The sequence below is a fragment of the Petromyzon marinus genome, chromosome 13 (genome assembly GCF_048934315.1).
Source record: "Petromyzon marinus isolate PM22_M1 ecotype Great Lakes invasive population chromosome 13, UKy_Petmar_22M1.pri1.0, whole genome shotgun sequence".
Classification (NCBI taxonomy): Eukaryota; Metazoa; Chordata; class Hyperoartia; order Petromyzontiformes; family Petromyzontidae; genus Petromyzon; species Petromyzon marinus.
In genome coordinates, this window is record NC_133679.1 from 6,889,632 (window position 1) to 6,961,720 (window position 72,089).

At 41.8% G+C, this 72,089-nt stretch overlaps 3 protein-coding genes across 11 annotated transcripts; 1 reads left to right on the forward strand and 2 right to left on the reverse strand.

The window, feature by feature from the left end:
• Nucleotides 1–1,111: 1,111 nt before the first annotated feature.
• Nucleotides 1,112–31,475, reverse strand: LOC116941911 (uncharacterized). 8 transcript variants are annotated; one of them, XM_076066819.1, is made up of 13 exons: nucleotides 30,858–30,986; nucleotides 29,195–29,314; nucleotides 19,974–20,062; nucleotides 18,901–19,019; nucleotides 18,103–18,205; nucleotides 16,537–16,634; nucleotides 10,233–10,382; nucleotides 8,796–8,963; nucleotides 8,387–8,456; nucleotides 7,035–7,113; nucleotides 3,631–3,784; nucleotides 2,828–2,932; nucleotides 1,112–1,250 (listed from the first exon to the last, which is right to left on the reverse strand). In XM_076066819.1, exons 1-13 carry the CDS (start codon nucleotides 30,881–30,883, stop codon nucleotides 1,218–1,220), a joined length of 1,314 nt encoding a protein of 437 aa, XP_075922934.1. In that variant the 5' UTR covers nucleotides 30,884–30,986; the 3' UTR covers nucleotides 1,112–1,217. The 8 variants fall into 8 exon arrangements, 6 of the variants coding, with proteins under 6 accessions (XP_075922934.1, XP_075922932.1, XP_075922930.1 ...); XM_076066817.1 differs by lacking the exons at nucleotides 1,112–1,250; nucleotides 30,858–30,986 and adding an exon at nucleotides 31,289–31,475 and having other exon boundaries at nucleotides 7,035–7,181; XM_076066815.1 differs by lacking the exon at nucleotides 1,112–1,250 and having other exon boundaries at nucleotides 7,035–7,181.
• Nucleotides 31,108–33,705, forward strand: LOC116941913 (Rieske domain-containing protein-like). Its single transcript, XM_032953265.2, has 3 exons — nucleotides 31,108–31,318; nucleotides 32,089–32,204; nucleotides 32,347–33,705. The coding sequence occupies exons 1-3, from the start codon at nucleotides 31,108–31,110 to the stop codon at nucleotides 32,431–32,433; spliced, it is 414 nt and encodes a 137-aa protein (XP_032809156.1). The 3' UTR covers nucleotides 32,434–33,705.
• On the reverse strand, nucleotides 33,628–52,838 carry LOC116941910 (cartilage intermediate layer protein 1-like). Of its 2 annotated transcripts, none has more exons than XM_032953250.2 (11): nucleotides 50,033–52,838; nucleotides 48,582–48,711; nucleotides 48,266–48,352; nucleotides 47,626–47,895; nucleotides 45,430–45,603; nucleotides 45,002–45,175; nucleotides 44,468–44,539; nucleotides 42,004–42,321; nucleotides 40,571–40,679; nucleotides 39,441–39,595; nucleotides 33,628–39,201 (listed from the first exon to the last, which is right to left on the reverse strand). In XM_032953250.2, the coding sequence occupies exons 2-11, from the start codon at nucleotides 48,637–48,639 to the stop codon at nucleotides 36,803–36,805; spliced, it is 3,816 nt and encodes a 1,271-aa protein (XP_032809141.2). In that variant the 5' UTR covers nucleotides 48,640–48,711; nucleotides 50,033–52,838; the 3' UTR covers nucleotides 33,628–36,802. The 2 variants fall into 2 exon arrangements, with proteins under 2 accessions (XP_032809141.2, XP_032809142.2); XM_032953251.2 differs by having other exon boundaries at nucleotides 50,014–52,838.
• Between the last annotated feature and the right edge of the window lie 19,251 nt (nucleotides 52,839–72,089).

The window sequence follows — 72,089 nt, forward strand, 5'->3', positions numbered from 1 at the left end:
CCTTTCATGGAAGGCACTAACAATGGTCAGTGAATAAAACATTTACGCGAATATTCTCGTCTTAAACACAGGGCAATATATTTTAATTGCAGTATTCTAGCTTTGACCATCAACATGTATTGCACACACACCATACATACATATGGTATGTATTTTGACAATGTTTGTAAAAACGAGGCAATACATATTATAGCTATTGTTTTTTCATTGAATGTGCTGCTTCAAAAATAAAACCAAATATAAAATTATTTATTGGTATAAATCTGTCTCAAGTCTGACCATTCTTTTTCATTATTTAACAAGTCTCTGGTCACTGTCACTTCAGAGTTTCATTTGAAATGAAGTATTTTTAGCACAAAGACGCTGTGTTCCTTGTTTACACAATTCGTGTGTTCCAGTTCGATCGAAAACCAAAATGAAGCCTTTAGCACTTCGATGCCAAACTGCTAGCAGATTATTTATGTAAGGGGAAAAAAACATGGGAGCTTCAACCTATAAATACGAAATACTAAACTGATGTACTCCTATTCCTCCAAAAATAAACTTTTCCAAGTATTTATATAGCTATTAAGCACAATTGATGGTGCAGAGGACAGTTCAACATATGGACCAATCACGTCATAGTGTTTTTCCCTTAACCGTGAATTATCTCTGTTGTGCCTATTACGTAATATTTTTCTTTCAGCTTTAACTTTGCAACCAGTCAACAAGAAATGAGAAAGCATAACTGTTTGAATGTTAAATGGCAACCATGAACAATAACTATGTGCCTCTTGTTTTAATACAAATACAAGAAATAAACGAATACTGTAATCCCTTTTAAATGTAAATGTGTGATATGAGCGTACACCAAAACCAGCACTTTTTACATATAGACACATTTAGCATAAAGATTCTCAAACACCAGCCTTCATGCCTCTTTATATACAATTTTTAATGTTTACAACCAATTTAGCATGCAGTGATAGATGATATATTTAATACTTCTTCGAATATGAAAACCTGGACCATGAAGGCACGAGTAATAGAATTTGAGCATCATTAGTATTGTACATTCTATATATAACAGGAAAATGAAGATGTTCATGTCATATATTACTTTCAGATGGTATTCAAAATATGGTGAGATTGCATCGTCAGATAAGCACTCGCATCTGGGCAATGAATATTATTTTCGGATGGCATCAGAATTGCGAGGGATATGGAAGAGGCTCTCCTCAGCTTGCTGGTTTCACCAGAGGGAGATACCACTGCACGAGGAAACAGACAAAAACATGACCTTTAATACAAATATATATGCAATGTCTCCAAATATACAAAATGTGAAATACCATGTAAAAACACATCGGTAAACATAATTATTGTCCAAAGTTTTACATGAACACCAATTGTTACAAAACCAATGTGGTTTTTAGAAACCGAATCAGTTTATACATTTTAAAAAAATGATAGCGTATAAAGAGCAAGTATTCTTCAGCAAAAGCCCTTCACAACACCAGAGGCCCTCTGTTAGATTTATAGCAGTGGAAGTTGATGTCAACGAACGCCCATGTGCACAGGCAGAGGCCAGGACAAGCAACACAAACACCACTTCTCTCCAGACGGTTAATTTTCACAGCATTTCAGCTCCTATACGGCTGCTTTGGCATCCACAGCCTCAATAAACAAATCTTTTGCACATTTTGTTACGGTGATGCTCTTGGGCATCGTTCATCGTCCTCTGTGTAACGATTTGGAACCTTCGGCATACAAAAACAAAGGAAGTAATAGCATTGTGATGTGTACGGGACTGTGTATATTTGAATGAATAATCTCAGTTATATCAGTTTCTCATATTAGTTTACAAATAAATACATTGAGTATAGTTGTTGGTCAAGAGCTTGTTTACCAATTTCCTCTTAAAATTTGAATAATCATTTACAGCCCTTTGTCAATTCACTGCTGGATGAAGGCCTCCCTATATGTTACTGGTCATGGGGGTTGTTTGACCATACTTCACCACGCTGGTCAGTGCAGGTTGTTGAAGAGAAGGGGCAGGGCAGTTAAAATATCACCACTGATGTTCTCAGTGGCCGGGAGTTCGTGAAAGGGTCGCTGGGCTTATAACATATCGCGCTAACAGCCTGGATTTGCTTGTTGTAAAAACAGTATTAATTTAAAAAAATGTTTAATGTTTTCGCGTGTAAACAATATGCAGAAAATAATATTTGTACGAATTGCCTTTAAATCAATTAACATCATCATGATCAATTATATGACATCTTAAGATGTAATTATTCCTCTGCATGCAATCCCTCGATACTGAGCCAGAGAATGAACTGCTTAAACGAGTGCAACTGTCGTGGGAAACCGTTAACCATTTTGAGACAATTCGCCTACATTTATCAGACTGTATTCATGCCAATTCATTGCTTGATTCATCGTGCATAGCCAGCGAAGGACCGTTGCACCAAACGCGTGATCTATTGCGACAGCATTCGTATAAACTGCTCTTGTTGCCATATGCCGGCGTCTCGAGTCATTTGTTTGATCCACGGATCATAGGGAGGGGAGGGGGGGGCAAACCACGGGGAAAGCGGAATTCCGTTGAGGGTCACAGTTCACTTGGAACGTCGACCGCCAACTGAAGTTGCGCAATTTGCTGGAGTTTGCACATCAAGACGGGGCGACGTGTCCATAAAATTACAGCCGTCTCCCTCGAACTAAGCTCTCAATCGCTAGGAGACTGGTCGCAGATGCAACGGTGACATTTCTGACGAAGCTGAACCATCACATGCCAATGTTACAATCTTTAACCGGCACAGTTTGATTGTATGCTCACACTTGCCTCCGTGTCCATGCCTGCAGCAATCCGTCCCTGAGTGTCAAACGGAGGCTTGAGGTACCCGTGGAAATGCGATCGCACCAGCTGATGGAATGTAGGCACGCAGGCCTGCATTTGCAGGCCGCGTGGCACAAGCGGCAGCCACATCGGCAAATTTTAGGAAAAGAACATGATTAGAAATTGGAAACTGATTCTAAATTCATGCTGATAATATAAAAATAAAGCATTTTCAATACACATTTTTTTTAAATTAGTAATTGTTTGAAGAGTTTTATAGACTTTCAAAAGGAATTGTGTAGAACCTTACACTATGGTGTTATGGTAAGCGGTGCATATACCTTGTATTCTTGAATTGAATATACATTTCTCAGCTTTCCAAACGGAATGTCGGGTTATAAAGAGGTGTTGTTTATTTAAACAGATGAGGTCCCACAGAGACTTTTAAAATGTTTTACAATGAAGATCCTAGTTACCATGCGGGTGATATAAATTTACTGAATGCAAGACATTTTCCAATATGGGGTTTGGCATACAGCAAAGGCACACAAATGTGTATTCAACAAATATTACTGATGCAGCAGAAATCAAGCGAATGTGCAAAATTATGCAATAAAAACACCCTGATATCTGGACCACCAAGCCACTAAATATGTGGAAAATGCACTGCTCGCCACTAGTTGAAATGATGTAAGAGTTTATTGGGCAACGTGCTGTAATTTAGAAATGCGGCCCGGATAAAAGTTCTTCTTTCGTACCGTACATAGACAACCGTGCTAATTGGAGGTGCGTGCAGGTGCCCAGCACACCTCGCTTGCTGCCTTGCAGAGGTAAGTGAACCAACGCAGGCCAGCGGCTACATGCGTGACCTCGTCCTCGTACAGGGTATCCAGAACGAGCACTGACTCCGAGTCGCCCTGCGCCGCGAACCGCGCCCGCGTCTGTGGGTGAACGTCCAGCCCTCTGCACGAGGCACAGAGTGGAAGGCATGGCTCCATTGGATACGACAGACTGCTTAAGCAAGTGGGTGTCTCTGTGATTACATGAGTAATGGGGTGGCAGTTCATTTCGTTGGTAACCATTGGACCAAAACTCCTGCAGTGAGGGTCAGTCTATTTTTTTTATAGGTAACGGCCAAGGTGCAGCCCTGCAATTACTTGCTCATGCTGCTGTTGGAGGAAGAGTTTCCATTAGAGGGGGCTTTCGAGAGTATTTGACCTACTCTTCCGATGCTACCTACTCTTACTGGAAGAGATGGTGAGGGGGGGGCGACAGCCACACATTACTCAACTACACACGGCCTGACGTTTGACCAACCAGTGCCGGGAGATTGAACTGGCGACCTCTGGATTGCAAGTCCAGTGCGCCAACCATTGCACCATGGTAGCGGCCCCACCCCCCCGCTGTATATATATAGTTTGTAAACTTGAACGGTACTGATACGTATCATGTAAAGTGAGTGGTAAACCTGTTATTCTCCACCGAAAACCGCCATAAAAGCATTCTTTTTTGGCGAGAAACAGTTTTCTTTCAAATAATAGTGGTGGCAGGCATCTGAGGTAGTAGTGTCTAAAATGAAATTTCATTGTATGGAACCAAATCGATATTTTTATTCGTAGTTGTTGCGTTAAAGATAATCTTACACAGCTTTCCTGTTCCATAAAACTATTAACGACAAAATGTGGTAGAATGTTATCAAACTCAAAGTAAGTGAGAAACAGAGACTGAACCAGCATTTTGCGAGCTTAAATTATGAGTTCACAATGTTTTGTTTTATTTTTATATAGAGTCGTTCATGCAAATTGAATCTACAGCCCTACTCTTTGGTTCTTTCGGTAAAGTCACGTAGGCAGTCACGAAAGCTTCAAATCAAGATTCTACAGCCCTCTATATATTAAGGCCAAATTAATGAGTTTTTATACATGTATGAATGTTGAACTTCTTTCGCACCGGGGAAAGGACAACAAACTAAACACAAAACGCAGTTATAAATGAATTAGCTTTCAATCTATATTTAAAAGTGCATAGCTCCAATGGCTTCCTAATATCGAAAGGAAGAGCGTTCCCGACGGCCGTAGAAGCAGCATCTGAAAGCGCGCGATGCAGTCACCATCTTCGTCCGATAGTTATCCAAAAGCCACTGCTGCGACCATGACTGGCATTCGCATAGTGGTTTATGCTCCTTGACGAGATCCGCAAGGTATTGTGGATGCATGTCAGATGAACATGGAGCACCGGAGATATCCGATGAGTGCGAGGGAAGGAAATGCTCGATTAAAAAGGGGTAGATGATGGATGGACCGAGTCTGCAATAACCACAAGTACTTGTGGCAAAATATGCAAAAAAAACATGCTCGGATAATATATGCATTGTCTTTAAAAATGATTGCCGAAACTGGCCAAAAAAAAGGGTCCCATAGATATGTTTCACAACATTTGTGCAAAGCACCAAACCCTGGATTACAGGTGTGCAGAGCCACCATTGGGTTTGCCCACCACCAAACCCAAAAGCAATAAAAATTGCATCATATCAAAACGAGTCAGGGCCAAGTCGACCGGAACAAAGTAGTAAATAAAAAAATGTCATCCTTAAAAAGTGGTATTTTTAGCTTCAGTCTGCCTTTTAACACATTTAACAAAGGTTGCAAGGTGAGCATGATAGATTACGACATAGTATAGACTGTTATACACCATGTCAGAGTGTAACAACCTTTGTGATCGGTGAAATTATAACAATCTGTTGAGAGATTGTACACACAAGCCCCCTAAGTGAAAAGTGGTGTAACCATCAAGTACGTATTGAAGTAATAATTACATTTTTGGCGTTAACAATTTATCACGTTCAATGTTATTTATTTGTTTAAAAAAAATCTAACTTTAATTGCTTAGTTTGGCTGAGCAAATGAACCAAGTGGGTTTTTTTGCACCTCTAAGGACATGTGGTGCACAGACAAGTAAGTTCAATGGAATGAAAAATGATGTAATTACATGATTATGTCATTAAATTTATTTTGTTACAACGTTTTTTACATTATGGTGAAAGAGTATTTGTCTTCCATAAACAATTTACATTATTTGTTGGCATATCAGTTTCCAGCCAGACAGGCACAATGCCATCAATATAAATAATGAGCATTACAAAGCACATATAATGTGTATAATATGTGTAGAGGCGTTCCAGACGTGGGGTTGTTCCTTTTGGGTGTTTATTGAACAAACCAATACACGTGTAGAGAGTCGCCTGGCAAAGGCCCTGATCCTCTGTCGTTATTTTCTTTTAACCTCTTTCTGCATTTCCCTTTCAACTCTCCCGGCCAATCAACCTTCCACCCTTCCTCCCGCTCCCCCCACTCAAATAAGTGGTAGGTGGTCCCATTGACCTCATCCCTTCACCCCTCATGCGAACGTGGGTGGAAATGCTATCTGTGAATTATGCACACATCCAGGGCTTGTTCTGTCAGGCTGTCCTCAATCATTGTTATCGGCATGCGTACCGAAGAACCACTTGGGTGAATCAGGTAATCAACCATTAACGGTCACTCATTGGCAATGCCAAACCATGTGTCCCGATGATGATTAATAATTATTGGTGTGTGTACCTTTGTGAACGAGAGACCTGGAGATTCAGGCGGTTAACTGTGAACTGTTCCTTTGTGTGCTTGGTGCTGGGATGAGCGGGTGAATTATACAATTTTATTCGAGGAGCGTTTTGCAATGACCCTACATTTGTATTGATAAGTGACAGAGGATGGGATCTCCAAAAAAATAAAACACTTTCAGAAATTTACCTCTGCTATTCACCACTGCTACCACATTTAATCTCACCAAATACAATTATAAATCATGCCAAACGCTTTAACTTCATATTCAGCAATAACTACAATTGAGATATTAAACATTACATCAAATGTTTAAATATATCATTGTAGATGTGCAACTATGACCGCCCGCATTAGTAACACCCCAGCATATGGAAACCATCAAACACGTTCATATAGCATCAGGCATTGTGTATGTGGTGTCTATTCCTTCCCGAGTGATTCTCAAACGCATTGTTCGAGTAAAGAAAACACTTGTGGGCGCGTACGGATGAAGGGACTCCTTTATACGTGACTGCTCGCACGCTAAAAGGGGCCTCGCGGCGTGACAACACGCTTCCTGCCGGAGGAAATCGGCAGTAATTTGCGCAATTTGTCACCGCGCAAAAACCGACCTGGCCTCGTGAACCATGTGGACGACCATGAGGCGGGCACGCAGATCGCGGGACGTCTCCCTCGCCGACTGCCACAGACCTGCGGGATGTCTCCCTCGCCGACTGCCACAGACCTGCGGGATGTCTCCCTCGCCGACTGCCACAGACCTGCAGTGCGTAAGACACGCGTGCCATTAACGCCACGCATCCTACCTCTGGTGCCCCCCCCACCCACCCACCCCTCCAACATCCTTTATTTCATTTTTTTTTTCCCTGTGGTTTGATGGACAAAAAAATTATACAAGGGAATAAGTGACTTGAGCTCTCGAGCACGTGCCGTCAGAAACATGTCAACGGTATGACGCTGGCCACGGGGTTATTTAAACAAGCCAAGTGTTACTTATTTTGCTTAGCAGACTAAACTTCTGTGCCGTCTTTGTGTCGTTTGTTTTTTTTTCTCTCAGCAGGTTTTCTGTTACAATCGCTCTGCACCAACAGTTGTTTCGTATTCAGCACAGCAGGAGAACCACCACAAGCCTGCGGGATGATTAACGGTTGCTCCATCACATCTACCTCATTGAAATTCAATCTGTCAAGCTGCCATCAGTGCACTTGAGTGAGCTTTTAACAAAATATCCATATACTACCCACTTCCGTTCATGTTAAAAATGTAGTTTATGAAAACCATATGAACACATTAAAATATAGAACCAAAATGACACGTATGAGATTAACAATAAAGTGTCGCCCTTTTATCCACTGTTGAATGGAGGCCTTCCCACACCTTCTGGCCATGGGGGGTTGATTAACCATACTTCACCAAACTGGTCAGTGTGGGTTGGTGAAGTAGGGAGGACCAAGGACTGGTTCACATATCACTCGCCACTTATGTTCACTGTGACTGGGAGTCAAAACCCAGGTCGCTGGGTGCACAAAGCAATAAACCACTTAACCCCAACCAAAATAGAATGCTCGATATTCTTTTTACAGTCGTTATAAGGTACTTTTAGAACCGCATTCAATATAAATGTAATAAATTTAGAAAACAGACAACACAATAAAACATTCATAGCACTTATAATTTTGTTTCAGTTTAAAAGTCCCAAAATGTTTACAATGAATGGAGTACAAAAAAGCATTGGATATTTATTCTGAGTTAAGAATATGACACCCAGCTAAATGTCATAAAATCAGGGTATGCAAGTTGTGAAAGGTAACACTTGCATAGCATTGTCAAATTAAGCCGAGTGCAACTCCTTCCCAACCAACGACTTCTGCACACCACTCGATTTCCTCTGAGAATAAGCACTCACAATTCTTTATATTGTAAAATTTACAGATTTACAGTTGGTTTACTGGATTTCCGCACTTACCATTGTGCACTGGCAAGGCTCCAAAATGGCTCCCTAATGCCCTGATTCGGGTTTCCAGAAGTTTGAAATGCTCAACAAAGAAGAGACAAAAGAGCATTCGAACAATAATTATCTCCTGAGACATAAACAGTTGTACACAATCATATTTTAAAGAACACGTGCTATTTTTTTTGGAGCAAAGGACAATGCAATATTTCAGATTTTACAAGAATGAGAATTAACTGGCACATACTTTCTCATACATGGTTCCAATAAATAATTCTTAAAAACAATCCATCATGTGTTTAAAAATATATAAACGAGGAAGCTTGTAATTATCAGACAAAACATTAATCTAATTGGCTTCATTTTACAAACTAATGTAATGGTGCAATTTATAAGCAGAGTATAGTAAATGTGGTGACCTTACTTTGGCCTCGTCCCCAGCCACCTTGACAAAATCGCTGAAGAACTGACGAGGCAAAGGTGTCTCATCAGGGGTGCGTACGTCTGAGAATCTTGCAATGATGTCCCAGGACAGGTCTATGGCCCACTGCTCAATGTTGGCAAGAGAGTGCAGGAGAGCAATGCGGCTGCCCTGCACCCAAGATTATGTTACTCGTCAGCATCATGACCACCATCCTCAACATCATTATTGCCGTACACAGCAACCATTTGACTTTCCATCAGAACACATTAGCACGGTTGGCTACGTACGGTGCGAAAGAAATTAAACATATATACAAATATTTTTCCATTTATTAAATTACTTTCAACTGTGCAATCAGCAATAATCAAATCTGAAATGTAGAATGACAATGCATCCTCTGTGTCAGAGAACAGGCAGCAAAATATATCTTTCAGAGAGCTTCTGAACATATCCTTCAAGTTGACTTGTTATGCTTTACACAGCAGGGGGTGTACTTTCCCACACACTCTGCCAATAGGTTGTCACGTGGAAAAGTGTAAATTGTTATTCTTGGATCTAGGATTTAGACAAATCAAGTGCAATATGAAATTTACTGGCAGTTTTTTTTGTGCAGTCATCGGTGACCGGGCTGAGAACATCAACTTGCTACGCTTGAAAATGCCATCATATCATGGGCAGGGCATCCAGATTCACACCTAGAATCTCAGCAGTGCCAGCGAAGCACTCCGAGCCACCCAGCCACCTGCCACAGGTACACGTTATTCACATATGAAGGTGGCAAAGTTGAAGGCGAGCAAATATATATTATATACATTACCATGAGGTTAATGTCCGTAACTAAATTTGTATGAATCTTCGGTTCTGTTCCATGACAAATAACAAGACATCCTGACTGGATGTATTACTTTATATAGTAAAGTATAAAAAAAGAGCTTTGCTTCGTAGCAGTTCAGTAGAAATATACCAAAGAACCAAGCCCTCCACAATTAACTTAATTTCAACTATTTGTTTGTAATGTCAATTTAATGGGGTTTTTTTATCCAAATGTCCACTACACTGTGAAAGAGACATGCCATCATATATGTATGATAGCATGCTAATCGGAGGTGCAGGGGAATGACAAACTAAACAAAAAACATTTCTAAAGAAATTAGTTTTCAATCTAGATTTAAAAGTGCATAGCTCCAGTGGCTTTCTATGATCGGAAAAGGCGTTCCAGACGGCCGCAGAAGCACATGTGAAAGCGCGCGATGCGGTGGCCGTCTTTGTTCAATGGCCAGCCAAAAGCCGCTGCGAGGATGACCGGAGTTTGTGTGATGGTTTATGCTTCTTGACGAGATCAGCAAGGTATTGTGGTACATTTGTGGCAAGCACATGATAAGCAAGCATCAGAACTGCAGCCAATGTCCTAAACGGTGATGATTTTGTTCTATATACCAGAGTGCCTCCCTTGCCACGCTTGATACGTCCGGGTTCCAGGACCGCCAAATCTGCTGCACGGGGTGGCTGATCTGGGGGCATCCAGCAGCCCACTGCCTCCACCTCCCCAGCCTCCCACCTCCGCTGCACCTCTAAAGTTAACTGCACCTGCAGTACACCCCGGTACGGACACACAGCGGTGGCAACCAAAGTCATCCCTGAAAAAATCGACTGCTAAACATGCGCCCACAAGACTAGCTGCTGTGAACGGAGAGCAGGTGCTCCGCGCTCCTTCTCGGTAAACGTGTGAAGATCAATTTCGGGCTAAGTAGCGGTGGAAATGAGGACTGGAGTTTGGGAGACTTGGCATGAAGCCAAGTTCCTCTCGCCGTCTCGATGATGATGTCTTTATTTTCACTCCTCACCTTAAGAGTCAAAAACCAGGACCAAAATCTGCAATGCGTCATTAATGCAGGATTTTGGACAGTAAGGTTTACTCCCAAATGCATTTACATTAAATGGTCGAAATACATGAACGACTTAATACGAGAACCAAAAGTTGCGTTTGCACATATTGAAAGTAGTTTTTTTGTCTTTTTCCACGATATTTTTTCTCGAGATCGAGTCCTCTCTTCTTCTACCATCTAAACGCACAGTATCTTTTCATACTTAACAATTAGTGGATACATCATTAATTAAAAAAAAACGGTGTTTAAAAACAGTTTTTTTTTGTTGTAGCATACACGAGTGCCGGGGCTTGCTGTAGGTTATCCTCATCAGTGTAGTGCTAGAAAAAAAAACATCTGGCTGCAGGGGAAAAGCTGTATATTATTTACTGCAATGTACATTATCAATTAATGTGCATAAAAATTCCCCAACAACAGGTGCGGCCACAGAGAGGTAACCGAAAACATTGTTTTATTATTTTGTGGCCGGCAATATTTTTTTCTGTGAATGAAGCCTGAGGCAGCCCCTTCCTAGACAAACCCAAGGCATGACTGTATTCATTAAGCTCTTATACGCTTTAGGTACATTACAGCTTTTAGTCTCAAATTTCCAAGGTAATTTCCTGAATTGTGACTATACCCAGAAGTACAAATTTCATACCATCTTAATAAATCTTTTTTAAAAAAAACATAATTGTTTGCTAATGGATTTATGTAATGAATAACTGAGTTCAAAACTATGTGGAAACTTCTTAGTGTCCATACGATGCTCAATTAAACACGTACAAATTTGTAACCAGCAGTCGAGAATAAAGGAGGCTAAGTCACATACACCATTACTATCGGTCAGAAAAATGTAAGTTTAAATAGGTTGCCATGTAAGAATGATTTTCTTTCCATGCAATATGTAAGCTCACAAACGAATCTGGAGCCAGGAGACGACTGGCAGGTGAATTGTTTTAATAATGTGCATCTTGGGATGAATGCTGGTAAATTAGAGCTTGCCAATTATAATTTTTATACATGTATAAAACATTTTCAGTTTAAGAAGGTAAACCATACTCTGCTTTCTAGCATCTAAGAGTACAGGTCTAATATATCCACCAAATCATATTGGATACCATTTGAGCTACACTTTCAACAACACTGATCTAGCTCAATATCCAACAGCGACAAGTGAAGTTGAGTCGTGGTGGATCACTGACGGCTTTCCCTGGACCACCAGACTTGCAAATCTCTCGCAACAGGTTAAGTAAACTCAGCTCTGCCAAAAGAAAATAAGTTTCAAACTTAATACAAACAAAAATTCATAATTTTGCTGCCATGCATTTAGAAGATATTTTTCTTGGAAGAGAGAAAAAGCCCAGTAGCTTTCAGTTCACATTTTTGAGCAATAGAAATTCCTTACAATAATTTTTTTCCTGACTTCCAAAGCCAAGCTGATGGAAGAATATGGGCAATATTAACAATTAATCTATGTTCTTGGTTCTTTCGGTAAAGTCACGTTATATATTTTATTATTTTATTGTTTCCCTTCAATGTGACTTTACCGAAAGAACCAAGAATATGAATCACTGCAGTCGCGAAAGCTTTAAATCAAAATTTAATTCATCTATGGTTTAACCTTTAGGTAAGTTAAAAACGATATACAAGTAAATTTGCAAATTCCCTACCAACGTTCTTCGTGATAGTTTTAGAAAGTTAAATTGATTTAAAATGCTGCCACAATATATTCAAATAAGCTTATAAACGTTATAGAATAAATGTTAATTCTTACAAAACTTAATTAATGTCCAGGTCAATGTGTTTTGGCGACATTTTGCCAATACATATTTCCTTTTAAGGCAGTATTATTGACAAATGTGATTTTTTAAAATGTTTTTTAAGCAATCAAAAACTATAGTGAGGCTGAGATTTAAAATGCACTTTCAATTTATATTTTATAAACACTGCAGTCAACTCTCGATTATATTAATTAATGGGGTAGTGACGGTACAGTTAAAAATAAAAAGACAGATCACGAAAAACATAAGACGTAAATCGGGTGAAATGTGCCATTAGTGCTTACTGATGCAAAGTGTTTGAAGTGTATGGACACAGAACTTATTTCATCATATGTTAAGATAATTAATGGCCTTCTTTGTGCTTCAACACCATTAACTATTATATATATGTTCTGTTTTTCAATGTTCTTTTCATTCACAGCATGTGCACTCATCATTTCTCATCTGTCTTTGGTGAAAATCACCACCTGTATGCTACCCAAGCGATCTACTCGGTTTATTGTGTGTCAAACAATCTTGTGGTGTGGCAGTCTTTTTGTCTGTTAAACAATAATCTATGATGACATTAATTGCCTTCGAGGAGAATTAGACCAAATTTGCCATAGTTCACATATCACAGCTTTAAACAAGCATAATTGAAAACACAAGTGAGTCTGAGTGTCAGTAATTGTTTTTAAACCCATGTGGTTTTTATGCTCAGAGTGATGTTCAAGATATTATCTTTTGCAAAAATGTAATATATCTCCAAGACATCAACACCTTTTCACATTTTAAACACCTCTTATATTTAGCGTATTGTGAGATAAATGTTACTTTTGGGAATTGGTACATTGTAAGTTTCATCAACAACAATAATAATCTCCATATTGTCCACAATACATGATGTTAATTGAAGTTAGACTGCACTGTAAGTTCCCCGGGGCTGAGGTCAGCATTATGTCACTAACGAATTGCATCATTGCAATGATTTTTCCATTCATTTTAACACCTGTGTTCTTCATATATCAACGGAAGAGCCGGAATTTATTTTAGTAATCCATCCATTTTGAGCTCAGGAACTAAACCAAAACATATCCCAAGGACCAGTAATACAATAGCCTAGCAATGTCTAATTAGATTTAATCAATTCCACAAAACGTAGAGCACTTGCACGATCATGGATCCTATTCACGGCCCTATTTGCCGTGACTTTGATTATACATGGCACCTACAGTGAGGGAAAAAAGCATTTGATCCCCTGCTGATTTTGTACGTTTGCCCACTGACAAAAAAATTATCAGACTATAATTTTAATGGTAGGTTTATTTGAACAGTGAGAGACAGAACAAAAAAATACAGAAAAACGCATGTCAACCTTTTTATAAATTGATTTGCATTTGAATGAGGGAAATAAGTATTTGACCCCTCTGCAAAACATGACTTAGTACTTGGTGGCAAAACCCTTGTGGGCAATCACAGAGGTCAGACGTTTCTTGTAGGTGGCCACCAGGTTTGCACACATCTCAGGAGGGATTTTGTCCCACTCCTCTTTGCAGATCTTCTCCAAGTCATTAAGGTTTCGAGGCTGACATTTGGCAACGCGAACCTTCAGCTCCCTCCACAGATTTTCTATGTGTTTAAGGTCTGGAGACTGGCTAGGCCACTCCAGGACCTTAATGTGCTTCTTCTTGAGCCACTCCTTTGTTGCCTTGGCTGTGTGTTTTGGGTCATTGTCATGCTGGAATACCCATCCACGACCAATTTTCAATGCCCTGGCTGAGGGGAGGTTCTCACCCAAGATTTGACGGTACATGGCCCCGTCCATTTGTCCCTTTGATGCGGTGAAGTTGTCCTGTCCCCTTAACAGAAAAACACCCCCAAAGCATAATGTTTCCACCTCCATGTTTGACGGTGGGGATGGCGTTCTTGGGGTCATAGGCAGCATTCCTCCTCCTCCAAACACGGCGAGTTGAGTTGATGCCAAAGAGCTCCATTTTGGTCTCATTTGACCACAACACTTTCACCCAGTTGTCCTCTGAATCATTCAGATGTTCATTAGCAAACTTCAGACAGGCATGTACATGCGTTTTCTTGAGCAGGGGGACATTGCGGGCGCTGCAAGATTTCAGTCCTTCACGGCATAGTGTGTTACCAATTGTTTTCTTGGTGACTATGGTCCCAGCTGCCTTGAAATCATTTACAAGATCCTCCCGTGTAGTTCTGGGCTGATTCCTCACCGTTCTCATGATCATTGCAACTCCACGAGGTGAGATCTTGCATGGAGCCCCAGGCCGAGGGAGATTGAAAGTTCTTTTGTGTTTCTTCCATTTGCGAATAATCGCACCAACAGTTGTCACCTTCTCACCAAGCTGCTTGGCAATGGTCTTGTAGTCCATCAGCCTTGTGTAGGTCTACAATCTTGTCCCTGACATCCTTGTAGAGCTCTTTGGTCTTGGCCATGGTGGAGAGTTTGGAATCTGATTGATTGATTGCTTCTGTGGACAGGTGTATTTTATACAGGTAACAAGCTGAGATTAGGTGCACTCCCTTTAAGAGTGTGCTCCTAATCTCAGCTCATTACCTGTATAAAATACACCTGGGAGCCAGAAATCTTTCTGATTGAGAGGGGGTCAAATACTTATTTACCTAATAAAAATGCAAATCAATGTATAACATTTGTGACATGCGTTTTTCTGGATTATGTTGTTGTTATTCTGTCTCACTGCTCAAATAAACCTACCATTAAAATTATAGACTGATCATTTCTTTGTCAGTGGGCAAACGTACAAAATCAGCAGGGGATCAAATACTTTTTTCCCTCACTGTAGAGGGTCTGCAAAAAATGCTATTGTTTATCTGTGCCCTATTCTTTATATTATCTGCAAAAGTCTGTGTTTTTTCTCTGTCTTGAATTGTGGATTGGCTTGTTTTGAAAATGTATCCTAGTATCCGAGTTTTTTTCAAGTATAATAATTTAGTGCATAACCCCATGGATAACAGAATCAACAAACTTAGTCTCCACAACAGCAAGAGGAGTTGTGCCGTGTAAGTACAATTTTAACTCTAAAAGCAATTGAGACGACTATGTAACATATGCTTATTTTCATTTTATGTTAATTAAATGACCAAACTTGAGCTTTTGCAAAGAAACACTGCTTGTGCACCTGCTTGCATTAAGTTAAATCCAGATACATGATCTGGTTATTCTATGCGATGCATACCTCTTATAAATGTGGAATTCTGTTAAAGTAATTGTTCTGAATTGGTCTCAGTAAAAGGGCTGCAATGATCGTGTATTAGTCAATTGCCAACACTGTTTTCTTAAAAACTTGGCACAACTTTCACTGAAACCCATACCCTATTCTAACAATTATTTTCTCAGCACCATTGTGTACAAATTGCTCCAGTGCTTCAGAATAAGCATGCAATTGCCCAAGGACGACCCAATGAACTGGGTAGGAATCAATCAAGAAGCAATGTCTGTAAGCATAATGAGTAGACACCACAATGCTAATTGGTAGCTTTTTTCATCCACTTTTCGACAAGTGTTAATCAATTATATTAATGGCAATGACATTTATTTGGCAACGTGGTCTAGCAGTGTAGGATTTAAACAAGAGTATCGCTGCTAACATCTCGAGTGAAACTTAGCATTCCAGGTTTCCCTCGGTCTCCCAACGCTCCAGACGTGGCCCCAAGGAATGTTTTTCCCTTCCCTTATGTCAAGAAACTGCTGAAAGGACACTTGCAGTTATACAGAGGAAATTGCATGCAGCAGTAGAAGAGGCTGGAGTGATACATAGCTTTGAATATAGCAGGAATGCAGCTTCCCCTCTAGTAGTTGTAGCAGATGTAATGGAGATATATGGGAATGCCTTACCAAGCAAACGATACGGCAATAAATATTACAGTCAAAATAGACCAAATTCACCTGTCTGGTCTCAACTTTCAGCCACCTGCCACAAGAGAACTGCAGAGGGATTAATAATCATGATTTTAAAAATGCCATATGCCGGTCAGTAACTCTTAATGCTAAACCAATTGTATTAATTCCCCTAAGAGGAAGGCAGAAATTTACAAAACCGGTAGCAGTAGTTTTTTTAGGTCATGAACCTTTTCCTCTGGATCTGGAGTTGACAGGATTTTGACAGCCCAGTAGCAGAGGGAGTCATCACCCTGCCCGCTAGTGCTCTCTCCACATCCCACCGCACCTGCAAAGGCACGCACAACACTGGGTCACGGCCCAACAAAACTATTACATTTCATATTTCCATAGCCACTGGTCTCATCTTGCATGGCGCAGCCATACTATTTCCACAATGCTTGCAGCTCAAAACTGGCTTGAAGCATTCTACAGTTTTTACAAGTAATCATGGAAATATGAAATGAAACACTGTTTCATATTCTTGGTTCTTTCGGTAAAGTCACGTAGAAGGGAAAACAATAAAATAATAAAAATATAAAACAATAAAATTCTCACGACGTTTCGACCGCAACACAAGCAATCATCATCAGGTGTGAAAACCACAACAAGCAATCATCATCAGGTGTGAAAACCACAACAATAAATTTTCTTGTTGTGGTTTTCACACCTGATGATGATTGCTTGTGTTGCAGTGGAAAAGTCGTGAGAATTTTATTGTTTAAATTTTTTATTATTTTATTGTTTTCCCTTCTACGTGACTTTACCGAAAGAACCAAGAACATGAATCCCTGCAGTCACGAAAGCTTTAAATCAAAATTTAAAACACTTTCTTCTTGGGTGGCTTCATTTAAAAAAATGTAAATTCCATCTTTAAATAATTACTGGGCCATGAAACTCGCTAGACTACTAAAGAATGCCCTGAATTGGCACATTTTACCATTCGACAGATCAAGTGCAGAGGTTTTCCAATTACAACTTGTTATACAATCGTCTAGCTCCTGCACCAGTGTGCACCTTTCTTCAATTAATCGCAAATACAATATAATGAAATGCATTGCCATCCCCGTGAATAACATAAGTAGGAATGGCATCAAAGTCACGGTAAATACCTCCAGACTCATGTTTACAGAGTAAAAGGGTATTCAGAGTAAAATAAACAACAATAACATAAAGTAACATCTATAGTTTCCATTTGTCGATGCCGGATGTTGGAATACCAGCTGACTTTACGTAAAATGTTTTCATGCATCAGGAATGCAAAAGAAACCGAATGTTGTACACAATGGACGCTGATTGCCACCACAAGATGGTCACAAACGTACAATTGATAGTTTGATGAGGATTTTTCACTTCAGAGCGTTTGACTGCAGTAAGAGAAATGGAATTTGCGAGCATCTTTACCACGGGATCTAGTTGTAACATATGACCGTGTAGTTTATTGTCAGCAATTTATATAAAAACAATAAAATGGATATGCAGTGCCCATTTCCTTACTGGAATCTCTAGCTTAGCAGGAAGGCTGTGCATTATTGTCATTTTATCATTGTGATACAATTCTAAAAGTAACATTACATTTTCAGCGTGACCAAGGAGTTGGCTAAATGTCCTAATAGAGGCTCCTTTTGAGACTCAAGGCATTCCCGGGGTAAGTGATTTTATTATTTGTTGAACGACACTCAACACAAGATTAAATTGCATATTCTTAAAATGGGTTTAAACCTTAATATGGCTTTGTATGCCAAGCATGTGCATACCTTTACATACATCTTCCCTTTGACCAGTGTCAGAAATCGATAACATGTTTTCGGTTTTAATGTAAACATTTCCATCAACAACAGTCACTTCGTAAACCTGATTCTGAAAAACAAAATGGTACACTTTTAATTAATATTTTGCCGTGTAAAATGTTATATTTCAACGATTCCAGTATGACAGGTACTTTTTTTCACACAAGTGTCATACAAACAATGAACATTTGACTTTCTTAAACATCTGTGTTGTGAATAATAAAGTATAAAGATATGCTTAAAATAACGATCTTATATCTGCAAAAATGTAAATTTACCCGAGCTGTTAAACGTGGTGTATGTTGATTATGGTTATACTATATTAACATGATACATTTCAGTAGAAAGAAAACACATACGTTACATATTGGCACTTTGTTTAATATAACCCTTGTTTTTACCAATTGTGAAAAAAGTGACGAATCAGCGTTACAGTGTATATTTTAAAGGATGTATGTTACACACTTTGGAGCCTAGGGTTGATGGACATATCCATGGGCCTCTCAGCTTGCAGAGCAACACGGTGGCCAGTAGACAGCCATACAGAAAAGTGTGCAGCTCATTTATCTCGACATATGTTTGAGTGCGCTCTCTCTGTAATGGATGGGGTTTTCTTCTGTACTCCCAGTCGACTCACATTGCAAAATAAGAGGCTCATGAAATCACCAAACATTCCAGGACCCTCATAAAAAAAGGATAATTGGTGCACAGTGATACTTTCTTGGCTAAAAGATTATTAAGACAAATATCCCAAAGAAATTGTACCTTCAATCCTGTAGACGATTCCCCTGTATTGAGACAAAAATCAAAATGGTGCCACGGGCAGATAAGTGCGAGCTTGCCACTCCCCAGATCTTCAATGTCCCCCAACTCAAGAGGACCACCTAGAGAATATCAATACAATGTGAAGTCATATAACTACTGATTTAAATTGATACTTCAGCTCACAAAACATGCATGGAATTGTACATGCAAGGACCAGGTGCAATGTGTGAAAGGTATCATGCAAATGATAGTAAAGTACGTGCAAATTATACCTTTAGGTCAGGGGTCACCAAACTTTTTTCACAGCGGGCCGGATAACTGATAGAATGACGATCGCGGGCCGCATAATCATTCTGTTCAATACTGGGGGGCGGGAAAGATGCGTATTTGTGTGTGTTGCCATGGAAACCATAGTAACGTCAGAGCGTAGGCTCTGACGGCGGGCCTGATGGACTGACGTTGCGGGCCGGATCCAGCCCGCGGGCCATAGTTTGGTGACCCCTGCTTTAGGTCAACGTCATGATGGTAAATCGGTGCATCCCTGCAATTGCTTGCTCAACATCACTGCTGGCAGAAGGGCCACCATTGCAGGGAGCGTTTAAAAAAGACTCCTCTAGAGTCGTTTGCTTCCTGTTCCACACTGGCCACACATTACCCCACCGTAGGTGACCTGCCGATTGACTGTGGTCTACTAATGTACAATATACTGCTGGGTGGACAAAGGTGAAGGGGATTCACAAAAATAAAACCCATGCCCATTGTTTCAACCGGCACGCTGGGAGAAATCGAATCGAACCGGAAACCTCCGGGATTGCACAAGTCCAGTGTGCTTAAGCATCACACCACGGCCAAACATAAAGTCATGGCCCTGAATGAATGCAGATGAAATAGTTTTATGCCTATCTAAATACCCATCAATATTTATATTATACTCGCGCGCGCGCGCACACACTACCAGTTCATACAATGTTGTTTTTCATTGCTCCGCTGGTACGTGAGCAAACACTGAAACAATAACATAATTGTGCTCAAACATAACGCAAAATGAGGGCTGTTTTAGTGCTGTACTGTACCTTCATGTGGGCATGCAGAATCCATGGCATAGAATGTGCCATCTTCTGTGCAGACCAGTACAATGTGTTCTCCATCCTCAGAATATAATCTGTAATCCAATTAGAACGTTCCAGATGTTAAAGAAACACTGCCCATTTATTTTGGTACAAAATAAAGGCTAAAAAGATATCATTACACAAATGACATACAAGTTGAATTCACAGTTTACATCACCATATACACATATCACGCAGACCTTCGTATTATAATACAGAATAGTGTGCAGTGTAAGGTAACATCTTTGAAGATGAAGACCCATTCAAAAGCATCACCTTGCCATACATAGCAGGGGTCACCAAAAAATATTTCCAAAATCATGAGCAAACACAAGATCCAGGTTCGATTTAAGTGCGTAAAATTCGTGATCTGATCCCATCTGTGAAGGATGTGATCCCTGACATGCAATACCCCAGCGTCTACAAACTAAGCTGTCTGCGGCAGTAGTTACATTGGGGAAACCAAGCGACATGTCTCAGACCGTGTTCGTTAACATGAGGCAGATCTGAAACACGGTAGGATCAATACCTGACTCGTGGATGATCATTGTTTTAATATGGTGGGCTCACACGAAATTTATGTATCTAAGACGAAGGTACTTTACAAACCCACTGGCTATCAACAACAATTCGTTCATGAAGCCATCCATATATATAGACAGACACAATTTGAATCGAGATGGGTATAAACTGAGCAATCATTGGAAGGACGTTATCAACCAGTTTAAGTAATAACTAGCTGTGATGTTCCCATCCTACCACCTTCCGATGTTCGTTATTTTCGGCTCTCTGATTTCACGTTAAAAGGTTAAATTTCTTACCCTAACAAAGCCACCTCGCTCACCGAGCTCGAGGTTTTTGCTTTGCGATCTCCAATTAACATGCTAATCCCTCATTGACATGCTAATCTCTCACATTAACATAGCCACCTCAGGGCGCCCGCCGGGCAGGCCTCTCAACGATCTCACATTATCATGCTAATTTTTACCGGGCAGCCCTTTGATTGGTGGGAAAACCCACCACCGTCGCGGTCGCTGCCCACCACTCACATTACCATTGGCTGCTGACATTTGGGCTACGCCCATTTCAAACCTTTATAGCAGTTGTCTTTAGAAGCTAACCCCCTCTTCCTGATGACGAACACTTGTGTTGCGATCGAAACGTCATAGTTTTGTCATTTTCTTTGAACCTATCTACGTGGCTTTACCGAAAGAACCAAAGAATATGAATTCCTGCAATCACGGAAGCTTTAAGTCACGAAAATTACGTTTTGAAATCCAGGGTTTTCTGGGTTAGATGTGAATATATAAATGTGTCGTTAAAACCGGCCAGTAAGGGTTGTCACATAAACAGAACATGCCAATTCGTCACTAGTACAGCACACCGGTGTGTTGAAGAGCCAAGCCACAACATTTACCATGTTTCGATAGTAATTACAACTAGCTTCATCAATGGCGAAACGTCGTACTCAGATTGTAAATGTTGTGGCTTGGCTCTCCAACATACCGGTGTGCTGTACTAGTGACGAATTGGCCACGTTCTGTTTACGTGACAACCCTCTCTAGTTGGCTGTATCGGGTAGTGGCGGGTTTTAACGACACATTAATATATTTACACGATCATAACCCAAAAAAACCTCAATAATGAACATTGGTCGCAAAAGCCTACGTGTTAAACTGACCTTTTAAAGTGTTGTACGATAGTGCACTTAAATGCATGTTAAATTATTGCAAGTGCTGAATTCAGATGCTAAAGAATGAAACATGTACACAGAGGTGTTTATTAAAATTAACCTTTCAATACACATTCTTAGAATAGGTAACTGTAAACTTTATGTAATACTTTATATGCTCAGATGCACAAGACATTGATTCACAGTATAATGTGCTCAACCTGTTTTCAAGTCGCTGCCATCACGGAAAAAAAGCACCAATCAGGTTGACCAAGTTCACAACTGCAGTAGCAGGGATTTTTTTTTCACTTGGGTTACATGATTAAGTGCACACGTTGGCCTGGTAAGGATCAATGCAAGACCATGTCAACAATTCTCCACAAGTCACTTATTCATGCGATAAAGACTTGTTCTATATTTTTTTTACAGTAAATGTTCTGCCTGACATTGTATTCTGATACCACGACGGAAAAAAATATTCACAGACGTAATGTAGAATAAAAATAAACCAGTCATTGTTAGGGGTGTTAAATGTCACCGATTCATTGTTGCGATTAAATTCCAGAATCAATTGATGTTTTATATTGTGGTACATTTAGCTGAATCTTTAAACACATTTCGATATATTTATTAAGAGCTTAAGAACCTATATGAATCGATGCAGCATTATTCCTCTCGTCAGTATACAGTACTTAAAATGTCAAATGAACCTACATTTAACAATTTCGTGAAAAAAACTAAGTACTGCAATGGTTTATCTTTCAAAACACTTGCACAATTTAAGGCATGAAGAAATCAAAATGCACAGTACCTTTGCAAAAACACATTTAATAACTTTACAAAGTATAAAATACATGTACAGTTCTCTTAATATTCACATGACATATTTGAAATAACACAGTAAAGTCAACATTTAAAACTGCACTACCTATATCAATTATTTTGTTTTACTTCACTTCAATATCCTTGCAACATTCAAAAATTATGAAAAAATAATATCACTGTTTGCTATACCATAAGTATCTGCAACAGCATTACATTTTAATCAAAAAAGTTATTCTGCTACATATAAAAATACACTCAACCTAATTGTTGGCAAATTGTATATTCTAAGCCAATAACAAATTAAGGCAATCAAGCTTTTGTATACAAACTGACATTTTTTAGATGAAGTCGTGCCCATTTGTGCAACGGAATTAAGTGCGTAGGTATCTCTGCTGGTCTTGAAAACCATGGAAAATACATCTGGCATAGGCCCGTGGAAATGTGTGCATGTGCAACAGATGTGATCAGACCTTGCTAGTAAGGCTCACAGGCCAATTTAAAAGTATAGTGTCAAATGCACCACTAAATCTGTAGTCAGTTTTATTAAAGATTTCCTCGCTGTTATTGTAATATATTTTTTCCAAGCATGTAAAAGAGACTATGCATTTATTCCTGATAACATAAAATACAGATATGTAGAAATATATTTTTAAACCATGTTCATGCTTTAAAATTAAACGGTGACATTTTAAAAAAATGTTTAAAACTGTAAATTGCAAATTGGTATGTTATCCATAAAAAGCCTGTATTTATAAATAACAAAAATATAATGATTGACTCTCACTTTTACCCTACCTATATTGTACGAAGTGATTGTCACCTTGCACTTAATACAATTTAAACAGGGAATTATCTTAAATTCCAGTGGTCAAATTAAGGATGGAATGCTGTCAAACTCTGCCCTTGTCTATTCACCTGAACCAGGGGTGAGCAACAACTGAACCAAGCACTTGTTTGATCTTAATCGTTTCAGTACGCAGGCAAGGGGCACATTTCCTGAATTGTGATTGAACCATATATAGCATGCCCCTTGCACTCGGCACAATCACACCACTCACAATGGGAGTGGCTGGTGTTCTACACACCACCAACAGAATCAACCTTTGAAAGGCAGCATGGTTATCAAAACTCAGCTGTCTTGCAGTTATTTTTAGCAATGTCAATGAATCCTAATTAACGCTGTAACACATAACCTTGAGAAATAACTTTCATCACCAATAGGCATCATCCAGCAGTGTGCTAAATTGAGAAATGCCCTTCAAAACAACATAAATAAAAAAACAAGTAAAATCAGTTGTGAGACTGCAAGATTTATAATATAGCTATTGTCTGTGAAGACTATATGTAAACTCAGGACTGGTTGCCAAGAATCTGCAAAGTGCATCACGCACATCAGTAATCTCATCTGCACAAGGTCTATTTGGCAGAGACTCTGGTTGTGGAAGCTCGCCTTCTGCTTCTTCCACATCTTCCATCCACTGCTGCCTGAAAACTTCGTGATGCTCCTCGCACAGGTTGTGAAGCAGGCAGCAGGTGGCAACAACGTGTGGCACAAAGGTAGGATTCACCTCCATCCTCTTCAACAGAATTTTCCAACGAGCTTTGAGACGCCCGAATGCACAGTCCACAACAGAACGTGCATTCGAAATGTGCTTGTTGAAGAAGGCTTCCTCTGGGGTGGGGTTTTCAACTGAGAAACCCTTCAGAAGCCATGGCAGCAATGGTGTGGCAGCATCACCCAAAATCTGCAGTGGGACCTCAACCCCCGAGATTTCCATTGGACACTGGAGAGTACAACAAGCACACACCAAAATATACCGTTAGGAAGACTGCTTGACCATTTTCCATCCAAGATTTAATTTCTCCATCTGATGAGTAGAATCATAAAGGCATCTGGGGTGAAATGGTGGGACAGTGGATGTCACACTACATTATAAACCCGGCGACTTCAGTTCAATTCCTGGCCATATCAGTGGTGAGTGATATCTGAACTGTTCCTGGGCCTGCCCTAAGTCACTAATCCAACCTGACCAGCATGGTTAAGTATGGTTAAACAGCCCTGACAACTGATATGGGATGGGGAGGCATTTATCCAGCAGTGGACTAAGGACTAATAATTATTCAATAGGTATGCATTACAATGTAAGCAGTGTAAATATCTAAGCAAATCTTAATGCTATCAATGGTTCTGGATTGTTGCTTTCCGATGCATACTCTAGTACAGTGTAAATAATCACTAATATCTGCTGCATGGGTTTTCTGAAAATGTATTCTCGGAAATGTGACAATACATTTATTTTGGAAATGCTGTAAAGGTTCTTCCAAAGCAAATGACATTTCCACTCTGGGTTATGCAGAAATGTGGACATAAACTGTATTATTTGAAATTGTACATCACCAAATGATGACAAAACAAACCTTTATCTGTCATTATTCGAGATGACTAAAACAGGATCAGAAGAATAAATGTACCTCTGGCAATAAATGCGAGTTGGCGTAGAGAGCAGACTGTCTCAGCACCACCTCTTCTTGTGTGGTACCCGGAGCAATACAGCTAATGTCCCGGAACCTTTCCCAATGACAATGCACAAGGTTGTTTTTTAGTTTTGTATGTGGCTGTACCAAACATATTTTAAAGAAACCATATGCATGAATCCATATATTAACTACACTTAAAATCAGAAAAAGTCGGTGAACATCTGTGGGGCATTTGGTTTGCTCATTTGTGCAAGACTAAACATCTCACCTCAACTTATCATCCACCAAAGCTTGCAGCACTAACGAAGGCCATTCTTTCCGGTTCATGTAATCTTGGATGCAGCCGCGGAGTGGGGTGATGGGAATGTGCGTGCTGCCAATCATCCCCATGACTTGGGGGATGGAGAATCTTTCCCAGAAGCCCCGGGCAATGCGCCGACCTTCATGCTCATTCGGCAGAGCAATTTGGTTCTGCAAATGGAGCTCCACCATAACCCGGCAGAATTTGTACAAGTACTTGTGGACGGTGCTTCGGTGAACAGCAAACATATTCCCCACCTCCCTGTACTTATCGTAGCTTGCCAACTTGTACAAGGCAATCCCGACTCTCTTCTCCAAAGGGACCGGGCTGCGCACCTGAAAAGCTGGCGGTTCCATCTCTGAGCGCACCATCTCCACGATGCGGTGGAACATGGACCTGCTCACCCGAAAATACTTCATCCATTCGTCGCTGCCGGAAGATGTCTGCTCCCACCAGGTGGAGGTGCGGATGCGCATCCACATGCGGCGTGGCTGCCGAACGGGCACCACGGTGCGTGGAACCATGGGGAACCGGGCCCGGAGCAGGTCGTACTGGTGCATCACAGCTCTCCTCCTCAAGCGGGACCACCCATCGAACTCCTCCACATCCAAGAGTTGCTCAAGGAAAAGAAAGAGACGCTCCCCAAAAGTCACAAACTGCTCCAGGGGGAACGCTGTTAAGGCTCGCAGCAGCCGTGCTCGGTGATCCATGTGTGAACCGAGAGCTGTTTCCTCAAATGCGGTGTGATGCAATTGGGTAATTTAACGAAAATGTTAATTATGTATAGTTCTTCACGGTTCTCTAGGGAACACTTGATGATTTTACCTGCCAATCAGAAGTGGAGATAAAAAAATAAATGTAAAGCACCAATCATCTGTAAAATGGTCTGCAACACATTTTAAATACTGTATGAATAAAACAAAAATGAGATGCAAATTAAAATGGTCCTTACAAGTTAAAATACAAAAATGCACACCAAACCAGGAGTAGTAATGTAATCCTGTGATCCAGTGCTTTGGAGGCAAGGGTTGGTGGACCACGGAAATGTTTATGGCCAGAAGATGACAGTCGAGCAAATAGGTTTGCAAACCAGTCTGTGTGAACCTTTCAGTATTTTGCATTATTTGAATGTGTTTTCAAAAGGCACTCCAGTTTCCTCACATTCCACGATACAGGTCAAGGAATTCCTCAAAGAGCTAAATTATTTCTTCAACTGATGCTTTTTCTGGAAAATAAAAGCCAAAAATAGTAATATATGATGCTTCATGTGAAGTGGATTAAGTGAGAGTAATGGCCAATGATCCTGAGCACGTGTATTTCCAATAGTGCTGTTGACACTAAGTTACTAGAGCAACAGATCTTCTGGAATGGGAGACTGTCCATTATGCATGTGCTGCCAGCATCCTCCCAGTGGTTCTGGGCATGTGGCCGTTGTCTCTCCACTGCATTGTCAAACTGTAAGTGCACTCGCCACTGAAACAGTTTGTTTTTACAAAGAGCAATTGTCAATATGGAACTTTCACCACTGGTTGAGGGCCACCAATGTACATGACTACCTGCCCCATGCTGGTTTTAACAGGGAAAATGTTGTACTGTTGGTCACTGCATGAACAGTGTATATAAAAACAAAAGATCCGAGTCAGATTTTGGCACGGTACATAAAATACGGTAACTAATATCTGGTAATAAAGATGCATTACCAAAGCTATCAACAGAATGTGTGTACTGGATTAATTGCTCTTGTTGCAAATGCTATGTTGGGCAGACAGGACGAATCATCAGCATGATACTAAAATAACACCAAAGGAATATTAAATACTCCCAAATACAACTGTCGGCAGTGGCAGAGCACGCGTGCCAACAAAGGCACTCAATTTATTTTGATAATGTTGAAGTTCTATGCAAAACTCGTTACTACTAGCCAAGACTAATTCGAGAATATATCGAAATTGATAGAATTAAAAATAATTTTAATCGTTTGGATAGCTCCAGGCTTAGTGCTGCTTGGAAGCGAATCATCAAATAAAACATTGTTTAAATGCATGCCTATACAGGTCACCATACGTAAATGAGATTACGTTGTAATTACTGGCGAAACATCATACCCAGATTGCAAATGTTGTGGATTTGCTTTCCAACACACCGGTGTAATGTAATCTTATATTGCACAATATTGGAATCCAAATGATGCACCAAATTAAACAGCTAATTGTAAGTTACTCCAGTATCCTCATACATTGCTTAGTTTCTCATGGAATATTTTCTGGAAATCATCCCCGGACAGCTCCAGCTAAAATGAATCCCTGTGTGCATGCGAGTTTAAGCCTTTCTGTGTGGAGTTTGTACGTTCTCCCCTGGGTTTCCTTCCATCGCTGAAAAAAAACCACACAACATAACTGGAGTTGGCGAAAACATCCCGATGCTGGAAATTTTACCGCAAATCACATTGGGAATACGCATAGCATTTCCCCTACTGCGGATACTTGGCAGGACTCTCCTGAAAAAAGTCTTGAGACTCGGTGAAGCTTGTCTGGCTAAACAATTAGCCCATGGGCCAGAGCAGAAATTGGTACCACCTCAGGTGGTAACTTTTGAAGTCCTGTATTTATTTATGTGGCTAGGCTGAATTATTTGATGAACCGCTAATTTCAAATTATCATATAATTCCTGTTATTGGTCACATGAAGACATTGTGACCAGAAAAGTCATGCTACCTCAGCTGGTACCGACAATTGGGCCTAGGAATTATTGCATTGGCAAGTGGATAACCCCCTGTGATCATAAAAAACAAATCTTCCCACGATGAAATGTGCCAGGAAACATTTCATAATTTTAATGTTTGCTTTGTCATCCTCTTTAACAATGGAAGGATTTATATATTACCAAATACTTGAGATAATTAACATGGCAATTGAAAACTGGTCATGCCAAAACTTTGTAAAAAGGCTATTCTTGTTGGGCCCAATGATTAAAGAACAATCTTCAATTCGTATTATCCAATTTGCGTAAAAGGGTTATTTTATGCAATTGAGGTCCATTGCCGGAAACGTTGCGTCTATACAAAAAAAATCCTCTTCAGGCAGTTATTAACACACGTGTTGGGTTTGAAGTTAAATATAATTTCACAAGCTGATACGTACAGCTCCTTTATAAATGGAATGTGTGAAAGACAAGCCATGTTAATGCGATTGTGGCCATGCAACCAAAACTATTGACCAGATAGTCAACCACTGCCCTCTCTTCTCTCTCTTTCATCGTGGCCAGCATAACATCGACATGTAGCTCCTATACAGAATCAGAATCTTTATTTGGGCTGGAGGAATCCGATGAGCTAGTAAGCTCTTTTCCACAGATGTCCAGTAGGGGCGGCGGGTCAAAAAGTTACAATACAAAAACACGACAGGAGTGCAAAGATAGCAAAGGTAAGCCACTGGCGCTTTGCACTTTTAAATCTAGATTTAAAACTCGTTTCTTTACAACTCATTTTTGTGTCTAGTTTGTTGTCCGTCCTCTGCACCTCCGATTAGCACGGTTGGCCACGTACGGTGCGAAAGAAGTTCAACATATCACAAAAAAAAACACTTTATTATTTTACCAGGTAAAGCCCACCGAGCTATTAGCGTCTTCCTTTTCAGAAGAAACCTTGCCACAAACAATAACGCAACGGCGTGGCTTCTCAGCGTGTGTAGACGTTTCGCAACCAAACACTCAAAACGCAATTATCGCAGAATGAAACATCTGGCCCCGGGGGTGGGGTGGATGGGTGGGGGAATGGCGGGGGGGGGCCCTGGATGGATGTGGGAGGTGGGGAGATGGGGAGATGAGGGGTGGGAGGTGGGGAGATGAGGGGTGGGAGGTGGGGAGATGAGGGGGGACCTTGGTGGTTACAGGGGAGGCGGGGGGACCCACTTGGTGCAGCGCTGGGCCGCGAGTCGCCCCGCGGGCCCCGCGCGCTGCCAGCCCAAGCCGCGCACCGCGTCCTTGAGGGCCGCCACCAGCCCCTCCTCGAAGCGCTCCATGGGGCGAGCCCTTACGCGTGAACAACAGGCGAAGGAGGTAGGCGGTGGGTGGGGAAGGGGGAAGGAGGAGGGAGGTGTTCTCAGCAAATTGCTCTCGTCGTCGTCGCCGCCGCCGCCGTGAACGCCACAGCGACGTCAAAGTTGACGTGCGCGTGCGTGCGCGCGCGTGCGTGCAGGCGACGGTTCAATCGCAATCACGGCCACCGTTGGCGGTGCCGCTTATGGCGGACTACGGCAAGCGGCGCACGAAGAAGCCGCTGCCGCCGCCGCGCGCACAGAAACGCGTTTGTGAAATCCGCTTTAGCGCCGTCACGGCCAAACGTGCGTGCAACCAACATAGGCGAAGATCCACCACCACCATCACCACCACACTCTCCCCCGCTCGTACAGGCTGTAAACAGAAGAGTAATAAGAATATGTAAACAGACTGTTTAACTCGTAGGCTTTCGCGACCAGTATCATCCATAATTTGGGTGGTTAGATCGCGAAAATGTAAATGTGTCGTTGAACCCGCCACCACCCGACACAGCCGATTAGTGAGGTCAGGTAAACATACACGTGTTAATTCGTTACGATATATGTCCACGTGATACAAAAAAAACACCCACCCACACTTGGTTGAGATATAATTTATGGCCAGGTCCCTTCTGAAAAAAATAACTCAGTGGGTCTTAGCTGTTAAAGGTTCAAAAAAAGAGTTTAGTTTGTGTTTATATAACCGTGCTAATAATACACGGCGCATGACCTGCACTCGAGTTCCACTGTACCAGAACGACTCCACTGACTTGCGTTGAGTACTAATAATAGTACTCTTGCGTTTGACCTGTGCTAATAAAATACTAACTGTACCATATAGTACTCGTACTGGTAATTCAAATGTAGAGGTAGGTGCACGTGTCGGCGTGTCAATCCATGGTCCTTGAACCAGGAGTGAAACATTCCACGTTCATATGGCGGGGACCATGAAACCGGACACCCACTGTTGGCTTAACAATAAATTGGTACTCGGTTGTGTTTTTTTTATCGACCTCCAAAAAGGATGATGGGTTGCGGACAAACACCTAAATACCGATTTACATTGCCTCGATGTCCCATCAAAAGCAGATCGTTGTAGTTGGCGCTCAACAATAACTTACATATGTAAACGCACCCGCACATGATGATGTCAACGATGAAGATGGTTTACGTCTTTACAAGGGCTTTACAATACACCGTTGTTGGTTTGGTATTTGGTAGCAATCGTCAGGGACTATGAAGGGGGGAGACAGTGCATTGTGGAAACAACTTCACTTTTCAACTTGTAAAAAGAAAACAAGCCTCACCTCGACCTCATTGGAATGCCACTTAGCAGCAGCACGCAACAACTGCGCTGTTTTTAAACAACTCTCTAAACACGCTGTATCATCACCCTATAGCAACCCTTCTTCATTATTTCCCTTGCTCCTGACAATTCCGTCCGGGATAGCTCACGAAGCCCGGGCGTTGTTTTAACACGACAAATGTAAGAACAGGGGCGAACAACAACAACAAAAACAACAACAACAACAACCCACCCGTCCCCAATAACACCGCGCCACATCTAAAGTCATTAGCCGCTGAGCAGCAGCGGGCGCATCCGCGACACCAAACCAAGAAGCGCCTCCTTCCCTCCTCGTCCGCTCTTCATCTTCTCCCTAACGCCGAGAGAGCCGTCGGCTTGCTGTGTGTGTGTGGTGGTTGTGGTTGTGGTGGCGGTGGTTGTGGTGGTGGTGGTGCTCGCAAATGTGCGGACGGACTTCCAGGAAACCACCCCGACCACAAATCATGAGCGGCGCAGGCGAGCACGTCGCTCCACGGACGGACGAGCCAACAGCCGTGGAGGAGGCCTGGCAGCTGGCGGGCCCGAGAGCCGAGCTGGAGAAGACGCCGTGCAGACGTCTCTTCTCCTCGTCGGGACCCGAGCGAGACGTGGCGATCATTCACGACGCCGCACGGGATGCCTTACACGCCATGGACGCCTGCTGCCCGCATCAAGGTTTTGTTGTCATTTCAGCGCCGACGCCGCCTCCGCTGCGTGCCAGCTTAGGGGCTGTGCGTCTCTCTGCTGCTGTCCGTCCTGTGTGGTTGGTCTGGTTATTATTGGTGGTGATGGCAGAAAGCCACCGCTTATTTATGGAAAGCCCCACTGCTGGCTAACAGCTGAGTGCCAGCGGAGGTTCTGTAGATAATACACGAAGCAGTTTTTGTTTAGGAACAATAATTTTTTTGTGTCTCTTTGCTGGTGTTTCTCCCTGGTGATGGGACTTTGTAGGATGAACTTTGAGATTTATTCGGGGCACGGGGTGACCAATAATGTCCGAATTGGTCAGTAACAAGGTAGGCACTGATCAGGGGTTGACGGGTGTGCGTATTCATGGGGAGGGATTTGCTTTGTGTGGTCACCCATTGTCACGATTGTATTTGTCTTTGATTTTAAGTTTAGCCTCGTATTCATTGATATCAAAAACATATTCATGGTGCGGTGAGATTTGGAGAATACCAGGAGCACGAAAGGGGGTGACTTCCGTTGAAAAGGGATGCTACTTCTGGTATAAATTGGCTATTGTTTATAGAGATCAAACGACGTTTGATTTAAACAACAACAAAAAATATCAACACATACTCAGCATATTTGTCAATATATTGTGGCGATCACTTGGGTTAAATACACTTTGTCTTCATATAATGTTGGGGGATATAGCGTGTCCCTCAACGGATGTTTTCGGTCTCGTAAATGTTGAAATGTAATTGTTTTGTTCGATAAAGGTGGACCACTAAACGAAGGTGACATTGAAGACATAGGAGGGGATTTGAAGATTACGTGCCCTTGGCACTACTATCAGTTTGATGTAAAAACTGGAAAGTCAGACACCGGACTACAGGTAAACACAATATTGGCCCAGCAGATGAACACTGCAGCATATGCAATGTTTTACGAACAATAGTGCTTTATAACAATTTTATATGTCCAAGTTGCATTTTTTTTGTTAAAATGTCAATCCCTTTTTTTCTTGTTCTATCTAGCAAAGAGTCTACGAGGTGAAAGTTGAAGATGGCTTGGTTTTTGTCAAGTGTCCTACCAAGCTGTCACTCACCCCATTCAAGAAATGAAATAAATCAGCAAGAGGCTCAGCCATACTTCCAAAATTGTCCACATTAAGGCATCATGCTGCTATTTAAAGTACCTGTACGTGCCAATATAACAATGCGGTATAACGCATATTGAAAGTATGGCCTTGGCCAGTAGTTCTCAACCTTTTGTTTTCCGTGTACCCCTACAAGACATATGAACTGCTCACTCAACCCTGCCAGCTATGATATAATTAATTAAATAACTGAATAATTGCTTATTACATTATACTCATAATTAAAACCTATGACGTTTAATTAACTTTTAATAACCGAACAATTAAGGAACCTTAATTTAACTTATCACCATGAAGTAGAGGAGGTAGGCCTGAGAGATTTTCTATTGGAATTGAATAATTATTTTAGTGTACATTTTGTACCATATATATGTAATAAAGAAAATAGAGCATTCGTGGAACATGTGGCAGACTGAGAACATCCAAGTGCACAAGTTTCTTCAAATCCATGAAACAGATAAGTATATAGCTTTATCATTGCTGGTCCACAAAGAGCAACGTGGCTTAGTATGCGACCACTGTCATTGCCTGTGTGCCGTCCCTCTGCACCCCACCCTCCAAGGGGTATTGGAATTTCAAGTTGCGAACTGATGGCACGGACTTAGAGTAAGATTCTCACTTGGACGAATGCTGAATCATATTTCTTGTAAAAAAAAGTATCAGCATCTCAATTCGTAATGTTCTTATAAAACATGAAAAAATAGCTAATGTCAAAATGACAATGATACCCATAATCTTGATTGCAAAGGCGCAATCGGATCCTTTCCAAAATCCTAAGTAATATTCTTTTGTTGAATTACTTTCCTCTGCACTGGGTATTTTTTTACATCGCATTGACTGCAAGGCTGTCTGCCAGTAGCAACACTCGCTAAATATGCTTTTATCTTCAGCTTCACATGTTAGCGTGCCAGCAATACTACTGAAGGCATCCAACCGCATCATATTAAGTCACATGCATAGAACACACTTAAGAACCCTGTTAAAGTAAGTGTGCCAATGTACATTTTGAAAGTGCTCACATCAAGTGTAATGTGCACCTGCCACACCTTAAATAAAATTGTTGCGAATCCAGGAAAGACGTTGGCTCAAGATAAAATCGCCCAGATGCTGCTTGCGAATTTTGAAGCCAAGCGTCATAAATACACACATTTCTGGAATATGAATATATTGTCTTTATTTTAATAACGTGTTTTCTAATACAAAGCTTACAATATTAAAATAAAGTTGTTTGAAAACATTTGCATTGCTATTCTGTACTTTTTATGTTCTATTTTTTCAAGTAGTTGATGAAAATGAATGAACAAATAATTCACAAGATGACAGTTGCCTTGGCCACACTGAGCCTTTATACATATTAACCAAACATAGCTCAGACATAGTGAATCACTTATTTGTTCGTGATGAAACTGCTGTATTTCATATGGGTTAAAAATCGTATCAATCCACATGTCACCATATTTTGGTTGTGGCAAATGGAGTGAACGTCATCTGCAAAAAAAAAATTCCACATGTTTTAATTTAAATGACCACACCTAATACGTGACTGTCAAATCATGCAGCATTAATGTATGTACACTAAAGTAAATACAGTTTTATGTACATAGATTTATGTACACAGCTTTGAGTCTCCATTGCATGCCCATGATTTTGTTTTACATTTTATGTGCTGTAGAGTATCAACATTTTCCAAATCAACTCATTACACTAATGCAATATCCATTACTGCACACATTGTTTGCGATGTTAAACACAGTACACAAAATACTTGTCGAGCTAGGCAATGAGAGAATACTATATGTTTTATAACTGCCGGCACCTTCAAAGATACGATGGCACTTAACTGAAATGCCCGGAAAATCTCATTCAAGATTACAAATCAAATAATTTGACGGTTTAAGCATAGATGCGGTGTATTCATACCAACATTAGGATCGTGTTAACAGCCTGATGTATTACGAAATACATTTGATTTCAATGTTGTCATGATGGTTACAAAGAAATAGGCTTGCTACCAATAGGAATCCAGGTTTAATTATTGTGCTCATTTTGAATCGTTCTGGGGATGTGTCCTGCCTAAAGCACACATTAAAAAGGGACCAAAAATCGTGCAAATAGTTTTTTAGATTGCAAATCATTGAATTTCCAATGCACTATCATCACAGCAACCAAATGTTTATGGAATTGTAGTAATAGAAAAACTATTACACCTGGTATTAGTGTTAAATGGCCACCTATAATGGCCAGTTTAACCCTATTTAAATGTCTAGAAATAGTCTAGTATATTGTGAATAGTAATATTTTAAGATACCACAGCAGATACACAACAATAGCTGGTTTTCGTTTATCAAGCAGTTATTCAGTCAATTTAGTATTTATTTTTGTAGAAGTTTACATTGTAAACTGCGTTCTTTTGAATTTTCAAGCATGGGCTTTTATAGAAAGTGCTTATTTGTTGCATAAACCACCAAAAGAAAAATGTACATAAAACAGCTAATCTAAAAAAATAAAACAACATCAGTAAATATATTTTTTATTAACCTTCAGACTCCAAGTATGTAGACGTTTCTCCACTTTAAAAAAAAAAAACGTAAAATTGTTCAAATGATAATACACACTCCATCAGCCTATTCAGGTTAAATTAATGCACATCATTTTAGGTACATCATTCATCTCTAGTATCTAAAAAACAATACGAAGTGGAAATAAGTTAATTTCGAAAAGAGAAGCACCCATTTAGTTCATGTCATTAAACTGAATTCAGACATGCAATTTCAAAGTACAGTCTGTGTTGTAAAATTTAACTTTTCATTGAAGTCTATAAACGTTATGTACCAAAGCTAAACACTCTTGATTTTCTCTTCATACGATGTTCCTGTAAATAAATTTAAAATGTTAATGTACCAATAATATAGTCATATTTCTGAACAGTTCATATTAGTGCTAATTACCTGACATTTTTTTCTATATTTATCATTACTGAAAGGTTCAGTATCATTCAATATCAAACTAAAATAATACTGCAATACACTTTGAATTTGTATAGTGTCTAAATTCAACCCCATATTAAGACACTGTACAAAAGCAGTGAGCGTGTTTATTTTATGAAGAGAGTGCAGTTGGTCATAGGGGAAAATAAATAAAGGTCTAGAGGCTGGAATTGAACAGAAGCAGGCAGTTTATAGCTTATGATAGGGAGCCCCAGACGAAGAAGCCAGCAGAGGAGATTGTGCAATCTTACAATGAGCGAAGTTTGACTGGAGGCATTTAGCAGATAAAGCTTTGGGATAGAAAGTGCATGGTGGAGGGTAGAGCGCAATGAGAAAGCAGAGGGAGCCAAGGGTGAATCCATGGACGATATTGAAGGTGGCAAATGGGGCCCACGGCAGCTTGTATTACCGTGGTCTTGCTCATGGGTGCGGTTGAGAAGTCTGGCAGTGGAATTTTGAATCGTCTAGGGTTTAGTGATGAGGGATATGTGGAGGCCAAAGAGGAGAGAGTTGCAATAGTCGAGTTCGGATGTGATGGCATGGATGAGGGTCTCAGCAGCGGCTGGCATGAGCTGGTATGAGAAATTGGCAGATGTCGAAATGGCAGACGCCGAAGATGTTGCACAGATGGAGCAATAAGGTTGAGAAACGTGGCAAGAGAAAGACAGTTTGGAGTCAATGATAACTCCAATGGTCTGCATACCCTTTGCCGTGGTAATGATTATGTGCACATCAATTCATGTCTACTTACACATTTAGTTGCTTTCTCAGTTTAAGTATTGTACATTTAAATGTTTTGAATGATATTGCATTAGCGGGCAAATTTTAAATATAAGCTGCCAAACAAATTGCAGTTGCTTCATGTTATTTAAGCATACGTTAGCAGAAATGTGAAATGTTTTATGTATTTAATTAGTACAAAAAAACCATGTAAAGAAAGCAGTGTAATCATATAGTGCTGTCGATATGTGCACATTGTTATTTATACACTGGCAAAATCAATTCGTTTCGAATAAAAATGTTATGTTTCTCACACATTGTAATGTTTTAACCACTTTTTTGGAAATACTCATTCATATAGTCACTAATAGTTTCATGCTAATCAAATGCACATGCGGCTCTCCAAACAAAAATACCTTTACATTCAATGCATTTGTAAGACTGTCAACAACCTTAAAATCTTTCCTTCGTATGTCAATAACTTCCAATCTCTGTAAACCATCCATACATTTCCCACCCGTGCAATGCAAGACGGCTTAGTTTAAAAAGACGTGGGGGGGGGGGTGCTTTATTTTTCCATTTCCACATGTCAATCTTTCAGTCGTAGAGTTCACCATGCCATTGCGATCACTGAGCGGACCGATTCCTCTGCAGGAATCTCCGCGTGCTCACGAGTCGGGCCCTGGCCTGCTGCGGCTGCTGCCTCCGGCCACCGCGGCCCTGAACTCGGCTGGACACCAACCGGGTTCTCCCGGGGAGGCCGCCGCGCATCTCGCGCCCCATCTCGGCGAGGGTCTCGGCCGGCGACGTCTGCAGGCGCTGGAAGAGGCTCTGTCGCGTCACGTTGCTCTCGCGGCACGCGAACGTCACCGCCACTCCCACGTCGGGCTTCATGACGCGGGACGTGCTGTCCGACGAGCCCTCGTAGCACCGGCCGAGGGCGATTTCTTTGGCGATTTTGGGGTCCTGATCCGAGACCGTGTAAATGCCGTAGTTGTGTCCCAACGGATCCAGAGGCGCGTACATTTTGAAGCCGTGCGTCTCGTTGTTGACATTGTGCGGTGGGTGGTTGATCAGATACTCCTGGAGCATGCCGTTTATGTTCTCCCGGCGGCAGTCGCCTTGCGTCGAAATCTCCACCAGCGTGCGATCAATGAGATTCTCGTCAAAGAGCATGCCGCTGCACTTGAACTCCATGCATGCCGAAGACACGTTCTCCTTGAGGTTGGTGTGGACGCTGCGGATGTCGCGAATGCCGTAGAGTTTGTCGATTGTCTCCACGTGAGTGCCCCCAAGGTTTCGGGAACGTATCATCACGGTCGCGGAGCTCTTGATTTTCAGTTTGATGAAGCAGGCACGAAATTCCATTGGTTTCGGCCACCAGGACAGGTAATCTTCGTTCCAGGTTGTCAAGTCGTTTTCGTTGAATGCAACGGTATTAAACTCATACTTGTCATCTTCCACCCTATAAAATCTGAAATGATTAGCATTGTAAGGGGCATCTTCACACTGTTTGAGGTTTTTAAAAGGATAGATTGGCCCATCAGTTTCTTCTGGGGAGTTCGCATTTGGTTTTGCTAAGTTAATCTTGAAAGCGGTCTTCTTGAACCTTTCGTCATCGTGGTCAGTACGTCGGTACTCAAGCTTTCTTAGGTATGGCTGAGCCGTGCCAATAACATTGGGATTCAGTTTGGGGCTGGACGGAGCTGCCTCCAGTTCTTCTCCCCCAATGTTGGCTGTCACGTAGGCAGTGTAAGCATCCGGGACCAGCTCATCACAGAAGGCTGGCAAACAAGCACCGTTTTTACCTGTGATGACACTGTCAAATCTTCCCCACGCGCGTGGGTTTGCGGAAAACCCTTCCTGCGGCTCCATATTAATCAGGCTGACCACTACACCCTCAAGCTGCTCGCTGTGAAAGAATCTGTCACTTCTGTAAACACGCACCTTAACATAACACCTGCGATTTTCCGGAACATCGAGGTTAAACAACCGGCGTTCTCTAATTTCCACGTTTCCTATGAGAAATGTGCGCTCTTCCCTCTTTCGCCTTTTGGATTTTTCGTACAGGAAGTTGCTTTCTTCATCCCAGATCCCGGTCTCTGGATTTAAAGACCACAGTTTCATTGATTTCAGATGCTGTGGCATTTTAACCTGTGCCGAGTCGAGAAAAACCTTAACCTGTCCGACGTTCAGAGGCTCCTGCAAATTTTCCGCCTTAAAGTCAACAGAAAACATGCCATATGTACGCAAGGGAAACACATCGCCATTGTCATTTACAAAATTCAAGTCGCTCGAGGCAGACGACATCGTCGTGATGTTTCGTGGATCCAGGAAAGTGACGCTGGCCTGCACAGTGCCGTTGTACAGCTCCCCATTCAACTTGTAGAATGAGTTGGGGGGAATTTCGATTTGCCCAATTGGATCCTCCCCCTCCATCTCACCCAGGCTAATCGTGTTGGTGACAGTGGAAGCGATGGGAATGGCGGGCTTCTTTCTCTGCAACTTGATGTTGTGGAAGACCGTTCCTCCCTTGTGGTTGAAGAGCAGGACCTTGGTGCTGTTCACAAACTTCCCAAACCTGTCCACAAAGGTCACCACGAGCCTCTCCGTGCCCGGAGGCACCTGCAGGTTGAAGTCGCCTTTGTAGCCGGTGAACCCGATGGCAATGTTGCCGATGAACATCTGGCCGAACCTCATCGGCTCCCCGTTGTCGTCAGCCACAGCCCTCCCGCGCACAATCATCTTGGTCTGCGTGCACTTCTTACAGCCGCACTCGGCCGCCACCATGGTGGGCAGCGTGTAGCCATTGCACTGGATGTCCCGCTTCTCCATCCTGGTGATGCCGCAGCAGTGGCTGACGCTGTCCTTGCAGCGCAGGTCGAAGTCGAGTTCCTTGACGCACACCTTCTTGGGACAATTCCCCACGTCGATGAAAAACGAGTTTGTGTGTTTCTGGAAGCAGTCGTGTGGAAGCCTTATCAGGTTTGGCTCAGGCTTTGGGTCACATGGGGAATTACCCTTTTCTGTAATGAAAACATACAGCGGGACACATTGATAAAGGGACATCTTAAAGCAATTGAATATGTGGGCACAAAGGCGCAGTTACTGTGTAAAAATAAAATAAAAACCTTGATTGGATTGTGCTCTATGAAATAAATTGGAAATGTACTGCACAAAGTAAACCATACATTGAGCCCAAAATAACCTTTAAATCACTGCAACGAATGTATTGAAACTATAGAACATAGTATGCAGTCCTTACCCACGACATATAGGGTAGCTGGTGAAGATTTTATGGAGCCAGCAATGTTTGTTGCCTTGCAATAGTATTCTCCTGCTTGCGACGTCTTTAGATTTTTCAGCACGAGGTTGCCATGTGTATACACCTCCTGGTCTAGCAGAGTGTCATTGTGATACCTTGGGGCAAGATTACAAATGAGAAGCACACTTTCAAGATGACTGGCCAGAGATCTGTTTTACGTCTCGGACACGATGGTGAGTAAAGAGGGCGGCACGCTGGCACAGACACACCACGCGGCCACATGCACCGCTATCCAACAAAGTAGCACATTGTTACATAGTGATGTGGCTTTTATCCAGCAGTGACATCACGCATCATGCAACAATGTTTCCATTACCATGTTCCAGTGCCTGCAGCACAAAATTGTAAGTGGCATGTTGTGAATTGTTCCAAGAGCCACGCTCTCTTCTTGTATTTGCCTACAATAAGTAATGTAGACCTGGTATGTACACGAAGACATGGCCAGTTGGTCTTCGTTTAGTGTGGGTGAAGTACAAGCAGAAATTGGGTTCTGAGATTGGAATGTTGTTTGCAAATGACTGAAAGTATTAAATTGTAGGTGGTCATTGGCTTCATTATATTGCCACTTTTAATTTAATACCAGTGGCTCAAGTTTTGAAAAATGTTGATGACTTTGGCACCAAATACATAAACAAAAATTATTAAGAGAATATGCAATTAAATATACTATAAATCATCATCGCGATCCATGGGCAGATAGCCCGTAGGTGTCCACTGCACATTTCGTAATTTGTTTCCACTTTCCTCTGTCTTGCGCCATTATTCTCGAGCAGTGCACATCTTTCCGGCACCAATCTCTTAAGTCGTCTTCGGTGGTCGTAAAGTGATTGTAAATAAGTACATTAATAAACGCGCAACTCGCATAACCTACGTTATCACGAGTGCGCAGAAAAAGCGATTGAAGTTGATGGATTAGGGCGCAATTCAGAAATTGGAAGTATGGGCCGGACCTCCATTTTTTGTTGTTGTATTCTTCCTCTTAATTGTACTCCTTCAATCGACATTACAGACTTTTAAGAGGTCACGATTTTACTGCATGTCTTATGTGCGCACGAAGTAACGTTGCTTACCACGAGTATTTTTCTGGCGTTGGCGTTCCCTCCGCTTTACAGCACAAACTCACGCCTTGTCCTTCGTAGCGCATTCTGCCCTCTGGGTGTTTGGTGATGTGTGGTTTTTCTGGCAGAGCACACAAACCTCATTAAAATACGCACTGATATGATGTGCGTAAGGATGCCACTGTCGGAGAGGAAATACACAACTTATGCCGTGAATAATGCAATGTGGGGCTCTGTGTCATATGTAGTTGAAATTGCAGTTAATAGAATGGCATTTCCCAACCTGCTCCTGATGACGACCGCTTGTGATGCGATCGAAACGTCGTGATATTTTATTATTTTTTATTCACTTTCTTTTCATTTTTATTACTTTATTGTTATTATTTTTCTATCTACGTGACTTTACCGAAAGAACCATAGAATACTTTACATCATGTTTTGATTTCGATATGTCTCTTCCCCATGGAAAAACTAAATGCACTCTTGCTAAAACATTCCTAATATAGTACATATTATTCCATTCCCTTACCTGGTCCAATCCACTGAGTGACTTAAAGGTTTTATACCTGGATAACAAATAGCTTTGTTTTTATGATTACCTATACACGTTCACATTAAAAAAATAGTCTACAGAGGTCTAAGATAATTCAACCCAGCATTACTGGTTATCTTCCACGCAAAGTTATTATTAGCACCCCTTGCTCCTTCACCTATCGAATCCGACCACAGGGCCCTGTTTTCTGGGGATTGGGAAATGTGGTTAAGAATCAATGGCCATACTTCGCCAGACCGGTGAATGCGGGCTGGTTAATATACCAGAAAAGATTTCGAAACTTGCAAATTGAATGAGAGACATCATCATTGATAGTTAAGACAAGTGAAGTGGGCTTTGGACAAGACTGATAACAAAATAGTAATTGCTAGAGGTGACATGCCCAGCAGTATGATCACCACGAAGATGAGATTAGGTCATGTGCAGAAGTCAGTTGGATAATGACGTCAAGACCACGAAGGATGGTGACAACATGGGGGTCGTCTTCACCCTGCAGTGAATTCATCGTGGATGTTAATGATAATCCTGCAGTCATTCTAACTCCTTTGACACTGCATTTGTCAGTGTTTAGCCAATGTTGTATGAGTAGAAGCTAACACACAAACCCCGATGCACATCTTTACGAAATGGCTAAAATACATCAACTTGGTTGTTTTCGTCATTGTTGGGAATGGATAAATTGTCATATGTTTGTCCCGTAGTGGCAGGGGCGGATGGAGGGGACTGAGGACTCCCTACTGAATGCTCACGACCCCATTTTTAATTCTTATAGTTAAGTCAAAAACTTTTGGTGTAAAATTGAACAGTGGTGTTGCTTAACGTTCGCTCAAAGTTCGTTGAGGTCACGCTGCTGACTGGCGTCACAAACTCGCAAAGGTTCGCGCAAGCTCACCCGCGCGCTTCAGCTGCACGCTGAAGACGGTCGACAGCCCTTGGGCCCAGAGGATTGGCGCCGTCATCGGCACGTGCTTGTCGTGCTCGATCGCGAGGCGTGCCCCTCGGCTCGGGCACACATCCGGCACGCGGAAAGATCCGTGGGCATCCGACACGGCGAGCCACCTCTGAGAGGGACCCTCCAGCAGTGTGACCCGAGCCCCGGCAAGCGGGGTGCGGGCTGCGCCGAACACGGCTCCGTCCAGGAGGTGACCGTCGCACACGCACGCGTCGCACGCCGCGTTCACGTGCCCCACGGTGCAGGCCAGACTGCATGCTGCGACAGCATGGGGAGAAGAGCGTGGAAAGGGTGCCGTGGTGTCGAGATGTTAACTCCCTCGCCTGGTATGCAGGAGGTCGTGGGTACGATTCCGACCCTGACGCATGCTGTATACTTGGAGTTGGTGTGTTTTCTCTCTCTCTCCCTGTGGTCGCGTGGATTTTTCTCCGGGTCTTTTGGTTTTTCCCTCCACATTTAGAAAAATGTGTTTAGAGTATTTGGCTGCTAGAAATTTCCACGTGATAAGCCACTTTGTTGAGCAATCATTTGTGTCCAGGTCGCTTCTGGAAAAGAGCTATATAGCTCAGTGGGCAATACCGAGTAAAATAAAATAAAAACTTCTAATTTTAAAGGTAAACCATCGCGCAAACTCTGATCATCCTGGCAGTTGCTTTTGGCTAACCATCAAACAAAGACGGTCATGGCGTCGCACGCTGTCAGATGTGCATCTGCGGCCGTCTAGAACGCTCTTCCTTCCAATATTAGGAATCCACTGAAGCTATGCACTTTTAAATCATCTATATTGAAAATTCATTTCTTTCTAACCGCTTTTTGTGTTTGGTCTGTTGTCCTCCCCCAACACCTCCGATGAGCACAGTTGGCCACGTACGGTGCGAAAGAAGTTCAACATACATACTAATTCTACTCTATTCTTGCATACGGCAAAAAGGTTCAGGAGCCAAATGTCAAAAATACACGCTGTATGTAGCTAACTGTACTAATCGGAGGTATACGGTCCGTCCCTAAAAGCAAAACAACTTAACAATAAAATCTCGTTGATATTTGATCTGCTCTATGAGAGTTATTTTCCGTTGGCTGCCATGACAAATCATGGCTTGAATTGTGGCTCTACTGTTGATGGTGTATGCCCTCCACATTTTGGGGAACCCTTCGATCAATCTTTCCATTTTTGGAAAGAGTTTGCAGATGTAGTGGAGTAGGAAGGTGCATAGTACAAACAGCGTGATTACATGATCACACAGACAGTACGGGTTATCTTGGGTCAGCCTGTAGTGAAGGCGAATACAGTGCAGGTTATCTTAGGGCAATTAAGCTGGGAGAGCCGTGGACGGCTGTGATTGGTTGGAGCTGTTGCCAAGGCTAGAGTGGCGCCTAAAGGTCTGGAGGAGAAACAAGTGTACGGTCACGCGGAGTGCCGTTGGGACGCGGACTAATTAATTGGGGCGTAATGAGAGCGGGGATAAATTGGGGGATAGGCAATTGGAGCGGGAGAGTTGGAGTTGGAGAGCTTGGAGACGGAGGTGGTTGAAGTTGGGGAGCTTGAAGTGAACAGCGGGGGAATTGAAGTTGGAGTCAACAGCGGGGGATTGAAGAGTGGAGAGCTTGGAGAGAGCGTAGCGATAGCGGAGCTGAAGACGAAAATAGCCAGCAGTGGAGAGAGCGTAGCGGTAGCGGAGCTGAAGACGAGAACAGCCAGCAGTGGAGAGAGCATAGCGATAGCGGAGCTGAAGACGAGAACAGCCAGCAGTGGAGTGAGCATAGTGACGGTGATAGCGGTGAACAAAGACGAAGTAGTTAGCAGTGTAGAGAACACAGCGACGGTGATAGCGGTGAACAGAGACGAAGAAGTTAGCAGTGGAGAGAACACAGTGACGGTGATAGCGGAGAGCGGAGACGAAGAAGTTAGCGGCGGAGTAAGCGAAGTAATCGTGGGGAGTGGAGAGACAAAGGTGGCGAGCGAGTCGAGTGAAGCATGGCGAGCGAGCCGTGGCGACCAGGATACTGTGGAATGTGGAGGACATGCTGAGAGTTGTAAATAAAGTGGTGTTTGAAGAAAGACGGAAGTTGTGCGAGTGAAATCGAACACTACACAAATATAACAAAACTTTACACTAAATTTGTGTTCATATTGGATCACCTTTTAAAATGTTATTGTACCCGCCTTAAGAGACAGATAGGCAAGAGATACAGACAGGCAGACAGTACTAAAACATTCACACTTTCAATCTAAATTTGGAAATGTTTAAAAAGTATTGAAAATAACAAAAGAGTCAACAAAATGTATAATGGAAAAATGTATTGCTCAAACATTCACGAATTAATGTTTTGAATTTGTTTTGATAGTTAACTTATAAATACGTGTTTCATTCAGAGAGTTTTTTTAGGTATTTACTTTATTTACCCGGCTTATTCGCTGGAGTTGGCAGAGGTGCTGGTGGCTTGTGAGCAGACACCATTCTCCTTGTGACCGTTTCTGAGGCAGGTTTTGAATAAGTACAGCAACAACAAACAACCGCCTTAAGCATCAATTCATTTACACAGCTTCATTCATCATCGCATCAATATAGAAAAATACAAAGCACTGAATATAAGTCAATACAACAGGTTGGAGAGATGCTGCCACGGTGTGATGGTTATCACACCGGACAATTCAGAGGTGTCAAGTTCAAGGCAGTTGATACAACTTTGCATGTTTTTTCACCCCCCCCCCCCCCCACCGCTGTCCACCAGGCAGCATAAATATGCGTGACGGTCTGCACACTCGAACCCCGGGCTCAACGCTCTGAGATGCGGGCGGCGTCATCGTCCAAATATGCGCGGTGACATCGCCAGCGAGCACATTCCCACCCGCCCGCCCGCCCGCCAGCCAGCCAAACTTTTTTGTTGTTGTTCTAATAGAGCCTGGCGCTTTGTGAGCAAGGTCGTAGCACTGTACCTGGACAGGTAGGTTTGGCACACAAGCGGCTTTGCAGGGCGGCCCCCGTGCAGTCCAGCCCCCCGTACTTGGGTGCGGGGTTGGAGCACCATCGCTGGCGCAGCTGTTGCCCATTCCCACACGACACGCTGCACAGCGACCACTTGCTCCAGGTCGTCCAATTTCCGTGAACGGCTGCAAATCAACAGCGCACCTCATGTTAGACTATTCTCAGGGAACCAGGAGCCATTGCCGGTGCAGAGCAAATCAACTGCGTTCACAAGCCGGGGAAAGCCTCCCCAGCTATGCGAATCATATTTGTCGAGTAACAGCAACAACAAAAAAATCCCCATTTACACTTCACATTCTGATCAATTATCCTGCCCCCCCCCCTCCTCCCCCCAAAAAAGAGACACATCTCAGAAATATTTCGACGGCGCAGCACCCACCTGGGCACGTCTTGGAGCACAGGCGACCCTGCACGCCCTTGCCCTCGCACTGCGTCCTCTGCGGAACGATGGCTCCCGTAGAGACGCAGAGCCGGCTGCGCGTCTGGTAGCCGGCGCGACCGCAGCTTGCACTGCACGAGCTCCAGGAGCCCCAGTCGGACCACTTCTTGTCCACTGGAGTGTGGCGGCACGGTCAAGGAAGGACATTGTCTGCATCAATGACACAAGCGTGCGCCTGCCCCAGATGCATGCATGTGCATCGAGGGTACTTCTTCTTCTGTTTCTCACACTGGGCACAACACACGCCAACACTTATTCTTCTCGCCCTGAGTACAACACTTTAGATATTAACTTCTCTACTGGCTACGCGCACGGCCGATCACTCGGCGTAGTCTCCCGGCCTCACTCGGCTACGCCGCTGGCTGGCGGCGTGACGAGGATGGCGATGGAAAACCCGCAGGAGATCTTCCACGTGGTCGGACGACGGAGAGAGATTTCGGCGAGCAGCGACTCAGCCAGGACCCAAGACCCCACACACGAACCCCGAGCCCCGGGTCCGCTCCCCCTTATATCCCCCCAGGCGTGGCTAGGCCCCGCCTCTGGCCACGCCCTCTCGTGGAACCTTCGAGCAGGTTCCCGGAGTACATCGGCTAACCTCCACCTGTTACCTTTGCCCCCAGATACACCTCCTTCTCTGATTGGTTACTTTCACCATGCCCATACCCGTGCTTCCCTTTCGCGGCCAGCAGGTGTCACCATGTCATTACATATGTATGCATGCATGTTGAACTTCCTTTGCACCATACGTAGCCAAGCATGACAATTGGAGGTGCGAGAAATCGGAGGTGGATTATGAGCACGGCATAAATCAGACGGAAAGCGGCGTTTTCGCTCTGCGTTACGTTAGCTTGGTTGGCACCCGATTCAAGAGCTTCTTAGCTCACAGGGCAATTATACTGGTAGGAACGAAGTTGTAAACTGAGTGTACCAGCCTGCAATAGATTAATGTGTCCGTCCGTCCGTCCCCTTTCAATACTTTAACGAAGTGAAATCTCGTGCTGTTGGGTATAAAATCAGCAATAGACAGCGCAGAGACTTGATATGTCTTATTGCACCCAACATTTGGAAGTAACAATGTCATAAAATTGCGCAAAATTCCAATGTTCCTACCAGCCCACCCTGCAGGGACCTGTTAAATAAATTGTTCAAACTGTTCAATGGTGCATGGAAGTAAATGGGGCCGCATGTCGAATTTGCAACCCACTCATCGTGGCCCGGTTTCTCGGCCCCTCAGGCCAAAGGGACCATGGGCCCTGGTCCATGGCCTGCACACTCGAGAGTGACGCCGCTGCGTGATCAGGGGCTGGCTTTTTGCAGCAACTTTAAGGGCTGCAGCCCTAGCTTCGAGGGTTTCCATAATAATATATTTATAAAGCTGCATCATGGTTCAAACACAGTGATTGTGGCATCGTGATAAATCCAATAGGTAATTTGGTTTAACACGTCGGCTTTCGCGACCAGTACCATCCATAAGTACAGTTTTTTGGGTTATATCGCGTATATATATAAATGTGTCGTTAAACCCGCCACCACCCGATACAAATCTGCCTGTCGCCTGATGAAGCTAGTTGTAATAACTAGTGAAACGTCATACTCAGATTGTAAATGTTGTGGAGTCGATCTCCAAAACACCGGTGTGCTGTACAAGTAACGAATTGGCATGTTCTGTTTACGTGAGAAACCTTACTAATTGGCTGTGTTGGGTGGTGGCGGGTTTAACGACACATTTATATATTTACGTGATCTAACCCAAAAAAACTGTGTTATGGAGGTAATTTGGTGATGGAAGCCATAGCATCACTAGGTGGATTACAGCCAATTATGTACCAAATTTAACATAGTTTCGTTTTTACTTTTATTTAGCTCTACAATTTGTACATATCACATTTAAAAACCAAAACTGAAATAATGTGAATAACAACGGAGTGTTGAGCATCATCAGGCATGGTTGGTCGACCAACAGTAAAAGGAAGGAGTTTAATATTAAAAGAGGGCCCCCCCCAAAAAACTACAACAGCCCTGGGCCCCAACTGTGACTATCGACTCTGATAATAAACATGATGGTACCGATGTAACAGTGGCGCTAATGTTCATGATGTCGATGATGGTGACGGTGGTGGTGATGAAGCGCCATACCGATTGGGCAGCGGAAGCGCACGTGGTAATTGGAGCAATTCGCTTGGCCGGGCTGTTCGTGGTTGAGACACCAGAAGCCCTCTTGAGGACTCATGTGCACCCTCTCGCCCGTGCTGGCAGCTGGCACCCACGCCGTGGTGCGCGCCTCGATAGCCAGTGGAGATGGGCAGACGCGCGTGCGGTAGTAGAACCGGATTGCCTCCAGCCGCTCGTGATCGCCGCTCCCACCCGGGTGGTCAATGTTAAACCACGAGGTCCACTCGCTGTAGCCTGCACAGGGTCACAAGCGCACCGCAGCAATTTCGCCATTGCCAAATGATGCGTTGATGGGGCACGAGTATGTTTGCCACCCTGTCCAGGTTGTTTCAGGATCATCCTCATTTTTTTAGGCAGCTCTACTGGGAAATCTGTAAGTCTTCCCGGGACATTATAAGTCACGGTTTTTTTTTTATCAATTGCGTAATGATAAACCACTCGGACCATGCATTTACATGTAGGCATATATTTATCTCCTCTTAAGGTATTGTTAGATATTATCCTTTTCATGATATGTTCTGTTGTTTTCTACCTCGAAGGTGGGAACCCGAGACAATCGTGCCTGTACGTGAGTGTATGCTTGGGATCAGGTCCTGGGACATACCATGGTTCTCCAGCATGTTCGGATAGTTTTTGCTCTGCACTAACATGGCCTGGTTCTGAGAAGCCTTGGGACCACTCATCCGAGATCCTGAAAGCACAATGACCATTTTTTATCAACACACACCGACACACAACGTGTCTACAAATGCATCTAAATATATCGTATACACAAGCAGATACACACCTGTTAGGAAACCGGAGTGAAACGTAGCAAACGCGTTGTTAATAAAAATCATGAAAATATGCCAATCGCGTTTAGTTAATGACGCAATAAAATCCGCGTTGGAATAATTGGCCACGTGGCGTCCTTTTCCCACCTAGTACGGTGGCCAAGAGGCATGCGCAGGACAGCAGTAGTGCCCCGACCACCCCCATGCTTGTAGGTCCTGTTGCAACGTGTGGACCCGGATGTCATGCAGAATGTAACGCCACAGCTGTATTGACCACCTGCACATACACAAAGGTAAGGGGTATGTTGCAGCATTGAGAAAGCTGCATTTGGTTGGACTCGTTCGACTGCAGTCTGCGATTTGTTGATCCATTCGTGACACACTAAGACACACTCCCATGGTATAATCTGTAAAGACATTATTGGGTGATTTGGCTACATGCAATTGCACTTTTTTTACAATAAGGTATATTATGGTAATAGTATGCGTAATGTCAATCTACTGATGGCTGAAGACATTCCATGTCATTCACAGATGTTGTTTGACCATACTTAATCATGCAGTCAGTTCCAGTTTGGTGAAGTGGGGACCCAGGAGTGGTTCAGATGTCACCTGACACTGACGTTATTTGTAGCCGGGAATTGAATTCAGGTTGCCAGGTTCACGGAGCACTACGCGAACCATTCGCGCCACTGCTTCACACCGCGGAATACCTTAATTTAATATTAACCCAAAGTATCCCTTGCTCCATTTGTATCGCATGCACAGATTTGTAAGCACAGTGAAAGCATTGAAAGAGAGTTCGTTTTTTTCGTACGATATTAATGACACGTGTGTTCCCACAAAGCCAGATGCTGCTCAAAGCTTGCATCAAATGTTACAGCTCTGTTGACGTCCAAGAAGCATATTTCGGACCGCAAAAGATCACTGAAGTTGCACATTTATAAGCTAAAACACATACAGTAACCACTTGTAGGATGAAACAACTATATGTATCAAAATTTGTATAATATAAGTAAGCAACATTCTAAAACGTTAACATATTTGTTTTACTTTATACAATGTGATGCACGTACTTTTGGTTTCACCTCATTAAATTATAATTTAAAAAATAATTAATTTTACACAAATAATATGGAATAAAATATTAAACTTTCATGTATATGTTATTTCATGTACAAAATAACTGATAGTACTCCTTAAACAAACTATCATTAACAAATAGGGTATATTAAGTATTATATAACAGGTCCCTGCAGGGTGGGCTGGTAGGAACATTGGAATTTTGCGCAATTTTATTTTTACACCCCAACAGCACGAAATTTCACTTCGTTAAAGTATTGAAAGGGGACGGACGGACACATTAATCTATTGCAGGCTGGTACACTCAGTTTACACCTTCGTTCCTACCAGTATTATTATCTTAAATAAAACGTCATTCAAGATCTTCCGAAGTTAAAGTAGACTCCAATAGATGTTTTTTATATATAAAAAAATCTTAATGTAGATCATATAAACATCCGTGTTGTGGATCAACTTTAAATATTAACAAAGCAGAATAGACAAAATAAAACAATACCTTTTTTTCGTGAACTCACCCAACAAGAGCGGAGCCGTCACAGTTACGCGCTTATCGTTGCGGATGACCAGATGTCTGAATTGAGAAGTCTCATGCAGCCTCCGCAGCGGAATTCAAGTAGCCCTCCGTCGGATGGTGCTCACCGCTTTGGTCTTCCCACTGCAAATCCCACGGTTTTATACGCACGCCTCTGTGTCCCCCGGGGCTCTTAAATTTCATTTCAGAACTGCAGCTTGGTCAGGCCAGTTCTATTCCTTTCACGGGTTTTATAAGATCCTGTAAACACCTTATAATCCTATAGCGTCAAGCCCGCCCACTGTTGTCCAACTGCTGTGATGTACAGCTCGCCGAAGAGAACGCAGATTTGATTCCCAGTCTTCTTCTTTTTTTGCTTTGCTCTGGTCGATGATGGCTCGCAATTGGAATTCGGTGGGGGGGTTTTTTTATTTGAACAAAAAAAAATTCCCATTGACCAAGTGGCCAGGACCGGACCCAGATGGAAAAGTGCACGCGTTTATCAGGTCGACCAGCGGGGGAAGGCGCGGTCAGCAAACGCGATTACTTACAGCGAATCACCCGTGAATCATGGAAGTGTATAATTTGAAGCATAGTCTAAAGCAATTTAACGACCTTTTAACCTCGTACCACGATCCAAATAATTGCGATTCATTATCCTGGCAAACCAAACAGTGGTGGATGCTGTATACATGTGCACGCATGATTATGTAGGTATGTTGAACTTCTTTCGCACCGTACGTAGCCAACCGTGCTAATAGAGACGGAGATTATTCATGATTTAATAAAATATTAGTGGGGGGAAATACATCACAAAAGAACACACGAGAAAGGAAAATATTGCGGCTGAAACGTCATATTGTAATATGCTATTCTGTACTGAAGCCAGTCATGTATTTTGCATTCTTGAGAAGTCAGTAAAAGCATTGCCTATTATTTCCATTACTAGAAAATCTTACAATTGCACTATTTATTTAATTAAAAGAAACAAGCATGCGTTTATTTAATGAACATACACATTCTGTAAATGCTTATGTCATTATTTGCTTTTGCTATAATAAGTGGTACCCCATCAGTGAAGAAATAATGCCCACAGCCACTGTCTGCTGAATACTGCACTGGATACCAAGTGAGGCTTCAGCCCACAGACCGTGTTTGATTCCGAGCCATGTGCCCTCTTTTTTGTGCGCACGAAAGCGATAGCAAATGCGGAAATGAGATCCAGACCTGGGGCATGTGTGTAAAAATAATATGCGACCACTCAGAGCCGCCCAAATTACTCTTAATCACTGTTGAATCCAAACGGCAGTCTTCTTGGTCTGTTTGAAAGTGTGGCGTGCATGTACACGGCTTGCTATTCGGTGCACATTTCCTAATTGTTGAACCGCTTTTCATGTCTGAGGCATGCATTTGAATTGTCTGAAATACATGCACAGTTAAATTTTGATTTGAAGCTTTCGTGACTGCAGGGATTCATATTCTTGGTTCTATCGGTAAAGTCGCGTAGAAGGGAAACAATAAAATAAAAATAATAAATATATATGAAACAATACAATTCTCACCTGATGATGATTGCTTGTGTTGCAGTCAAAACGTCGTAAAAAAATTATTGTTTTATATATATCTTATTGTTTCCCTTCTACGTGACTTTACCGAAAGAACCAAGGATATATATACACATGCACAGTTGTTTATATATTTAAAAAAATGGCTTCAATGTAGTCTTGAATATGTTTACATTACACCACTCAGCATTTGTTTAGCCAAATCACAATTTGTTCAATCTGCATTTGAACACGCTTGTCCGTGCGTCGTAATCCATGCGGGCCCTTCGTCACATTTTAATCGGCGCTATAATTTTGAGAGAGAGAGAATGCGCGGTGCGGATTTGACGTCAGCACAATAATGACACCCGCGCATATTATTCCTCGCAATGCGCGATCAAGCGGACGCTGTAGGAGTGTTTTTTTTTTTACACAATTTAAAGAGCTAGAGAAATTTGCCTGTCCGCGCCTCTCCGCTGAGCCACTGCGACGCCGTTTCAGTTCAGAGCTCTTCCACGGTGAGGCACCATCCTTGTGTGTCTCTTCGTCGTGACCTCCTCCTGCAGTTGTCCGGAGACACTATCGGTCACGAGCGTGCCCTCTTGCAGGGCGCTACGTCCGTCCCCCGAAACACATGGGTGAAGTCACCGCTGCGTGTTGATAGTCAACAATCTTGCTGCTTGTGTTTAGTTTTTGTTGGCCTTCTCTTCACACACACCACCACCACCTCCCAGCCGCCGCACCTCCGAATAGCACGATCGGCTACCGGCTACGTACGGTGCGAAAGAAGTTCAACATACATGCAAGCAACTCGCACATTGCCCTGCACCTCTGCACCTTTAACATTACGCTACCGACATTCCACTCCGCCTCTTCCAACACGCGTGGCTCCAGTGGGCTCTCTCCCCGTGCTGTCAAATTGCACGCCGCCGCCGCAGCCGCCGCTACCACAATCGATGAGCGTGGACAAAATGCGATTCGTGTAATAGGACGGGCAGGGCAGGGGGGGGGGAGAAAAACGTCGAGTCTCCTAACTGCCGAATTCGCCACGATCTCGAACCGGCGGCGCCCTCCCCGTGCTCTGATATCAACGGCGCTCTTCTTGTCGAGTGACTCAAAAATAATTAAAAAACACGGCCGGGAGCGTTACAGCGCAAGTTGTAACGCGTGGGGCTTTCACAAGCCGAATTCTGGCAAAATCGCCCGGTGAGGCTGGTCGTGATCACCCAGCGAAACGTCCCACTCGACTCGTGAATGCTGTGGGTTCAATCTCCCAACGGACCGGTGTGTGCTGAAGTAGTAACTAATTCAATCGAATTCATACTCTTTGGTTCTTTCGGTAAACTCACGTAAACTCACGTTACCGACAGAACCAGAGAGTAGTAACTGATTGGCACGTTTTGTTTCCGTGACAAACATTACTAATTGGCTGTGTCGGGTGGTGGTGGGTTTTAACGACACATTTATATATTCAATAAAATAATAATAATATATTCAATAAAATAATAAAATAAAAATAAAACAATACAAATTCTCACGACGTTATGGTCGAAACGTCGTGAGAATTTTTATTGTTATATATATTTTATTATTTGATTGTTTCCCTTCAACGTGACTTTACCAAAAGAGCTAAGAATATGAATTACTGCAGTCACGAAAGCTTTAAATCAAAATTGGATACATTTATATTTACGCGATCTAACTAACTAAAAAAAACATTATTATGGCCATTGCAACGTATCGCCCTGTGGACAGATAACCAACGGAGTCGAGGGATCAACAAATGACCAACAAAGACCCGAACCAAACCACCCCGTTTGTGGCTAAACTCTAAAGATGGGCCGACACCCTCATCGTATATACAAGTGGCAGATAAAAAGACAGTTTTCACCTGCAGAGCAAAACTAACAATGGAAATGTCAACTGCTGCCCATCACGATCGTTTTAATGGAGGCACCGAAGACATTCTCCAGCTCACAGCCAACGCCATTGAATGGTTAAAGAACCTAGACATCAATGTATAAATGCTGTCGCTGTTCCAAAATCAGTTGCTTATTTCCGCAACATGCCACATATACCCTTTGGGGGAGGGGGGAGGGTTGCTATAGCGTGCTCTAGCGAAGGCCCTATGTCAGCAGTGGCGTGAGTAAGACATTGCAGGGCTGCGCCTTTACCATTTCACTATATGTACGTGATCATTTTAAGCAAATGTGAAACGTGTTGCACTGACATATCTTAAATCTGTAAATGACGGGAAATCCCATCACAGCAGGAACACGTATGCAGGCTGGAAACAAGTCGATGTAACGGTACATACATGTGTGAATTGCGTGGTGGTCTGGATTAGACAGAGTTTGTATAGATGAAATGCCAGCACCTTTGTGTGTCGATACATTTATTCATAAACACCTTCGCAACATTATACTTTGTAAAAGTTTACATCTTTTTTTGTTCATGCACAGCAACAAAATGCTATCAGCATGACCACATGCCGAGTTAAATTTGAAAATCCATTTAATTATAGTGACATTTTAATCACAAGCAGCTGCTCCTCAAACCACTTAAAGATTCATGACATTCTCCTCTGAACAATTCGCTGAAAGCTACGTGTGTTATTTAAGAACTTAGAGCAACTTAGCATGTAAGTATTTTTCTTTTCAACACAACAAGGGTCGGTAAATGGCAGGGCATCTAAGCACTAGCCATTTAGAAAACATCAAAGGCGGTGCATGCATAAACAGAGTACAAACATTGGAGACAATCAAAGTTTTTTTTTAAATATAGGATTATAAACGGGTGACGTCAATTTCAACGTTAGGCTTGTTTTTTTTAAGATTGCCGCTTTATATACGGGAGTAGTGATTTTGGTGACCTATTTAATATGCGTAACCCACGTAAGTCTCTACTTTTCATTCACGATACACTGGGGTTGCGAACCACAATGTACGGAGACATCAACTTCAGTTGGATCCAAAACAACAACAACAACAACAAAAAACCCTACATAGATTATATCCAAAATACAGCTGTCATTACATTCCGTTTATATGCTCTGTCTGGAACTCTTTTGGGGTTTCACTGCATACTGAAACACTTTGTTAATGATCTACGTGGAGCCCTAATCCACCCAAAGAAACTACACCAAGGCACGGTTCTTTGCAGGGAGAACTTCAGTGGTTATGTCCAAGAAAAAACAAACATTCTGATGAGGTGCAGAGAACAGCCCCACAAGTCAGAATTTATAGCAGTGTAGGACAACTGTGCTAAGAGCAGGACAACTTTTGTGGACATTACAAGTATAGCATTTATCATGATATATAACGGCTATTCGCAACACTAATGAGGCGGGGTCATTGAAAGAAACGTATCTTACGTAACAGAAAACACAGTATATGTATAATATATGCCGGTTAATAAATAACTTACAGCCCTCAATCCACTGATGGAAGAATGGAGACCTCCCTATTCCGTGTCGTAGGGAGTGTTTGATTGAACTTTACCATGCTGGTCAGTGAGGGCCCACAAGGCCGAATTAGATATCTCTCGCCAACAATGTTTAAAAGTGGCCCGAGAATGCAATACTGGTGACTCGGGTTCATAACGGCATTGCCAAAACGATTGCTTCACGGCCACCCTCACACATGCGACGTGTGTGAACAAGAGGCTTGTCACGAGATGTAATATAGTTTAGTACCAGATTTCACGGAATTCATCTGCCATTTAAAACAAATTTTAATGCATTTTTCAGCAAATTCCATCGATGGAATTTATTTTCCTGCAAATTACAAAAATAAAAGTATAATGTGCATTTTTATCTTCAAAGATAAATTCGTTTGTAATATTTGTAAAAACTTCTGGTTGAGCAAATCATTGAAATGTCATAGATGTATTTCAAACGTTTTGTTTATGGTAAATATTTTTCCACTGATAATGTTGAAAAAGCAATGCCAAATAGATGTGAAAATATAAAATAAAATCACTGTAACTTAAAATCACAATTACTTTTTCGAAATACAACAACTTAAAAATATGCTACCTTAATAACCCTGTCCCGTTTATTGTGAATTTGCAAGCTCTGCGCCAATTTTACTGGTGCAGTATAACATTCAAACATTATAATTCCTCAATACAAAACATGCCACACAATATTTATTTTACACATATGCCTTGAATTTTGCTCGGGTTATGGATACAATACTGTACATACCAGACCACTCTCATCATCTGGACACACAACGAGAGAGAGGGTAAAAAACGAGAAAAGGCCTAAATGAAGGAAATATTTAATTATTATTTTACTAATTTGATGTTATACCTTTTTTATCATCAGGAATACAACACTAGGGTATATTTTGTATGCTTACATTTCCTAAATATCAAACAGAGTTTAATTTGATAAATCTTCATTTCAAATTTGAAACGCGTAAACATTGTAAACTTTACATTACATTCCCACCGAGTGAACAGTTCATTGTCGGCATATAGCCCCATATGTTGCGACTACTATGCTGCGGGAAGAACCGTTTTTGGCTGCACAGCATCTTAATGGGTAAATATAGCGGCCAAACTCATACCACTAAAATACAGTAATTCCACGGGCCATAATTACTCCTCCAAACATATTGAATCAATTTCATACAAGTAGACCTTGTGCGTTAGCCTACAGTAACTACATCATCGGCCCTCATGCAGGCGGGCATGTGTGGGCAGAAGTGAGGAAACAAATATTTCGTGTGAACAATACCTCATGTCACGATGTGAATGTAGCGTGTACAGCCGTATACACGCGATATGAATGTGAATGCATTTTGCCCGTGACTGTCCCACCTCTTAAGAAAAGCATATACACGTTTTATTTATGCCTCCATGATCAACGTCATTGACATGGTTGTGAGTCTTGAGATGTGTTTACTCGTTATACATATTGTAAAATACTACTCATATGCTTACATTATTTAATGTAGATGCTTACAATATTTAATCTAGACCAATATCACGGATAATAGGATCCGCGATATCGGTCTACATCACTACGGATAAATTAGTTGATTTGCCATTGATCTTGGATGAGGAATAAATATTATAACAATCATATATCATTACACTCATAAGATAAACTTAGTATTCAGTGTATCACATTTCTGCTGGCTTCTGAAAAAATGTGTAGTAGCACGATGTATGGCTTATGAGCAGGAATACAATACTGTAAGATAGGTAATTGAAAGCTGAATGTATTACTCGAAAGACTGCAAGGCTGACAATGACAACACTATATATCGATCCTGTAGGCAAATCACCAACGGGATATTTTTCAATAAATGACACTTAATTTTTCATGTATTTTCAAATTAAATTTGCTGACAAGTTAAAGGTTTCAAAAAGGTATTTGAAACATTATCACCATCAGTCATAAATCTGTCACGTTTACACCAACACATGTATTTGTATGGAGTTAATGTATTTCACATTGTGAGAAAAAGCTTCATACAAAACGTGAAAAAGCATTTGTAAAAAAGTGCAATAAAAAATCGAATTCCATTCACAATTACATTCTTGGTGACAATTACAGTTAAAATTCCAATAAAATATGGTTTTGAAAGTCGTTTTTATTTGTAAAAGAATACAGTGAAGTGTTTGCGTCTGCATATCAGTCACAGATTTAATCGAATGGGAAATAAATGAGAAATTTGCAGGGACCATGACACCATTTGCAATAAACAAAGCCTCATTTTCTATCTGGACGTGGGTCAACGGAACTCTGGATGGCTTTTGGCCAACAGTAACAGGAACATTGCAAATGCACAAGAGATCTAATGGCAGCTGTGTGATGAGGACTGGCCGATAGATCATGCACATTATTTCTTATTTGTCTCGTCTCATTACAAGGCACGCCAGATAAGTTGTTAAAATCAGTGTGCTTATTAACATTGGCACTGGGTACATGTATTGAATTAATGTGATTAAGTTGATGCTAATGACGTTTAGAATTCGTTTATGGGGCCTTCATTCTAATCCAGCTCCAGGCATTTGTATGATTATATTTATAATGTGAAGGAAATTGCAGGAGATGATATGAGTTGCTTTGGGGTTTTTTGGCATTTGTGAACCATCAATAAATACGTAAATAAAAATAGGTAATATATAAAAATGGGACTATGAAATACTGTTATAAAATATGGGTATACATTATGTCCAGAATATGCAATAAAATACTCTAAAATATGCTATGAAATATACTATTACGTCTTGACAATAGCGTGAAAATATTTTTGGTCTGTCAAGATACCTATTAATGTATACAGTACATATGTATCACTAAATTCAACAAATAATACAACTGTGGCCTTAAATGGCAAAAAATATATCATGATTGACATTCATGGCAATGGCTCTTCATACCACATGAATTAGTTGGATTCATAACACATACTGCATATTTATATACATTTTGTTTTCCTTTCAAGGCAGTGTTCTTGACGAATGTGTCGAGTATTTTGTTAATTGTGCTGTGCACCTCTCCCAACGTAGCGTCACCAAATAAGTTGTAACCACGAGCTCCAATCACACAATGATTTATCAGATTAACGATTAGGCTGCCCTCTAAAATTGCATTTTTCAACCAGTAGCATTTTTTTGCTGCAGGCAGCGTCTCCCGCGTTCTATTGTGGGGGCATTCATGCAAATTAAACAACAATACAAATCTTAGATTGTTGCATTTTTAATAGTGGCGTAATTTTTTGCTCCTAAAATACTGCCATTGTGGCTTTAGTGCCTAAAAGTTTGAATGGTAGTGCTCTAAAACCCCAAAACATTTTCACTTTCAAATGTTTGCAATTTTCCCAAAAAGAAAAGAACAACATCAACATCTACATATTCTTGGAACCAAGAATATGAATCCCTGCAGTCACGAAAGCTTTCAATCATCAACATCTACAGTTAAAAAGACAGGCCTGCGGCAGTTCATGAGTAAATCGACATTTGAATTGGCCATGTACGTTCATGTATGGCCCATGTTCATTGATTCCCCCATGGCCACCTCCAGCAAACCCACCTTGTTTGCACTTGAGTGTATGTGGTCATTATAATTGTGTTGTATACCTCCATATACGATACGTATATTTTTAAAAAAGGTATAGGTGCAGCTCTTGAATTGCTATTTTTAAAAGCCTGAAAACCTGGACATACGTTTGTATTGTAAATAAAGGCCCCAAAGAGATCTGTCTATATGTTTACCAATTTGAACAAAATATATCAATATCACAAGACGTGCATGCAATTCTCCTTGCCATTTAAAAAACATGAATTATATTTCATACTTCAAACTATTTATTATGCCTGTTTGCAAAACATATGTTTATGATGCATTCATGAGCAACTCGTAGATAAAGAGTTTGAGCCAATTTCCAGATTTGGAGAGAAGTTACAATTCCAGATAGAATTTTCAAGGTGATCAAATTTATTTGTGCAGTATTGCAATTATGAAAATTACGTAACTGGATCACTAATATGGATATATATAGTGTTGACTGCAGTCAGTTATTTTGGTGTCAAATATAGAGATTTAAATGAGCGCTGCTGACAGCAAAATGCCAATGTGGGCACCCTTACACAGTGTCAATGCATTCATGGAAACCGAGTGATGTTGCACGCCCTGGAAAAATTGACCCATGACCATTTCCCAACAAGCTGCGTGGCTATTGTACCATGTTTTAATCCACGGTGTAATAGGAAAACTATTTTACGAATTGAAAAAATCCAGAAGTGTGGATGACAGGGTGCAGTATACAAAGTACTTGAAATTAATGTTAAAATGTTTTACTTAAAATAACCAAAAAACATTTGTCGTGTTGCCGTGGGTAAAGAGGAGAGTTAATTTGTGGTTTGGCCGTGAAAATGCAGAATGATTTACAGGTGCAATAGTTTGTGTTTATTCTCACTGCAAGCTAAGTCATGAAATTATATTAGCAGCTAATTTGCAAAGGGATTTTCGATTGCCATAATTTCATGGCAAACCCAAGTCCAATGAAATGTTGCACCTTTTTTACAGTTTTTTTTACATGTTTTTTTATTAAATTCCACTACAACTTATAATAAAGCGCAATTTACTGCGAGTAGCTCAAGGCATATGCCATGGATTAGTGATAAAAATAGTAACTCAAAGACATAACTCATAATTCATTTTGTTTTTGCCATGTCGTTACCGGATATTTCTCCACAAGGAGCAGTGAAGTTATTTATATATATAAAATGCAGCATGAATACAACAACAAAATATGCACTTGGCTTACATTTTTAAAGACGAAACATTATTAGGCCACGTTATAAGCACAGGCTGGCTATATTTTGCAGGCTTTCCTTACAGTCATCGATGAGTAAGTATTACCCAGGGGGTATGTTAGTATTTGTATTCAGTTTAATGTTTTAAACGCAACGATCACAGAGGATACCAACGACTTGTGGAATTCCACACAGTGGCAATGCCCCATGGAACACATCCTGTTTAAGGGTGCGTGTGAGATTTATAGCTTTGCTGATGCCTAGAGGAGACCGTTCAGCACACCCAGCGACGGCTATTTTTGTGCGACGAATAAAAATGAACACAGTAGCTAAAGGGAGTGTTTAAAACAGCAGCACTGAGTGGAAAGTATGACCCAACATCGACAGGGAAAGGTCAATTATTTCTTGGCAGATTAAAAATAAAGCTCTTAATGTTAAAACATAAAACTGGAATACGTGAATCAGTTGCCCGTTACGTTGTAATGATTTTAACGCTAAATAATAAGGTATTTTTTTTTTATTAAAGCCTTTAAAGTTTATGATGGAACAATACTAAACTATTGCACTGTGATATTTATTTTGGAAGGGCTTGTTTTACAATATAAGAATTCATGGTAATATAATTTTATTAGGAAGCCACTGGAGCTTTGTACTTTTAAATCTAGATTTGAAACTCGTTTCTTTACAACTGATTTTTGTGTCTGGTTTGTTGTCTGTCCCCTGCACCTCCGATTCACACGGTTGGCTACGTACGGCGGTGCGAAAGAAGTTCAACAGACGTACGTACACGTAAGGTACACACGTGCATTGCAGGGATGCAGCCGGTGAATTGTCATTGTCGTAAACGATTACAGAATATGAAGCAGTTTCAATTCTGGGGGTGGGGGGGGGTTAACAATGATTGATGTGCGACAAGCATCCTTTGAAGATCAGTCACTTTACCCGGACTTCTTGTGGATTGTGGAGTGTTCAAGTTAAAGGTCCTGTCACGTGTTTGCACCGAGACAATACATCAACGTATTTTAACTGACCCGGGCACTTCAGGATACGTGCTAAAGGCTCACGATGATATGTTGAAATATGATAGAAAACACATGTTGTAACTTAAGCACCCATGCAGGCATAACTTTTGAGTAAAGCACATTCAATGCAACGAACCTACATACGTATAATTAGTTCCACAGTATTTCCCTTACTTTCTTAGAGTTTAATGATTTCTCGAAACTACTGTGCAGTAATTGGATTGAAATCACATAAAAGTGAACGTGTTTTTTTGTTTTTTAACGAGTAATGGCGCGAATATATTTTAAATTATACTACTGTATATATATACTTATGAAAGTCACGCAATTTCCACAGTTTTTTAATTAAAGAAAACATGTTACATACATATTCTTGGTTCTTTCGGTAAAGTCACGTTGAAGGGAAACAATAAAATAATAATATATATATTCTCACGACGTTTCGACTGCAACACAAGCAGTCATCATCAGGAGCTTTGTGTTCACACCTGATGATGACTATGTGAACACCTGATGATGACTGCTTGTGTTGCAGTCGAAACGTCGTGAGAATTTTATTGTTTTATATATTTTTTATTATTTTATTGTTTCCCTTCAACGTGACTTTACCGAAAGAACCAAGAATATGAATCCCTGCAGTCACGAAAGCTTTAAATCAAAAAATGTTACATACAGCTACGGTAAAACAAACTGCTTTTAAAATCGAGCCCTACTGGAGTAACTTTTCACACAAAAAAGTCATCTTTGTTGCTGCAGATGTTAATTTAAAAGTTGGATTCAAACAAATCTTTTGACTTTGAATAGTAAGAAACTATTATTTGAATTGTATTTTTTGCCCATCCTATGAATTCCACAATTTAAAGTATGTAAGCATGCCTGTAGTTTGTTCACCCTGCCAACCATCGAGTTCATTTGTTATTTGTTCTCAATATACCGCCAAAAGCATTTTTAATAACTGTGGTATGCTAGCATTATGCACTGTGAAAGCATAAGCATGCTTGTCTCGTACTTTGTAAAACCATCTCAATCCTGCATATCAAGCATGCCCTCCACTGTCATAGAGGTTAAGTACTTAAGCACAGAGCGTAACATTATGTCTACACCTTGCAGAAATACATCATGAAGGGACTTGAAAACAAAATCGAGAAAGGCCACGTAATTATAAGCAACTGGAAGAAAATAACATGAGTGAAGTATTTTTTCCTGCAAGTAATTAAGCTATGATCTTTCCAATGTTCCAAAAGGAAAGTTTTTCTTCGGCAAGCTATATATAAAAAAAACAATGCTGTAAATCAAGCCAAACAGTACGATGTTTTAAAAGAGATCTTAATTTATTAAATCGTCCATTGTTAATGCCAACAGACAATAGGTACCGAATGTCAGTGCTTGCAAAAAAAAAACGTTGATAAACTTTAGTACCAGCGTCATTTATTGTATTTCGCGATTAAAATATACACATTGACATATCGTAAAGTTGTAACATATCCCAACGATGTTGATCCAAGCCTGACTCACACTCAGAGGCGTCTTTTATACCATGAGAGTTTCATGGAATCTGTCTCAAACGGAATCTGCTGCACATTCACTTCCACATTCACGCCGCAGCAGTAGAGTATACCTTTCATCCTCCTGTGACCTTGGACATGGCAGCCCCTTGGACCCGTAAAGTTCAGCCGGTGTGATTTGTGACTCCACTCTGCGTGCCACGGGCACCGACTTCCTCCGGTTACAGCCGACTGTCTCAGGGGGATGTGTAACGTGCTATTGTGCGTCATAAAAAAAACTGCAGCCTCAGACCCTGTTAATGGTGTCAATTTATATCACACCCAGCACACGAACAAATAATCTTCCCCCTGATTTCAACTCCAAAAAAAATATCAGTTTGCTTTTGATTACATCTAATCAAATATAATAAATGTAAAAGCAAAAGAAAACGTCTCCCAGAGACATTTACCTCCCCCTCGAAACATTTTAATTGATTAATAGCCACCATTCATCTTGCTAACAGTGGACAGCAGAGTAGCTGAAACCAGAGGTGGAACTTGAAACCTATTCTGTTTCGTCACGTGTCAGTCGTTGTAGATTAACTACAACTATGGGCAGATCACCTGGCCAGTATTTAAAGTAACACAGGCGTAATTTGGCTAAATAAACATGGATACGTGGATGATGTAAAGCACATCTCTACGCAGCATTCTGTTTGCTGAAGGTATCATTTGAGATTCACACTCAGCACTTGCTAATATTTCTGAAAACACGGTTCAAGTTTTATTTTGTGAACTATAGACAGTCCTGTAGAGTGAATCCAAAAACCTGCGTTTGAGAGTCTCGGTAATGGCTAATATGAGTGGTGAGTGGATTCGAATTAGCGACATCGAATTCTCTAGACAATGGTATCAATTGTCAAAGGTTACATGAAAACGCGTAAAATATGGGCTCTGAGAAGGCTTACCGTCTCCCACCCATCTCCTTCATGAAGGGAAACTTAAAGGCAAGCCACCGCAGTGCCACTGGCCAAGCAACCCAAACTATGGACCAGAGAAGTAAACCCCTGTGTAGTCTGCGGTCCTTCAATGCGGGAATAGCAAAGGCACGCAAACTCTCCTCTGAAGCCCTCTCGTCGTGGCTAGCAGACCTCTATCCATCTTATGCGAGGATGGCATAGAATTATGGCGTGTATAATCTCAACCAGTCTTTGGGTCCCCTTTTTTTCACCGAATGTATAATGACCGGTGTCTTGAAGTATGGGTAAACCATCCCCCATGATTGGCATGGCGTGGGGAGGCCTTCATCCAGCAGTGGCTTGAAAATTATTACGAAAGATGATTTACCATGTAACTTTTTGGGACAGAACTAAGGTAATGCTACTTAAGACCACAAACTGCAGTTTATATATTGGGTTTAGGCAAACTAGAGTAGCCTGTTTGCAACAGTAAAGATGGTAAGTGAACTCTTAAGTGCCTCATCTTTTCAATAGCCTTGCAATTAATTGAGCTCAACAAGCCAAGTATGTGTAGTCTGATATATTGTGGTTAGAATTGCTTAATTCATTTTAGATTCTGGACTTTTATAACATTTCAGCCTTTGGTTAATGCACTGCTAGATGAAGGCCTCCCCACCCTGCATTGGTCCTGGGAGTTGTTTGGCTAGACTTCACCATGCTGGACAGTGCGAGTTGGACCTGGAATCGAAGTCTGATTGCCTGTTATTAGCACAATGCGCTAAAACCATTGCACCAATGCTCAATCCGTTTATGGCATAATTCTATATAATTTATGACTATACATTAATAATAGATGATGCTTTTGTATAGTTACACGTGTATGTAACATTTAAAGAGAACCTCCAACTATTTTGGATGTTAAACTTTCGCACCGTATGTAGCCAACTTCTAATCGGAGGTGCAGGGGAAGGACCACAAACTAAATACAAAAAGCAGTGAGAAAGAAATGAGTTTTAAATCTCATTTCTTTATGTCCTTCGAACCATAAACGTTATATACCTTCTGTATATTTCTGACTTGGGTGGTTCACAGACAAGTTGCTTGACCTGGGAATGGCTACAGTCACCATTCACCCAGGCAAACATCTTAATTGGTGCTTATTTATGAAATGCGGTTTACACTTTATAGTGCACGTAAACTCAAGTTGCCAGAGTTCCCACTGCCCTTTTGATTTTTCCTCTTGGTATGAACGACGCACGACCAAGGCAATAAGAGGATGCCACAGGAATTTTCACTCTCGATTCCAAATAGTATGACATTGAGCATAAAAAATATCCTCTTTGAATGGTGGGTGCGCTCAACATGCTGGTGTACTCTGTGCGGGAACACCGCAAACTCCAAAACAATTTAATAGTTTTAACAGAATAACCCTTTCACTTTGTTTTCCATTCCTTCTGGGGTTTTTTTTCTTCCAATCATATTTCTCTGCCTGAGAATCAGACTACGTCGCATATTTTGTGACTGACACATTATTAGCAACACTACAAATGGTGTTAGCGCAGAATAAAACCCAGACAGGGTTAAGATACACCAGAAAGATGAGCGTGTTTATAGGGACGCCGCCGTGGCGAGATGTTAACTCCCTTGCTTTGTACGCAGGCGGTCGTGGGTTCAATCCCGGCCCTGACGCCTGCTGTATATTTGTAAATGTTGCGGCTTGGCTCTCCAACACACCGGTGTGCTGTACTAGTGTAATGAACGACGGTACTTCTTTTATTTCTTACACTGGGCACAACACAGGCCAACCTTATCCTCCATACTCTGAGTACAACACTTTAGATATTAACATGTCTCCTGGCTACACGCACGGCCGATCACTCGCCGTGGTCCCACCGCCCTCACTCGGCTACGCCGCTGGTTGGCGGCGTGACGAGGATGGTGATGGAAACCCCGCAGGAGATCTTCCACGTGGTCGGACGACGGAGAGAGATGACGGCGAGCAGCGACGCAGTCCGGACCCAAGAATCCACACACGAACCCCGAGCCCTAGTCGGCCCCCACTTATATCTCCCCAGGCACGGCTAGGCTCCGCCTCTGGCCACGCCCTCTCGTGGAACCTTTGAGCAGGTTCCCGGAGTACCTCGGCCAACCCTGCCCATGACCTTTGCCCCAGATACCTCTCCCTTTCAGATCGGATGTTGTCTTAGCGGTGCCCGTACCTGTGCTTCCCGTTCCCAGCCAGCAGGTGTCATAATGGCATTACACTAGTAACGCATTGGCACGTTCTGTTTACGTGACAAACCTTATTAATTGGCTGTGTCGGGTGGTGGCGGGATTAAAGACACGTTTATATATTTACGTGATGTAGCCGAAAAAACGTGTATTATGGATGTATATTTGGAGTTTGCATGTTCTCACCGTGATCGCATGGTTATTTATTTGGGTCCTCCGTTTTTTCCTTCCACATGGAAGCTGGACACTGGGCTCTGAAGGTACATGCTATCCAAAGGCAAAGTTAATGAGGGTAGTTAGAAAAGGGGGGGGGGGGGCTTATGTAGTTGGATCACAAGTTCCCAGAAAGAGGAGAGAAGGATGAGGCGGTCGAGGACTTTGTGTACTTTGGCAGTGATGTCCGTAATTGTTGATTCAGCGCGTGTGTGCGTTTGAGACTGGGATACGTAGAGTTGGGTATACAGTGAGGGAAGTATTTGATCCCTGCTGATTTTATACGTTTGCCCACTGACAAAGAAATGATCAGTCTATAATTTTAATGGTAGGTTTATTTGAACAGTGAGAGACAGAATATCAACAACAAAATCCAGAAAAAACGCATGTCAAAAATGTTATAAATTGATTTGCATTTTAATCAGGGAAATAAGTATTTGACCCCCTCTCAATCAGAAAGAGTTCTGGCTCCCAGGTGTATTTTATACAGGTAACGAGCTGAGATTTGGAGCACATTCTTAAAGGGAGTGCTCCTAATCTCAGCTTGTTACCTGTATAAAAGACACCTGTCCACAGAAGCAATCAATCAATCAGATTCCAAACTCTCCACCATGGCCAAGACCAAAAAGCTCTCCAAGGAAGTCGGACAAGATTGTAGACCTACACAAGGCTGGAATGGGCTACAAGACCATTGCCAAGCAGCTTGGTGAGAAGGTGACAACAGTTGGTGCGATTATTCGCAAATGGAAGAAACACAAAAGAACTGTCAATCTCCCTCGGCCTGGGGCTCCATGCAAGATCTCACCTCGTGGAGTTGCAATGATCATGAGAACGGTGAGGAATCAGCCCAGAACTACACGGAAGGATCTTGTCAATGATCTCAAGGCAGCTGGGACCATAGTCACCAATAAAACAATTGGTAACACACTACGTCGTGAAGGACTGAAATCCTGCAGCGCCCGCAAGGTCCCCCTGCTCAAGAAAGCACATATACATGCCCGTCTGAAGTTTGCCAATGAACATCTAAATGATTCAGAGGACAACTGGGTGAAAGTGTTGTGGTCAGATGAGACTAAAATGGAGCTCTTTGGCATCAACTCAACTCGCCGTGTTTGGAATGCTGCCTATGACCCCAAGAACACCATCCCCACCGTCAAACATGGAGGTGGAAACTTTATGCTTTGGGGGTGTTTTTCTGCTAAGGGGACAGGAGAACTTCACCGCATCAAAGGGACGATGGACGGGTCATAAACCGTCAAATCTTGGGTGAGAACCTCCTTCCCTCAGCCAGGGCATTGAAAATGGGTCGTGGATGGGTATTCCAGCATGACAATGACCCAAAACACACGGCCAAGGCAACAAAGGAGTGGCTCAAGAAGAAGCACATTAAGGTCTTGGAGTGGCCTAGCCAGTCTCCAGACCTTAATCCCATAGAAAATCTATAGAGGGAGCTGAAGGTTCGAGTTGTCAAACGTCAGCCTCGAAACCTTAATGACTTGGAGAAGATCTGCAAAGAGGAGTGGGACAAAATCCCTCCTGAGATGTGTGCAAACCTGGTGGCCAACTACAAGAAACGTCTGACCTCTGTGATTGCCAACAAGGGTTTTGCCACCAAGTACTATGTCATGTTTTGCAGAGGGGTCAAATACTTATTTCCCTCATTAAAATGAAAATCAATTTATAACATTTTTGACATGCGTTTTTCTGGATTTTGTGTTGTTATTCTGTCTCTCACTGTTCAAATAAACCTACCATTAAAATTATAGACTGATCATTTATTTGTCAGTGGGCAAACGTACAAAATCAGCAGGGGATCAAATACTTTTTTCCCCTCACTGTAGTTGGAGCTCGTAGAAGGGGGGAGGCAGGCGGGGGGGATGGGGGAGTTACTGACAGGGGGCAGGACGTGGATGCTGAATCTATTACCCCCCCGTGCCCATGTCCACAATGGGGCTGAAAGCAAGGAGGTCAAGAGACGTATTGCTTTAGAAAGTCAGGTTTTTGATTGGCTATGGAGACTGCTTCGGGAAAAATGGAGACGTAAGACAATGGCATTTGAAGTGGAAGTGACATTTATGTTCCTGTTTGGATCAGCGAGCTGTATTTAAAATTAATCCGTTCGAAGAGAATTTGCTGTTTTTTAAATACATGTACCCGAGAGAGAAGAGAACATGGCAGGTTTGTGTTGTAGACATGATTAGACACATTTAAAAAAAAGTTTTTCCTGGGTAGGACACGTCTGGAGGATGGAGGAGAGCCAGTTACCAATATATGCAGTGACGTGGTCTCCATGAGTCTGGCTGCCAAGTGGAAGACCTAAGACTAGATTGTGGGATACCATTTGGGGAGATCTTGGAGATCACGTGCATACTGGCTACTAAAGCAGCTGTGGTGGCATCCATGGCTTTGACGATGAGCTTGGTTATAAAGTCGCAATGTGACCACAATGTTTGAATGAAATTGATATTGGGAATATGGCATATAAGGTAAAACAAATTTTACCAGTTTGAGTGCCCAACTAAACATTAAGACCATTTGCAAGGGAGACCTGGATCAAAAATGTAATCATAATGCAAATGCTGACTGAGGGTGAAAGTAGCATCCAGGGCAAACCAATTCTGGTGATGGAAAATGCCACAAAACTCCTTGTATCTGTGGGGCGAGAACTCAAGGCAATAGGATGAATTTATTGCCCATGGCAACCGCCTCCGGGTGCACTAAAATGTATCCAGGATAAATGTGGCACTCCACCTCTCTTATTTATGAAAATAGCAATTTACACGATAGAAATCACAAACAGAAGTGCGGCGAAGAGTTATTTCACTTTGTTTCTCGGGCTAGCTTCAATGAACGATAACATATCCATAATACATGAGATCAGAAACAGTCATCAGAATCTCCATATGTCCTAATTGTACAATCATCTGCATGGATACATTTGTATTATATTCACAATGAGTTTCGACCCAATATTTTGTGATGGTCAGAATGCAAACAAAAAAACGTACTCTGATAATATATGATGCATTGTCCTTGAAACTGATTGGTCCGCACCAGAGACAGCTTTCTTTTGAGCCTCGTCTCAAACCAGAGGACACCAAAAGGCGTACTCTCTGGTCTAACATCAGTTTCAAGGACAATGCATCATATATTATCAGAGTTATGTTTTTTGTTTGCATTCTGACCACAAGTATTGTGGTTAATGCAGACATGATTCCTTGTAAAATGTTTCAGTTTGGTGTTTTAACATCTTAACACAGCTGTTTTGTTGCCAGAAAAAAGGGGGGAACCCCTATTGTCATTATTGTATTCATTCAGAAGAAAGTTTCATTCAGTATAAAAATACGTGCTCTACATGTGTCTAACATTCATTCTGCATTACAAACTAAGTGAGAGGTTAATTTTTGCAAGTTGCAGGTCGAGTTTTCTGCATTATATATGTGTTACTTAACGGAATATTTAACGCTTCTCGCAGATGTACTTCTGCGAGAAGCTTAGCCCTTCAAAATGACACAACCATTAAGCTATTTGTGTGGTGGTGGTGGTGGTGTGCATAAAAACGTGTTACCTCATTTTAATTTACCAATACATTGAAGTTGAATGCAGACAATGTAAGCTTAAGCTGTTGATATATGACGCATCGTGGTCCAACGGATGACGCAAAACAGTCCTGGTGGTTGTGCCACAGCTATTCCTAGTGTGACGCGTGGAGTGGCGCGTGGCACTACAACAGTCTTGCCCTGCCCAATTGACGGTGGTGTGGGTGATCAAGAGAGTGAATTCAAAGCCGGTGACCTTCACCTGCTTCCAAGCAATGCAGTCTGTTTGCTTTCTTTACCACAGGTTTACTGAGTAGCTTTCGGAAAATATAAAAATATACGCTGATGAAAAATGAACGCACACGCGTGTACACACATTCATTCATTTAGGGAACCATGGGTTGTTAAAATAACGTCTAAGATGAATGACCAAGATGGGAAATGCACAGCCTAAGTTGCTTAAATTTGGTTGAATGTACTCAGAATCCAGGGAATGTTAACTATGCCTTACACAACTGCTACATTTGTGCTATTTCTCGCACAATGCTCCAATAACAACATTCATGAGTAGCCGTGGTCACTGGAAAACTGTAGAAGAAAGTTGAATGTGTTTTTTTTTTACCCAAGTGGTTTCAGAGCCTTCATCGTAAAACTCAGAGTAGCCAGCATTCATTAAGTCATCACTGGACTGTCTTGTGCACAATCGTGTGCATTCGCAATGTAAACTTCTTTTATACATCATTAGACCTCTTTTGCCAGTACCAAAGTATAATAATAGGCTTTTTGGCGTCATCTGGTCAAGCACCAATTGGGTCGAGGCTCAAAAGAAAGCCGTCCCTTGGTGTGGACCAATCAGTTCCAAGGACAATGCCACATATATTATCATAGTATGTTTTTTGTTTGCATTTTGACTGCAGGTATTGTGTTTAATGCAGTAACATGAATCCTTGTAAAAAGGTTTCAGTTTTGTTGCCAGAAAAAAGGGAAAACCCCTATTATTTTATACATTTAATTATTAATATGTTGTCTTCGTCAGCGGCAACAATTGTCCATCTACTGGTCGATGAAGGTCTCCCCATGCCATCACCATTCATCATGCTCCTGTGATGCTCCAGTCCCATCACGCTCCTTTGGCTGACACTCGTGTCATTACTCTCGACCGCCATCATCTCTTCGAGCGGTGAGTGTTGTCTAAGCCCACTTACTCTTCTTAACAGTCCACATGCTTTTGGCTAACCGTTGAACAAAGACGGTCACTTCAGATGGGCTTCTGTGGTCGTCTGGAACGCTCTTCCGTTCGATAATAGAACGCCACTGGAGCTATGCACTTTTAAATAATTAAGATTGAAAACTCATTTCTTTAAAACTGCTTTTTTGTGTTCAGTTTGTTGTCCTCCACCCGCACCTCCGATTAGCACGGTTGGCTATGTACGGTGCGAACGAAATTCAACATACATGCATATATGCTGTGTTTGACATTCATATGCTCTGCAATTCATGGTTCATCTTTTTGTGTCTCAATCTCAATCCTGGCCAGCGTCTCTCCAATTTCAAATGCCAATATACCGTTTTAACATAATAATGTGCAGTGTAGATTACCGGGTATGCCGACATAGAGTACAGATGAGACACATGGACATTGACCACGCTGAACAGTGCACAAGAAGCAATTCATGGATGACTATGCATGCATTCCATTAACATGTGTGCATTGCACACTGTTGTTGTACACTCAACCACAATCATTGCTTAGTCATTGAACGCAGAAACTTGTATTTCACAAGGGGGCATTTTACCCCATTCACTAAAATGGGCCATCAGAGGGCCACCTATAAGTGTCTTAAAGATCCAGTAATCCAATCAAAAAGATAGGGAAACATCCTGATCCATGCACGGCCGTACTCATCATCCCATTCGATTCTGATTTTATTTCGTGAAAATCAGATCGGATCCAATTCTGGTCCAAACTGCATTTTCAGCCCCCTATCAGATCATTGATACTGTATCAGAATGCACATAGAGAGTACTGATGGAGACTTAAAGATGTTGTAAATGAGGATGCAGTGGCTATATTGATACAAAAGCGTCATGTTAGAAGAGTATACTGTCATCTTGCATCATACAAAAAGGCATCACTGCCAAATAGTTGGCAAAATAATTTATCTCCCATTAGGCTCCATGACGCAAGGTACACAAATGTTGATTACTGTGAAGGACCTCGATAAAATAGCACACCCAATACATAATAACTGAACTGCATTACCATTCCAGAAGGTATGATGAGACACACAAAGTTAACCCAGATGGACATGACATGCATCAACAAATAGCAAGCTGCTCTGCAAATACATTCTTCGCGAGCTTACTTCAAGACGAAACATGTATTTGTGAATATCTAACAACATTCCAATAGAGGCATTGAATAATTATTTTGTGAAAACGTCTTCATAATGTTAGTATTTCAAGACCACGACTACTGCAAAATATTTAATGACCTACACATTTGCTACTTTAGCAAATATATATATCGTTGCCCCACATATTTTCCAAGATTCATGAGAAACCCCCTTGAGAATTGTACAATCAACAAGAACAATAGTATCATACCTATTTTGTGTCCCATAAGTGTTCATTAACCCACAGATAGGGTATACAATGAAGGGTTGTGTACCATAAATCAGGGGAATATTGTGTTTTTGTGAAACAGCGGTGGCAGTGCAATTGCAAGCTCACACACTTAGTCAACACATGTTTGAATAAAACTGCCGTTCAAAGGAAATATCGCGATGAT

Excerpts from the sequence above, each read along its gene's own strand:
- LOC116941913 (XM_032953265.2), top strand. The coding sequence starts at position 31,108 with ATGAGCGGCGCAGGCGAGCACGTCGCTCCACGGACGGACGAGCCAACA. Across the intron at positions 31,319-32,088 it reads CGCCTGCTGCCCGCATCAAG|GTGGACCACTAAACGAAGGT; the intron begins GTTTTGTTGTCA and ends TGTTCGATAAAG. Across the intron at positions 32,205-32,346 it reads AGTCAGACACCGGACTACAG|CAAAGAGTCTACGAGGTGAA; the intron begins GTAAACACAATA and ends TGTTCTATCTAG.
- LOC116941911 (XM_076066819.1), bottom strand. The coding sequence starts at position 30,883 with ATGTGGCGCGGTGTTATTGGGGACGG. Across the intron at positions 19,020-19,973 it reads TTCTGCATGCCCACATGAAG|GTGGTCCTCTTGAGTTGGGG; the intron begins GTACAGTACAGC and ends GATATTCTCTAG. Across the intron at positions 16,635-18,102 it reads AAGGGAAGATGTATGTAAAG|GTGCGGTGGGATGTGGAGAG; the intron begins GTATGCACATGC and ends GTGCCTTTGCAG.
- LOC116941910 (XM_032953250.2), bottom strand. The coding sequence starts at position 48,639 with ATGGGGGTGGTCGGGGCACTACTGCTGTCCTGCGCATGCCTCTTGGCC. Across the intron at positions 45,176-45,429 it reads GTGCTCCAAGACGTGCCCAG|CCGTTCACGGAAATTGGACG; the intron begins GTGGGTGCTGCG and ends GTTGATTTGCAG. Across the intron at positions 44,540-45,001 it reads TGCCAAACCTACCTGTCCAG|AAACGGTCACAAGGAGAATG; the intron begins GTACAGTGCTAC and ends AACCTGCCTCAG.